Consider the following 72,089-nt stretch of genomic DNA (forward strand, 5'->3'; position numbering starts at 1 on the left):
AAGAAGAAGAAGAAGAAGAAGAAGTAGAAGAAGAAGAAGAAGAAGAAGAAGAAGAAGAAGTAGAAGAAGAAGAAGAAGAAGAAGAAGAAGAAGAAGAAGAAGAAGAAGAAGAAGGAATATGATTCTGATGACAAGAAGAAGAAGAAATCCTCAAAGTCTTCTTCCAAGTCTTCGTCCAAGTCTTCATCACATAAGAAGAGCTCATCTGGCAAGGCTCGTGCTTTTGTTGGCAAGGAGATGGATTTAGAGGAGGAGTCTGCTTCTGAGGAGGAGTCCGACTCTGGCGTTGCAAGTCTGGCTCTAGCCACAGCCTATGTAGCCAAGTCCATCTTCAACACTGAAGACAATGGCTCCGTCACCAACGCTGATGCTAATGACAAGGACGACTCTACCCCCACCTACTGCTTCATGGCACGTGGTGCCAAGGTAAACTCACGCGATGCTTACTTTCAAACATCAAGTGAAGATGACTCTGATTGTGAATCCAAACCAAGCTACAAAACACTTGCTAAAATTGCAACTGAACAACAGAAAGCTATGGAACATATTCAGAAACTGTTAGACAAAAGCGATGACCTGTTGGACGCGGAAATGACCCGATCTCAGTCCTTAATTGAAGACATAAAAAATCTTCATGTTAAGTACGAGGAACTTGAAATTCGTCATGAAACGCTCTCAACATCTCATGAAAAGCTTTCCTATAATTATCTTCAAAGGAAGCTAGAACTTCAGAAATTGAGAGCGGTTCATGAAGATCTTGAAAAAGAAAATGAGTCACTTCACGCTCAACAGATCAGTCCCGCTCAGGAAGGATTTGAACCACCATGTCTAAAATGCCTTGAGCGTGATAACGCTACTTCTGTTGCTGAATGTTCTACTACAACTACTGTCACAATATCTTCAACTGCTGATGTGGTATCTAACCCCTCTGCTGAGGATGCCACTACTATTGCTGATGAAAATGCTAGGTTGAAGACATTGCATGAGACTAGGATGTACAAAAGTCTCAAAGGGCATCAGACACTATGTGATGTCCTCAAAAAGCATATTCTGAACCGAAACCCTAGAAAAGAGGGTGTTGGGTTCGAGAGGAAAATGAATGTTGATGGTTCTTACTGGAAGCCTGAGCAGTACCCCAAAACCACATGGGTTGCTGCAAAGGGACCTTCAGTGGACCCATCCACCTTATCTGGCTTCACTTGTGCTAACCCGATTATCATTGATGAATCCTTTGATGCAAACTACAAACTATTTAAGAATCAGAATGGTGAAGTGTTTGCCAGGTATATTGGAACTAACTGCAGGAATGGGCCACCCTTGAAGAAGATCTGGGTGCCCAAAAAGTATATTGAGAATCTTCTTGTGAATGTCATCATGACACCACAAGGGAAGAAGACAAACCCCAGACCAAAGGCTTCATATGGTCCAAAGCCTTCATACAGACAGAGGACTCACAAGAGTCACCCTAACGCCAATGTTTTGCAAGGAAATCATACTCAGACTTATGAATATGAGCGTGTTTCTTCAAACCGTTATGTTCATAAGACTAAGAACTATTCTGCTTATTCATATGAGTATTATTCACCTCCTGCAAGGCTATTTGCTAGGGCTCCAAAGCCGAAGTTCTCAGATGCTGCACTTAGACTCATTGCTTCTAAGCCACCCCTGAAGATGTGGGTGGTTAAGAAAAATTAACTTTCTTTTGCAGGGAAAGGTCTCCAGCCGGAAATCAAAGGCGTCTGATGCTCATGCTGGGGACCTAAAACATCTTGTGGGGCGAAAGATAAAATGCCCAAATGGTCTTATTATGTATTTTGTTCCCGAATCGCTTGCCAATCATCCTATCAGTCCTAACCTTGATCTGAGCTTTGATAATCCTCTTGTCCGTCAAATGTTTATGCTTCACAATACTCTTGGTGAAGCCTATCCCCCTAACTGTACTGTAGGGTATGACACCAAATGCTTCAGAATGGATTATGGACAGTGGATGCACTAATCACATGACTGGTGATCGAAGTCTTCTCATGGACTCAACCTTACGTCCATCTGACAAGAGTCACATCACTTTTTCTGACACTGGTAAAAGCAAGGTATTGGGTCTAGGTAGAGTTGCAATCTCAAAGGATCAGCACATGGATAAAGTGATGCTTGTTGAATCCCTTGGTTTCAACTTAATGTCTGTCTCAATGCTTTGTGATTTGAACATGATTGTGATATTTGGAGAATATCGTTGCCTTGTTCTAATGGAATCTGACAAGTCTCTAGTCTTTGAAGGGTACCAGAAAGATGATCTATATATGGTAGATTTCTCAGCAGGACCACAGTTGGTCGTATGTCTTCTAGCAAAAGCTTCAGAGTGCTGGCTCTGGCATCGGAGGCTAGGGCATGCTGGCATGAGGAACCTGTACACTCTCGTGAAGAAGAAACACGTCATAGGCATCGAGGGCGTCAAGTTCAAGAAAGATCATCTGTGTAGTGCCTGCGAAGCTGGAAAGATGACTAGGGCCAAGCATCCCTCGAAGACAATCATGACAACATCTCAACCCTTCGAGCTGCTACACATGGACTTATTTGGCCCTACTCGCTACTCTACTCTTATTACCACTGCTTGCCTCTATGGCTTCGTCATTGTTGATGATTATTCAAGATATACATGGGTGCATATAATCCTCTACAAGAATGAAGTGCAGGATGTCTTCAGACGCTTCGCAAATCGTGCCATGACGAACTATGGCATCAAGATCAAGCACATCAGAAGTGACAACGACACAGAGTTCAAGAACACAGACCTTGGCACTTATCTTGATATGTTGGGTATCACTCATGAGTTCTCTGCTCCATACACACCTCAAAAGAATGTCATCGTGGAGCGCAAGAACAGGACACTCATTGAGATGGCTCGGACGATGCTTGATGAATACAAGACACCAAGGAAGTTTTGGCCCGAAGCCATTGATACTGCATGCCATGTCATCAACCGTGTTTATCTTCACAAGCTTCTAAAGAAGACATCCTATGAGCTCCTAACTGGTAAGAAGCCAAACGTCAGTTACTTCACAGTATTTGGTGCTAGGTGCTGGATCAAGGATCCACATCACACTTCAAAATTTGCACCGAAAGCACATGAAGGTTTTATGCTTGGTTACGAAAAGGATTCGCACTCCTACAGAGTCTTCAACCTCTTTCACTATAAAGTGGTTGAAACTGTAGATGTGCGGTTCGATGAGACTAACGGCTCGCAAAGAGAGCACCTGCCAAATGTGCCAGATGAAGTTCCACCTAGTGAATCCATCAAGCTTATGGGAACTGGAGAAATCATACCTTCTGAGGCACAGGCTGAAGAGGAACTTATCATTTCTGCACCTAATTAATCAACCTGAAGACAATGCTCAGTCTGAAGTCAATGCTCAAAATGAAGACAATGATCAGCAAGAGCAAAATCTTCGTCCAGCCCATCCTCGTGTTGCAAATGAAGTACAGATTGAGAAGATAATTGATAGCATCAATGCACCTGGTCCACTCACTCGTTCAAGAGCAACGCAATTGGCAAATTTCTGTGGGCACTTTGCATTTGTCTCTATATTTGAACCCAAGAAAGTTGCTGAAGCCTTCATGGAACCTGAATGGATTCAAGCTATGCAAGAAGAGCTTCAACAGTTCGAGCTGAACAATGTATGGGAATTGGTCAAGCGTCCTGATCCTCGTAAACACAACATCATAGTCACCAAATGGATATATCGCAACAAGCAAGATGAGCATGGTCAAGTTGTCAGAAACAAGGCTCGTCTTGTTGCTCAAGGATACACTCAAGTTGAAGGGATTGACTTTGATGTAACATTCGCTCCTGTAGCTAGGCTTGAAGCCATTCGCATACTGCTAGCCTATGCCAACCATCATAACATCCTTCTGTATCAGATGGATGTGAAGAGTGCCTTTCTCAATGGTAAGATTGAAGAAGAAGTGTATGTTGTACAACCACCTGGTTTTGAAGATCCAAAACATCCTGATATGGTATACAAGCTCAACAAGGCACTGTATGGCCTTCCTGAAAAGCAAAGGCTTCAAACCTGGTTCTCTAGATCCTATACTCTTCACGAAGACTTATGATGGAGAATTGTTTGTGTGCCAAATCTATGTGGATGACATTATCTTCGGCTGCACTAATCAGAAATACAGTGATGCGTTTGGGCACATGATGCAAGAGCAATATCAGATGTTCATGGTGGGTGAGCTGAAGTTCTTCCTAGGTCTTCAAATTCGTCAGCAACACAACGGTATCTTCACATCACAAGAGAAATACCTCAAAGACTGCCTGAAGAAGTTTGGAATGCAAGACTACAAAGGTTACACGACGCCAATGCCAACCAAAAGTCATCTGGGTCCTGACGCCAATGGTAAAGAGTTCGATCAAAAGGTATACCGCTCCATGATTGGTTCTTTACTTTATTTATGTGCATCTAGGCCAGATATCATGCTTAGTGTTTGCATGTGTGCCCGATTTCAAGCAGCACCAAAGGAATCGCATCACTTAGCTGTGAAGCGAATTCTTCGACATTTGGCTTACACCCCAACATTAGGATTATGGTATCCAAAGGGCTCAGAGTTTGATCTAGTTGGATTCTCGGATGCTGATTATGCTGGTGACAAGGTGGATCGCAAGTCTACATCAGGCACATGTCACTTTCTGGGACGATCACTTGTCTGTTGGTCTTCAAAGAAGCAGAACGGTGTGTCTCTCTCCACTGCTGAATCTGAATACATTGCTGCTGGATCTTGCTGCACTCAGCTTCTATGGATGAAGCAGACTCTCAAGGACTATGGCATCCATCTGAAGCAAGTACCACTCTACTGCGACAATGAAAGCGCCATCAAGATTGCCAACGACCCAGTTCAGCACTTGAAGGCAAAGCACATTGAAATTTGTCATCACTTTCTCAGAGATCATGTCATGAAGGAAGATATTGATATCATTCACGTCAACACTGAAGAGCAATTGGCAGATATCTTCACAAAGCCCTTGGATGAGAAAAGGTTTTGCAAGTTGCGGTGTGAGCTAAATATCTTAGAATCCTCAAATGTCCTGTAATTGGACACACATCCTAACACTTATGCATGTTGATGACTTAGATGTGCAACACACGAAGTAACGTATATCTTCAATCAATGAAGACATACACTCTAAGTGTGAATACATTAACGCGGAATTTGACTTCGGAGCGCCACGATAATTGTGCGCCGTGTCTGGGTCTAATACTTCCTATACGGTGGGTAACGCTACCACCAAATCTTTGTTTGAAGTGTTTCATTGGGCGTCGCATTTGCAAAGTCTTCGCATTTGGTTTGTCTTCAACATTGATTTAACTTCATGTTTATCTTCACAATGTTGATCTGGTCTTTTTCAGTTATATACATATATTTGTGTTCTGTCCTCTACAACATTTACTTATAGCTATGTCTTCATGCTTGAATCTTTTGATCTAAGTGAATGTGATCGGACCCTAACCTCTTCTATGCTTCTACCTCAAATTCTATCTATCCAAATCATATGCATTCTTTTGAAACTGTCAAATGTCTTCTCTGCGTCCTTGTCAGCAGAAGATACAGAGACAAAAGTTAAATCTGTTTTAAATGCTATATCCTTATTGCCTGAAACCCGGAGAAGCCGGAACGACCACCCGACAATCCAGGCGTGCGTAGGAACATGGAACAACTTCCAGTGTGTTGCATGTTTGCCACGTGTCCTTCAGATGTGAACCGCCAGGGGCACCTGCGTAATTGCGCTGCGCTGTCCCTTTCCTTATAAATACACATCACATCACGGTCAAAAATCCTTCTCCCACCTCTCCACCTCACACAAACCCTAGCGCCACCGCTAGCTCTCGACGACGCCGGTGACGAAGTGCTTAGCTGCCGCGACCTCACCGACGCCGTCCTCACGCTGGCTGCGGACCTCGTCTCCTTCGCTGCCACCGTAGGTGTCTTCCGTCGCTGATTTAGGGCACGAAAGATTGAACTGCTCGGCCTGCCACTCCACTCCGTCTAGCAGTTCTTCGAGTGAGTTCCTACAGCATCACATTCATTCACCATCAGCAAGTTCCTGTCTGACCAGCAAGCGTAGCCATTCACTGTACTGAAGCCATTCTGCTTGAATACAATGGCCACAGAAAAGTCAGCAAGAAAGGGCGGCAGGAAGCGCCGTGGGGATACATCAAAGGATTTGCCCGAAGATCTCTATGAGATGTACAAGTCTGATCCTGAAGAGTATTACAATCAGCGCAAAACACGAATCCAATGGATTCAAAGGTATTGGGCCGAGTAATGGTTCGAATACAGGTTCGTGACCAAGGAGTATGCTGAGAAGAATGCCATCAAGTGTCCTTAAGGTGATATTCTCTTTCGAAATCTTCAACCCAAGAACAGATCTGAAGCCATTGCTCAGGGTTTCTACCCCTGTATGGTCCGTGGACCACAGCCTGCCAATGCCGACCCATCATCATTGCTATGGTGTCATGACGATAATCTATTCAAGCGCAACTTTCAGACTGCAAAGGCATCTGCCAAAGAGAACAAGAAGTCGCTTGGATTAGACTTCGACCCCGGTCCATCTGCTCCCCGAGCTGATGGCACCCGTGATGTTGAACCCAATATTGTCGGGCCCTTCTACAACCTCGAAGGTCTCATCACACACATTGTTGTTCAGGGGGCAGCCGTGGAGCACTCTGCAGATGACGCTGATTCTGATGAAGCGCCTGCTCCACCTAAGCCAAATAAGCAGAAGAAACCAAAGGCTTCAAAGCCCACCACTGCACCTAAAGCTTCGCGTGCTAAGCCTTTGGCCATTGCACCTCCTAAAGCCAGTGTGCAGTCTGAAGATCTTTCTCGCATCTCCAAGACCGAGAAGAAGAAGAAGCCCATCTAGATTTCTGGTCAAGCACTGACCCCAGCTGCCGTTCTGAGGAACGAGAATGAAGCCATTGATCTATCAAGTGATGACGATCTTGGCGATGATGCTCTTGAGCTGTTGATAAAGAGCAAGCAAGAGGCAGAGATCTTCAACGATCCTGCCCCTCTTTGATGTGGACATCTTGAATAACTTCATTGATGAGTGGTTTGACAACCCAGACCTTAGTATTGATGATCTTCAGCTTCCAATTGGCATCAGTGTCTCTTTCCACAGTGCCATTGCAAGCTCTGGCTCAGAAGATTGTCGAACTGAAGCACAAGATTGATCACGAGAAAGCCCAATTCAAGAAGAACGTGGCCAATCTCAGTGTAGCTGATGTCCAACGCTTCAAGCAGATGCTGCATGAGCTCAAAGAGCAGTTTCAACAGAAACGTGAAGCAGCAAAAGGATCAAGAGAACGGATGAAGCTCTCCGCCAGCAAGTGTGTGCAAGTGCATAACAAAGTTGAAAAGCGCAAAGATCTTGGGCGTCCAGGCATCGATCCCAAGATGGCTGCCAAGAAGAAGAAGACTAATGTGGCCCAAGCTGAAGCATCAAGGCGGGAAGAACCTCGCATTGTCTTCCCCGCCAGCATGACATGCTTGAAGCCTAAGGTCCCCACAGTAGCTTCAGAACTCAAGAAAACAAGGGCAGCTGAGGCCAAAGTAAGAAAGCGCAAGCACAAGAATGCCACTGATGATGCTCCATCGACCAAGAAGCCGAAGACAAAGTCTTCGAGGAAAAATCGTGCTGCTGCCACAGATCCACTCGTTGTCAAGCCAATCTCAGTCGCTCGTCCTGCGTCCGAACTCCAAGAGCATCACTTAATAGTTCACGAGTCTGCTTTCACAGAGGCTCCTGAAGCTGAAGACATTCCAGTTGTTGACCCCACCGCAGCTGAAGACATTGGTTCCCAAGACAATGTAGATGATGATGAAGTCCTTCTTTAGATAGAGCACCAAATGGTATTATCGCCTGTTCGCACGAATAGCGAACTCATCAGCATTGGTCGTCCTCTGACTCCAATTGCTCAGGATGATTCATGGGCTGATCGCCCTCAAGACTCCCCCCGTCAAGAAGAATCACCAAGTACTCCCCCACCTCAAGTCACCACTCTGGTGCTTGACGATGACGACTATGTGGTCCAGCCAACTCCCTCTCCAAAAGCGTCGCCCGCATTCCGCAGGATTCGAAAAGGACCAAGGCCACAAGTCGCTTTGTCGAGCGTTCCAGAAGGAGAAGAGCACCACAAATCAGTGGCACGACAAGTGTTTCCTGACGCCACTCCAACTGTGAACGTCTCTGAGTCTGAAGCCAAAGCTGCTGAAGACATTCCGGCTGCATCAGCCGATGACCAACAAGAACCCCATCAAGAAGAAGAGTGTGTTTCCACACCCCCTACCATCCAAGAAGCTGTTCTCGAGGAGAACGTGTCTGTGTCTGACCTCCAGCTACTCAAGTGGAGGTTGACAATACTGAGGCGGCCACCAACAACACTACTGAAGCCAATGACGTTGTCATGGCTGAAGCTAATGTGGCGCCTGAAGCGAATACGGTGCCTGAGGCTACTGATGCACCTGAAGCCAATCTGCAGCCTGAAGCTAATGCCGATGCCACTGCTCCTGTACCGCTTCCAAGGCCACACACCATTGAGCAAGCATTTGATCATGGTCAGCTGGTTACTGTCAGATGGCCCATTCTGGTTCCTCCACCTGCTGCCAGACCACAATTTGACTATCATGTGGAGCATAGGCCTCAGGTCCAGAAGCCTAAACCAAGGTTGCCAAGGTTCCCAGGTACTTCTACTTCGCCAGGATCATTCAACGCAAATGGTTTCAAAGCACACATCACCTTCTTTGACAGTGCCAAGAATCTCATCTGATCGGTTCTGGAGTTATCAGCAGCGCGGTTACTATTCCTATATATTATACAATCAGGGGCGCATATTTCCCCACATGCGACTAGATTGCGAAGCCATTGCTGGCGTGCAATGCTTGGAAGAAGCCCTCGACTGCTTCAGAGATGCAGGCCTTCTACAGTTTGTGACCGACAAGGAAAATTGGAATGAAGAGCTTCCGCTGCAATTCTATGCAACTCTTCACATTCGCGGCTACAACAGGGATCCGAAGACTTGGGTCCTTGAGTGGATGATAGGCAATGTACACCACGAAGCCAAAGCTCTTGATATCATTGAGCTCACTGCCTTGCCCACTCCAGGTGAACTCTATGAACCTGGTTGTCAGCTTCACCACAATGCTTTGGAGAGCATATTCCAGAAGCCTAAGCCAAACATGAGCCAAATGTTGAGCATGATGAAGCCGCTGTCGCAAGATGCTGAATATCCGCAGGAATTCTTTGTTGAAGACCTAGAGTATCTGCCATGCACTATTTATCATATCATCAGGCAAACTCTATGGCCTGTCAAGGGACATTCTCCTGCAGCAAAGCTAGAAGGCGCAATGAAGACATTGGTTTTCTATATCTTCAATGGCATCAGTTTCAATCCTCAAGACTTCTTCATCAGGCAATTGGCTGCATCTGGATCTGATCTTTTTGGTCTGAAGTTTTATGCTCCATGGGTAATGCGCCTCATCAAGCTTCACTCTGCTATCAACTATCAGCCTTCTGCGTGCAATCATCTCATATTCTTGCCAGAGATTGATCTGTCTGTCGAAGCCATGTACCCATAGCCTACCAAGGAGCCAATTTATCTTCACAACGCCGATCACCAAAGCTTCACACAACCTATTGAAGGAGTTCTTGCTGCAACTCGTGTTTATCCTTTGGCTGGCAATACAGGTGCACCTCACCGTGCCCATACTGAAGCCACTGAAAGCACTATTGTGCAAAGGCCTCGGAAGCGATCTCGTGTTCTCAATGACCGAGAGCTTCTCGTCGCCCTGCATCAAAAACAGGATAAGCATCATGACTGGCTGAAACGTCAGATGCAAAGCCTCTTGGTGGATGTTAATCGCATTCACAATCTTGCCACCAAGAATGCTTTTGTCACTCATGAAACTTGTCAGCGGTTGAGGGAGTCCTGGACTAAGGGGTCCTCGGGCGTCCGGCCTGTTACTCATTGGGCCGGACTGATGGGCTATGAAGACACGAAGACCGAACACTATACCCGTGTCCGAATTGGACTCTACTTGGCGTGGAAGGCAAGCTAGGTGATTGATTATGAAGATTCCCTCTTATGTAACTGACCTCGAGTAACCCTAGATCTCTCCGGTGTCTATATAAACCAGAGGGCATAGTCTGGATAGGACAGATTCATTACCATATACTCATAGGCTAGACTTCTAGGGTTTAGCCATTACGATCTCGTGGTAGATCAACTCTTGTAACACTCATATTCATCAAGATCAATCAAGCAGGAAGTAGGGTATTACCTCCATAGAGAGGGCCCGAACCTGGGTAAACATCGTGTCCCCCGTCTCCTGTTACCATCGATTCTAGACGCATAGTTCGGGACCCCCTACCCGAGATCCGCCGGTTTTGACACCGACAGCGGTCATGGAAGAGTCTGACATTGCTGAGCTCTGAAGATGATCTTCAACAAGATGGCTTCACAAAGAGATTCAAGTTTGATTCCACTCCTCCCAGGAACGCTGTCTTGCGTCGGACTCCCTCAGTTGAAGACTCTGAGTACTCCTCCTCAGCGGCAACTGTCAATGCCAGAGTCATTGATGACGAAGACGATGCTACTTCTCCAACTACAAATTCACCTCGTATCGACACTGCGCCAAGTTCTTCTACACCACCGGACCTCAACGACGACCCTGCAGCTTCTCCTACTCCTCATGGGGACGAGTAGACACTCTATGTCTTCAAACCTTTTTGGTCCTTACTGACAAAAGGGGGAGAAGCATATGAGTTGATAGTCTTCAAGCGGGTCCACATGGGTGGTTGCTTTATATTTTGCCAAGTGCTTACAACTCTCATTTTGATACTTTTGGTTCTTTGAGTTGTAACACTTAAACTTGATGGTCGTCTGCTACCTTTTCTGTCAACTATGTGATGCGATGATAAATTCTGCATGTGCGACGATAAATTCCGCACGAAGTCATTTCGCAGACGGTCATTTTTCATTATGCATGTCATTTTATTAGTTATATCTTTTCATGCATGATGGTTTGTCTTCTTAAGTTGAAGAGGATCTCCACAAGTACAACCTACCATGTGCATTTGCATCCAAACGCAAAATACTTAAATGCACATCTTCAGGGGGAGCCTTTTTCTACTTATGAAGACAATACCTTAATCCTTACAATTTCACCTACTTTTATCCCCGTTGAAAACTTCAACCAGTTTGTCATCAATCACCAAAAAGGGGGAGATTGTAAGTGCATCTAGTGCCACCCCTAGTTGGTTTTGGAGTATTGACGACAAACCTGGTTGAGGGACTAATGGGTTTGTGAGAATTGCAGGATAACACAGGTAGTAGTCCCTCACTGATTTGGTTTACCTACCGGATATGACCCCTAAAAATGTGTGAAGACATTGAAGACAATGGTGGTATGTGAAGATAATCACAACGAAGATTATGACTCGAGAAGACATTCATGTGAAGACTATGGAGTGCGAAGACATAGCTGTTTCGTAGTCTCTTTTTCTTCCTTATTGAGTCATAGGAACCACTGTGCTGTTAAGTGGGGTCCAAGTGAACAAAGTCAGAGTGACTGAAGTGATGCTCAACCAAATCCTATGTCTTCGAGCGAAGACAATGAGAGCAAACCTTATCCAGAGCTGGATGAGTCAGCTTTACTTGTAGCCCAAGTCAAGCTGCCGCGTGTGTTTGAAATCTGACCGTTAGACACGTGTCAGTTCCTTAGTGACCCAGGGTCATTTCGGACAAATCAGGTCGGGTTGCCTAGTGGCTATAAATAGCCCACCCCCTACACCATAAATTGGTGGCTGCTCAGAGTTAGTGCACGGCTTTTGTCGTTTGAGAGCAAACCACCTCGAAGCTTTTGAGAGAGAAATCCTTGCGAGGACAAAGCCCAAAACACCCAGAGCCAAAGAGTGTTAGGCATCACTGAAGTCTTTCTGTCCGCGTGATCTGAAGACTTGTTACACTTGAGGACTGTGTATCCTCCAGCCGGTTAGGCGTCACGTTCTGAGCATCCAAGAGTCATTGTGGATTGCCGGTGAACGAAGTCTGTGAAGGTTTGGAAGTCTACCTTAAAGACTTACCAGAGTGATTGGGCGAGGACTAAGTGTCCTTAGCTCAAGGGGAATAAGGTGAAGACGCGGTCTTCTGAGTTGAATCTCAGCCTCCCTAACCAGACGTATAGTTGTCACAGCAACTGGAACTGGTCCAACAAATCCTTGTCCTCACCAAGCAACTGGTTCTATCTCTTCGCTCACTTATTTACAGTTTGTCTTCGTGAAGTCATTTGCATGCTTACCTCATCTGTTTGACTTCACTGTGTGACGTCTATTGTTGTTTGGCTTCATACTATTTTCCATCTTGATCCATACTACCTAGCTGCTATTAGTCTTCGTGCTTTCACTTCATTGTATACTTGACTATGGCTTGTCTAGTGTAGTCTACCTTCCGCTGCATGTCAATAGGTTCATTTCTAGTGTTTGTCTTTGAAACTCTCATGTTTTGAAGACTTCCATAAAAATTGCCTATTCACCCCCCCCCCCTCTAGTCGATAACTAGCACTTTCAATTGGTATCAGAGCTAGGTACTCCCTTGTTCTGTGTGATTCGGTTTAACCACCTGGAGTTTTAGCTATGTCGAGTGCAGGGATAATCAAAGTCTCCGCTGCGCGCCCTATCTTCGATCGCACTGATTACCCCTACTGGAAGAATAAGATGCGTATGCATCTTGAAGCCATTGATGTCGACATCTGGTATGTCATCAAGAACGGCATTCCCAAGGGCGGTGAAGGTGTAACCCCTACTGATGTCAAGAAGTTCATTCAACTGGATTCTACTGCCAAGAACATCATCTGTGGTCATCTGACCAAAGGACAATATGGCCGTGTGAGTGCTCTGGAAACTTCGAAGCTAGTCTGGGACTGGCTTTCCAAGGTCAACGAAGGCGTCTCAACCCAGAGAGACTCAAGGATCAATGTTCTTCGCAACCTCTTCAACCGCTTCAAGAGAGACGACAATGAGAATGTCCAGCTCACGTTTGATCGACTCACTGACATCACAAATGAGCTTCATGCTCTTGGCGCCACTGAGATCACCAAGCATGAAATCGTCAAGACACTCCTGGGATCACTTGACAGCTCATTTGACACCCTATCCTTAATGATCCAAGAACGCCCTGACTTCAAGACTCTCGATCCGTCTGACATACTTGAGAGGCTCAACACACATGAGTTCCAGTTATCTGAGAAAAGAGAGATCTATGGTTCTAGCTATGGACGCACTCGCGCTTTGAAGGCAAAAGCTGTTTCCTCATCTGAAGAAGAATCTGACTGCAGTTCTGGGGATCCTGAAGACATTGGAAAGGAGCTTGCTATGCTTGTGAAGAAGTTCCAGAAATTCACCAAGAAGAAAGGCTTCAGAAAGTCTTCAAGATCCAGCTCGAGAAATGATGAAGCTTCCACTCATGACCACAAGAAGAGAACATGTCACAAGTGCAAGAAACCTGGACACTACATCTCTGAGTGTCCTCAATGGGACAATGAAAACAAGAAGAAGAAGAAGAAGAAGAAGAAGAAGAAGAAGAAGAAGAAGAAGAAGAAGAAAAAGAAGAAGAAGAAGAAGAAGAAGTGATGCGTAGTTTCAAACATCAAGTGAAGATGACTCTGATTGTGAATCCAAACCCAGCTACAAAACACTTGCTAAAATTGCAACTGAACAACAGAAAGCTATGGAACATATTCAAAAACTGTTAGACAAAAGCGATGACCTGTTGGACGCAGAAATGACCCGATCTCAGTCCTTGATTTTTGAGTGACAGAAAGTTTGCGTTTGATACAGATTACTACAGACTGTTCTGTTTTTGACAGATTCTGTTTTTCTTGTGTTGTTTGCTTATTTTGATGAATCTATGGCTAGTATCGGAGGTTATGAACCATAGAGAAGTTGGAATACAGTAGGTTTAACACCAATATAAATAAAGAATGAGTTCATTACAGTACCTTTAAGTGGTGGTTTGTTTTATTTCGCTAACGGGGCTCATGAGATTTTCTGTTGAGTTTTGTGTTGTGAATTTTCAAGTTTTGGGTAAAGATTCGATGGACTATGGAATAATGAGTGGCAAGAGCCTAACCTTGGGGATGCCCAAGTCACCCCAAGGTAATATTCAAGGACAACCAAGAGTCTAAGCTTGGGGATGCCCCGGAAGGCATCCCCTCTTTCGTCTTCGTTCATCGGTAACTTTACTTGGAGCTATATTTTTATTCACCACATGATATGTGTTTTGCTTGGAGCGTCATTTTATTTTCTTTTGTTTTGCTTTCTGTTTGAATAAAATACCAAGATCCGAAATTCTTAAATGTTAGAGAGTCTTCACATAGTTACATAATTATTCAACTACTCATTGATCTTCACTTATATCTTTCGGAGTAGTTTGTCATTTGCTCTAGTGCTTCTCTTATATCCTTTTTAGAGCACGGCGGTGGTTTTATTTTGAAGAAATGGATGAACTCTCATGCTTCACTTATATTATTTTGAGAGTCCTAAACAGCATGGTAATTTCCTTTGGTTATGAATTTAGTCCTAATATGATGGGCATCCAAGAGGGATATAATAAAAACTATCATATAAATTGCATTGAATACTATGAGAAGTTTGATTCCTTATGATTGTTTTGAGATATGAAGATGGTGATATTAGAGTCATGCTAGTTGAGTAGTTGTGAATTTGAGAGATACTGTGACACCCAAAAATTTTAATTGGATTTTTCAAACTTTTATTTTTGTTTGAGGAGGGTATTTAAATTCTTCTTCTAAAGAACCCACCCTCTCAAAAACTTTCTTTTATGGCAAGTGTTTTATTTGGATTCACCCAAGACTTGATTTTGGTCTTGGAGGTTTTTCCTTTTTATTTGGACTCAAAACCAAATGCCTTTCACTTGGGAAAATTTCTTTTGAAAAATCTTTTAAATAGCCCTATGGCATTTTGAAGTGATCTTCTCCCCTTTTCAAAAATTCCTCTTGCCATGACCTAAGTGGAAATCCCCTCCCCTAAGCCTTTCCCCATCTTTGGATCATGATACACTTCAAATCCAGCAGTTTGAACCTCCCCAAAATTTCCTCTCCATTTATTTCTCATCAAAAACAATTTATGCCTTCTATCTTGATCCTTGGAGGTTTACAAAGGAGCTACCCTTTCTGCTTTGAGTTTTGCCTCAAAACCATTTTCCCTAGCTAGTCCTTTGAGCCCTCAACCAGGATCCATGAAGATCCACTGGTCTCCAGTTCAAATATTTCAAACTATACTTGCTGCAAGTTTGGACCAGATTTGCCAAATTTGATGAAATTCATTTGAATTCTTCCCCTAAAAATCTGAGAAAATTCAGGCAGCCCCTGGGTGCATTGAGAGGTCACCTCACCAAGTCCCAACTCCAGAAAAAAAAATTCTGCTTGCCAGATCATTTCATCGAACACCTGCTGGACACTGTTGCTATCATGTTCATTCAAGTTCAGTTAACAGTTTCAGGAACACTGTCGTTTTCTTCAGAAACTGTTCTCAATCTCGCCAGTACCCCGGTGTCACCGTGCTCCCCGTCCCCTCCTTCTTATCTCTGTGCCGCACGATCACCTGGAAGCTAGCGGGTGTCGGTGACAAGCAGGCGGAGGTGCGCCACCCCGTGAGCGACGGCAGCGGCGGTTTTGCGGCTGCCAGAGAGGGGCGCAGCGTAGACGGCACCGTCCAGCGCCGCCCAAGCCACCGGAGGCCGCCGCGTGGCCACCCACTCCCCCGTGCACGCTGCCACCCTCGTCGTGAACTGCTAGGCGCGGAGCGCGCTCCCTGCCGCCGCCGTGCCCGTACGGCCGCCCCGTCGAAGACCGGCGCTGTTACGCCAAGCCCGACCAAGTTTAGCAGTGGAACGGGACCAGTAACTCTCACTGATGGTGCCTAGCCTCCTAAACCCACTGCCCAACCACTGTCTCGCCGTAATCGCTCGCCGGAGATTTCCTGTTCACGGCCTATAAATAGAGGCCCCGAGCTCGAACTCGAACCCACACCACCTCTGCACTCCACCAATACCACGCCAAGCCACTGGAAGAGCCCCGAGGGAGCCTTCTTCCCCAACACCGGCCGCCGCGACCCGCCACGGGATCCAGCTCGATTTGCTCCCATGCGTGCACCTCTACCTCTCAGCTCTTGCCAGTAGCTTCCTTATGCATCCACTCTCCTGACCCGCGCTTCCATTCGGAGTTTGCAGCACCCACCGGAGTTCTCCACCATCGCCCGAGCCGCCGTCCGCCGGAGAAAGTGTCGCCGTCGACGTGCTGCTCTCCGACGGCCAAGTCCACCACCCACCGACGTGGAAGGACACGCTGAACCTCTTGGTACACTCCGATCTCCCTGCCTCGCCGTGGTTCAACGCCGGCGACCACCGCAGTCTTCGGGCGCCGGCGAGGTTTTCAAACCTGACATGTGGACCCCCCCCTGTCAGCCTCTATTCTTTTCCCCCTCGAACCGTTTTCTGTTGGCGCCTTCGGGCAAATACGTTTTCTCTTTGGGCTGACGTCTTTCCCTCCGAACCGTTTTCTGTTTTCTCAGTTAAGTCCTTGGATCTTTTCTGTTTCATCACAGATTAGTCCCTGGACTAAAACCCTTATAACTTTTTAATAAAAGATGATTTTTGAGTGATTCTTTTTCTGTCAGTCTTGTATTTTTGTCTAGTTTTTTTATAGTATTTATTTGGAAAAAATTTGGAGCAAATTTTGTGCACGCGTTGATTTTCACGTTAGTATACGTTTTCGCTATACCATAGGTTCCGGAAGAGGTGACGGAGCCGCGAACTTCGCCGAGCTAGACTCCGACTTCTCCGAACCAGGCAAGCATGTTTGAACCTTTGATATGACGGGTGTTTGCATGTTTGCTTGAATGGTTTGTGCATGGCATATGAGCATCGGTGAATATCTCGTTGCGTGTAAGGCAACTATCCGTGTGCTCCGAGTTACTGTGATCTCTGATGAGGGATGGCCTAGTCATGTGGTGACATGAAAGGCAGTAAGGTGGTATTGTTGTAGCATGCCAGCTTTACGACATCCGTTAAACTCCAACGTTAACGTGGACTGAGTCACGTTATCGTTCTTCCCCTTCCATGCCGCCACATGTTTTCTGCAAGGAATACGGTTTAGTAAGTTGGTAACCTCTTTCCGTGTACACACCAAATAGAGGGGCCGGGATGAGGGTTCCATGGCCCTGGATTAAAGCCAGTCATCCGGTCAGGGGGCATGGGTGTTTCCGGTTGGGACCGAGAGGGGGCACCCCTTAGAGCGCGCGTATATAAATTTGATCCCATGCTACGCGAGGTTGTAGCCTCCCCGTCTCAAGGTTTTTCTTGAACATTGCCGAGGGTGATCCTTGGCTTCGGAATGTTGAATGGGTGTGTACTGGTTAGATGTGTTTCTTCTAAAACACCGTAAACGGAACTAGTCCCCGTGACTACTGAAATCCGTTGGATGTGGTTAAAGTACAAACTCTGCAGAGTCAAATTCCTTCTGAGTCATCGTATCTATGGTCAAGGACCATGGCCAGTATATCCATATCTATGTCAATCCTCGTGGTAAATCCCCGGTGAACAAGCTTGAGTGGTAAACCCGGTGTAATTGTTATTCCTGAGGACGGACTACCCCTTTTACTTATCTCGTACTTGAAATGATTTATATTTTTGAGCTACTGAATTATTAAGTTATGATATAAGCCCTTTATGTGATGTCACTCAGACGTCCGACTGTGGCATGCTTGTCATTTACTTTCAATATAAGCCCTTTATGTGATGTCGCTCAGACGTCCGACTGTGGCACTCTTGTTATTTACCTTTGATATAAGCCCTTTATGTGATGTCGCTCAGACGTCCGACTGAGGCATGCTTGTCATTTACTTTCAATATAAGCCCTTTATGTGATGTCGCTCAGACGTCCGACTGTGGCACTCTTGTTATTTACCTTTGATATAAGCCCTTTATGTGATGTCGCTCAGACGTCCGACTGTGGCACTCTTGTTATTTACCTTTGATATAAGCCCTTTATGTGATGTCGCTCAGACGTCCGACTGTGGCACGCACTGTCATTTATATTTTATTATAAGCCCTTTATGTGGTGTCGCCTTGACGCCCGACTGCGGCATTGTTTTTTTTTCTTTCGTTTCCTCTCGAGGAGTCATTCAGACACTCGTTTGGCCCTCAGTATTATTTTGGGATTTCGGGAGGACTACCGCCCGACTTCTCTTTATTTTTCCCATGCATTATTATCTCGTTGTCTGAGTGCACTTGTTATTCTGTTCACATGCATCATGTTTACATTTGTTATATCTTATGTCCGAACTGTCTTGCGAGTACTTTCATAGTACTCACCTGGCTTGTTGATTTGGCCAGATGTTGACGAAGGCGATCTCCTGGATGAAGAGTTTGATAGTGAGTCCGACGCCTAGAGGAATCCCAGTCAGTCCCGTGCGATCCTGGATATTGGTCACTTGTATCATATACGCTTCCGCCACCCACAATAAGTCTCCTCGAGCCTCACTCCGACGCTCGAAGAGCTGTTAGTTTTCAGGAGTCATATCACCCACTTCGTTGTGATATATCCACCACCGCTTCTATCGTGAGTAGTAGTTATGCCACCCTATCCGCCGATATGTTTCATCGGCGCACTTGTAATAAATTGTTGAGCAGTCTCCGCTCAACCTTGTATTATATTCAGTACTCCTGGTATTTTTTCTTCTGTGATCAAGATTTTGTCTACCAGTAAGAAGGATTCTTCTCTACTGGTCCGTAAAAGGGATCGATTTCTCAATAAATATTTTTATTGGAAAACCGGTCGTGACAGATACTTGTGTTAAAGTTTGTGATTCCCGTAGCATGCACGTATGGTGAACCGTTATGTGATGAAGTCGGAGAATGATTTATTTATTGATTATCTTCCTTATGAGTGGCGGTCGGGGATGAGCGATGGTCTTTTCCTACCAATCTATCCCCCTAGGAGCATGCGCGTAGTACTTCATTTTGATAACTAATAGATTTTTGTAATAAGTATGTCAGTTCTTTATGACTAATGTTGAGTCCATGGATTATACGCACTCTCACCCTTCCACCATTGCTAGCCTCTCTAGTACCGCGCAACTTTTGCCGGTACCATAAACCCACCACATATCCTTCCTCAAAACAGCCACCATACCTACCTATTATGGCATTTCCATAGCCATTCCAAGATATATTGCCATGCAACTTTCCACCGTACCGTTTATTATGACACGCTTCATCATTGTCATATTGCTTTGCATGATCATGTAGTTGACATCGTATTTGTTGCAAAGCCACCTTTATAATTCTTTCATACATGTCACTCTTGATTCATTGCATATCCCGGTACACCGCCGGAGGCATTCACATAGAGTCATATTTTGTTTTAAGTATTGAGTTGTAATTCTTGAGTTGTAAGTAAATAAAAGTGTGATGATCATCATTATTATAGCATTGTGCCAAGTGAGGAAAGGATGATGGAGACTATGATTCCCCCACAAGTAGGGATGAGACTCCGGACGAAAAGAAAAAAAAGGGGGGAAGGGGGCCAAAAGAAAAAAAAAGAAAAGGCACAAATAAACAAATGAGGGAAAAAGAGAGAAGGGACAATGTTACTATCCTTTTACCACACTTGTGCTTCAAAGTAGCACCGTGTTCTTCATGATAGAGAGTCTCCTATGTTGTCACTTTAATTTACTAGTGGGAATTTTATATTATAGAACTTGGCTTGTATATTCCAATGATGGGCTTCCTCAAAATACCCTAGGTCTTCGTGAGCAAGCGAGTTGGATGCACACCCACTTAGTTTCTTTTGTTGAGCTTTCATACACTTATAGCTCTAGTGCATCCGTTGCATGGCAATCCCTACTCACTCACATTGATATCTATTGATGGGCATCTCCATAGCCCGTTGATATGCCTAGTTGATGTGAGACCATCTTCTCCTTTTTGCCTTCTCCACAACCACCATTCTATTCCACCTATAGTGCTATGTCCATGGCTCACGCTCATGTATTGCGTGAAGATTGAAAAAGTTTGAGAACATCAAAAGTATGAAACAATTGCTTGGCTTGTCATCGGGGTTGTGCATGATTCAAATATTTTGTGTGATGAAGATAGAGCATAGCCAGACTATATGATTTTGTTAGGATAGCTTGCTTTGGCCATGTTATTTTGAGAAGACATGATTGCTTTGTTAGTATGCTTGAAGTATTATTGTTTTCATGTCAATATTAAACTTTTGTTTTGAATCTTATGGATCTGAATATTCTTGCCACAATAAAGAAAACTACATTGATAATTATGCTAGGTAGCATTCCACATCAAAAATTATGTTTTTATCATTTACCTACTCGAGAACGAGCAGGAATTAAGCTTGGGGATGCTGATACGTCTCCAACGTATCTGTAATTTTTGATTGTTCCATGCTATTATATTATCCATCTAGGATGATTTATATGCATTTATATGCTATTTTATATGATTTTTGGGACTAACATGTTAACCTAGAGCCTAGTGCCAGTTTCTGTTTTTTCCTTGTTTTTGAGTTTTGCAGAAAAGGAAAACCAAACGGAGTCCAATTGAGCTGAAAATTTGACGGAGATCATTTTTGGACCAGAAGAAGCCCACGGAGTACCGGAAGTGGGGCAGAAGAGTCCCAAGGCCACCACGAGGGTGGGGGCGCGCCCTACCCCCTAGGCACGCCCCCTACCTCGTGGCCACCTCGGGGACCCCCGCTAACTTGTTCTCGACTCCAACACCACTTATATAACCCCAAACTTCCAGAAAGAAACCTAGATCGGGAGTTCCGCTGCCGCAAGCCTCTGTAGCCACCAAAAATCAATCTAGACCCGTTCCGGCACCCTGCCGGAGGGGGAATCCCTCACCGGTGGCCATCTTCATCATCCCGGTGCTCTCCATGACGAGGAGGGGGTAGTTCACCCTCGGGGCTGAGGGTATGTACCAGTAGCTATGTGTTTGATCTCTCTCTCTCTCGTGTTCTTGATTTGGCACGATCTTGATGTATCTCGAGCTTTGCTATTATAGTTGGATCTTATGATGTTTCTCCCCCTCTACTCTCTTGTAATGGATTGAGTTTTCCCTTTGAAGTTATCTTATCGGATTGAGTCTTTAAGGATTTGAGAACACTTGATGTATGTCTTGCATGTGCTTATCTGTGGTGACAATGGGATATTCACGTGATCCACTTGATGTATGTTTTAGTGATCAACTTGCGGGTTCCGTAACTTCGTGAACTTATGCATAGGGGTTGGCACACGTTTTCGTCTTGACTCTCCGATAGAAACTTTGGGGCACTCTTTGAAGTTCTTTGTGTTGGGTGAATAGATGAATCTGAGATTGTGTGATGCATATCGTATGATCATACCCACGGATACTTGAGGTGACATTGGAGTATCTAGGTGACATTAGGGTTTTGGTTGATATGTGACTTAAGGTGTTATTCTAGTACGAACTCTTGAATAGATCGATCCGAAAGAATAACTTTGAGGTGGTTTCGTACCCTACAATAATCTCTTCGTTTGTTCTTCGCTATTAGCGACTTTGGAGTGACTCTTTGTTGCATTTTGAGGGATAGTTATATGATTCCATTATGTTATTATTGTTGAGAGAACTTGCACTAGTGAAAGTATGAACCCTAGGCCTTGTTTCCTAGCATTGCAATACCATTTGTGCTCACTTTTATCATTAGTTACCTTGCTGTTTTTATATTTTCAGATTACAAAAACCTATATCTACCATCCATTTTGCACTTGTATTACCATCTCTTCGCTGAACTAGTGCACCTATACAATTTACCGTTGTATTGGGTGTGTTGGGGACACAAGAGACTCTTTGTTATTTGGTTGCAGGGTTGTTTGAGAGAGACCATCTTCATCCTACGCCTCCCACGGATTGATAAACCTTAGGTCATCCACTTGAGTGAAATTTGCTACTGTCCTACAAACCTCTGCACTTGGAGGCCCAACACGTCTACAAGAAGAAGGTTGCGTAGTAGACATCAACCTCTGACACCGGTGGCATGGAGCACAGGGGACGACCAGCTGTGGAGCCTGGCCACCCACGGCTCCTCCTACTTGCGCCTTGGCGGCCGCGTCCGCTTGGGCCTTGGTCGCCTCCTCCTCCTAGGCCTTGGTCGCCTCCTCATCCTGGGCCTTGGCCGCGGCATCGGCCTGGGCCTTGGCCGCCGCGTCCGCCTCCTCATGCGCCGCCTTGGCCGCGTCCGCCTTCGCCTGCTCCGCCCTCTCCTTCTCCTCACGCGCCTCCCGCGCGTTCCTCTCCGTCGCCTCCCGGAGATCGGCGAGCGGGTCTATGCGTAGGGTGTTGGCATAGCCCTCCACTCCCCCGATGATGGAGGCGGAGGTCGACCGCTCAAGAGAGAGCGGGGCTATGATTCAAGCAAGACAAAACAAACTCAGAAGGAGTTTGTAAAAAGAAGAAGGAAAACACAAGAAGAACAAGCACTTACGCGGACACCGTCGGTGACTGCTTCGGGGCCCTCTGGTACCGGGCTGCCTTCGCGGCGGCCTCCTCTCGCCTAGTCGCCGCGGCTGAGCCCTTAGGCTTCTTCGGTCAGCCGCCTTGCAGCTGTGTGCCGGCCCGGCGCTTCGGTGCGGGTGGCGCCCCTGAGGAGCTCACCCTCCCCCTGTTGGCAGCCGGCTGGCGGCGCGGCTCGGCCTCCTCCTCGTCGTCGTCTGGCCACGTCTCGACGCCGCCTCCTCCACCAGAGCCACCTACCCCATTGCCACCGCCGGTGGCGTCGTCTTCCAAGGCGGCCGCCCCCAAGTCGGGGTCGTCCGTATCACTGACCGATCGGTCCGGCGGGAACTCCTGGCCTTGCGCCGGGGCATCGGCTACCTGCTCGGTCGTGAGGAACTGCGACGCGTCCGACTGATCAGTCGGCAAAGCAGAACTCGGCAGAAGAAGAAAGACCAAGAAAGAAAGAAGAGTCGGGAACTTACGGCAGGAGGCGGATGTGCGCGGGAGTATGGCCGCTTGCCGAACCGCCAGTCCGACTCCGAGAGCTTGAGGTTCGCAATCTCGTTCACCATGCGGGCCACCTCCACGACCGGCATCTCATGGGTGGATAGCCAGCAAGGGTCCCGGTGCCCACTCATCTGGCTGATCATGTGAGGCCGGACCTGGAGAGGGAGAACCCGGCGCACCACGAAGGCCGTCAGCAAGTCGAACGCCTGGAGGCCCTCCAAGTCGGTCATCTCCTTGAGCCTGGCGACGGGGGCGGTGGAGGCGGGAGATAGGTGCTTCGGCTTGAAAGCCCAATTGGTGCGCGGTTCGGCTGGTGGGCCGGGTTCGTAGTCCGGCAGGTTGACGAAGTCCAGCGCTGGGTTGACGTTCTTCACGTAGAAGTACGACTTCTGCCACAGCTTGACGGACTGGGTCAACGTGATGGACGGGAAGCGGTTGCCTGCTCCTGGGCGCCGTACTGCAACGAAGGCACCGCACTGGGTCGTCTCCTCCTTGGCGGAGACGCCGAGCTTGGTGTAGAAGAACTCCCCCCACAGCTCGAGTGTGGGGAGGACGCCGAGGTAGCCTTTTCACAATGTGACGAAGGCCGACAGCAGCACCACCGTGTTTGGTGTGAGGTGGTGCGGCTGGAGATGGTAGAATTAAAGAAAGGAGCGGAGGAAGCCGCTCGCCGGCAGACCGAAGCCCAAGAGGAAGTGCGAGCGAAAGATGACACGCTTGCCTTCCTCCGACGCCGGCGAGATCTCCTTCTCCGGCGGGACGCGCGCCTTGATGTAGCCTTCGCCCGGCAGCCGCCGTGTGTTGCGGAGGTAGGTGATGTGGTCCTTGATGACGTTTGAGTCGTCCCAATCGCCGGCTCGCGCTCGCGCCATGGAAGCTCGAGGTTGACGGAGCAACGGGAGGGCTAGGCTCGACGACGACGGGCCGCAGCAGCACTTCGGCGAGATTGCGGGAGTGCGGCGGCGGCGGAAAGAAAGAAGAGGAAGGAGTAGAGCGAAGGGAGAGGAGGGCGCGCGAGCCAGAGCCGCCCCCCTCCTCCCCCTACTTATAGCCCTGGGCTGCGAAGCCAAGGGGACGGGGCGTGGGGGGTCATGGGATTAACTGTGCCCACGACCCCACGACTCCTCATTTACCGCGCAGTAATGGCGTGGAGTAATCACGCCACGGAACCCCAACCGCCCGCCTCGGCCGCAGCGGATCCGTGCGCGTGCCGAGACTCTGTAGTGCCGGGCCCCGGCCTGCAGCGATGTCCCATCGCGCGCGTGGGCTGGCAGGTGGCCTGGCCGGCTGGCGCCATGTGGCGCGCATATAGCTGGCGGCGAGCCTGGCGCCTGGCTGGTGCGCCACCTGGTTCCCGCCGCGACGTTTCAAAAACCACCAGGCGGCCCGCCTGATCATGTCCGGCTCCTGGCAGTCAGCACGCCGAAAGACGGACGGAGCAAGATCAAATGAAGCACTCAGAGTAGGAAGCTGTCGAGGCTCCTTCCTTGCACCAGCAGCGAAGCCTCATCAGCTTCGGGGACTACTGTCGGAGTAATTGGCCATGGGTAGCCTCATCGGCCCCCCATGGCATTTCAAGACAACGGGACCAGCTGCACCCCTCAAAAAACCGAAGACCAAAGCATCGCCTTCTCACAGCTGACTGGTCCAAGCGGCCGGCTGCCAGAAGACGGCAAGGCTCAGCAGGCGGCCACGAGGTGGGCCGGCTCCTAGCAGTTGGCGTCCAGAGAGGCTGGCTCCTAGCAGGCGGCCCCAAGCGTCCTCAGAGTCTGCGCCCACATAGATACGATGAGATAGGGCGTGGCTACAGCACGACCTGCCACCCCCAAATCCAGGGCCAAGCATGGCCACAGTGCCCCGTACCGGACGAAGATCTCCCGTCCGACGCGGCACTGTTGCCACTCCCCCGACAACGTCACCTATGGCAGAGAAGGCCATGCCTCCAGTACGGGCTGTTGGTACGGCCCACAGGCGGTGGGCCTTACCAGTCAGTGAGAAGCCAGAAGGCGGCGAGCACGGACCAGTCGGCATGAGGGGAGGCCGACTCCCATCAGGCGCCCCCCCCCCCTCCCTCAAAGTCCGTGCACCATTAATCGGAAGAGATGGGGGATGGCTACAGTGATCGCCCGCCAGGCGGCGGTACTGTAGCCACACCTCCCCCGACAAAGCATGCATCATTAACCACATAGCTACAGTGCTGAGCAGCCGGCAAGACCCGCAAGCGGCGGGCACGGCCTGTCGGCCAAGTAAGAGACAGTCGGTGGGACCCACCAGGCGGCGGGCCCCATCAGCCAGCGGAGAAGCCAGCAACCAGAGACACTGACATCCGGGTCCTACACCCGGACAGATTACCTTTGTACCCCTGGGGGGTAGGTCTATATAAACCCCCAGGGCACCCATGCCAAGGGTTCAGACTCTAGTTTATCCACACACCCATATAGAGAGAGGAAGCTAGGGCTAGACTTGTTCTTCCTCCCCCTCTAGAGAAACAGCTCAACGAGCAAGCTTGTAGCCACCATTGTTGCTTGAGTGATCATGCGGAGACCCCGCAGAGCAGGACTAGGGGTGTTATCTCCTAGGAGAGCCCCGAACCTGGGTAAGAATCGCCGGCATGCATGTCTTCGCCTCATCCTGTTTCCTGGCATCGGTGACGTCTTATTAGCCCCCTCCATGATAAGCCATCCTTTGGCATATGTCGCTCGACACCCCCGACACCTAGCGTATCTTTCTGTTGGAGTCCAGGATCGGTATAGGTTGGTAGGTTGGTAGTAGTATTTTTTCTTTATCTCTATCTCCTTGTAACCAACTCTATTTCTTGTTCTTCAAGTCTCAATCTCCTGTAATCTCTCCAACAACTTATGTATGCGATGTATCAGGGAGGTGCGCCCCTGCTATATAACACGAACCCGTCGCCTCTAACAAGGTAAGATGTTTCCGCCATCGCACATGGTAATTAGAACTTTCCTTTTCCAATCTAGCTTCCCCGATTGCATCTAGTGCATAGCCATGTCTTCATCCTCCGGCGTCTCCCAACCTAGCCTCAATGGCCAGGTCACCGAGAGCTCAACCGCACGAACTACGTGCTATGGTGCACGCAGGTCACAACCCACCTACGGGGCGCCGGTGTTTTCGGCTACGTCGACGGCACTGCGCCGGAGCCGGCCAGACTCCGCGTCACCAAAGACAAGGACGGCAAGGAGACTTCTGCGCCCAATCCTCTCCACTCACTTTGGGTCAGGAAGGACCAACAAGTGCTCGGCTACTTGCTGAGTACTCTCTCCAAGGACGTGCTGGTCATGGTCACCGCGATCACCATGGCGCTCGAGCTATGGGTGGCACTGGCGGGCATGTTCTCGTCGCAATCACTCAGCCACGTCAACAACATCCGAAATGCGCTCATCAACGTGTAGAAGGGCAACCAGTCGGTTCGCCTCCCTGTGCGGCCTCGCTGATGAACTCGCTACCACCGGCAAGCCTATCCAGGATGACGAGTTGATCTCGTAGATCCTCCACGGGCTGGACGTCGACTACCAGCCGCTCGTCTCTACCCTCGACGCCCGCGTCACGCCTGTCACCCTCGACGAGCTCTATGCCATGTTGAGTAACTTAGATCAGTGCATGGCCCAATTCCATGGCTCCTCCGGCTGCTTCAAGTCCTCTGCCAACGCTGCCTCTCGCGGTCGCGGCGGCGGCCCTCGCTCGCATGGATCTCCCCGCAACAAGGGGCGGTCAGGAGGCAACAACAATGGTGTTGGCTCCTCCAACTCCTGCAACGGCCGCTCCATGAACTCCAAACCTCGCCGTGGCGGCGGCTCCAACAGGTCTCGCCCGGACGCGCCCTGCTATCAGATCTATGGCAAGCTCGGACACACGACAAAAGACTGCTGGTACCGCTATGAGGAAGATGATGACTCCTCCCAAGACGACGACAAAGTTGCTGCGGCTGCGGACGGCTCCTACGGTGTTGACACGAACTAGTATTTTGACAGTGGCACCACCAATCACATCACCAACGAGCTCGAGAAGGTCACTATGAAGGAAAAATACCGTGGCAAAGATCAAATCTACACTGCCAACGGTGAAGGTATGAGGATCAATCACGTTGGTCACTCGTTTTTTAGTACCCCTCGTCGTAAAATTCATCTAAAGAAAATTTTGCATGTCCCTAGTGCCGATGAGAATCTTCTTTCTGTTCATAGAGTTGCCATTGACAACCATGTCTTTCTTGAGTTTCATCCTTATTTTTTCTTGATCAAGGATCAGGCAACAAAGAAAATCCTCTATCGAGGTAGATGCGTTCGAGGGCTCTACCCGTTGCTTCCGGAGCGTAGAAGATTTAATAAACAAGCCTATGGTGTTGCCAAACTCTCGTCAACATGGTGGCACGATCGATTAGGACATGCTGCTTTCTCTTTAGTTGAAAAATTACTTAGGAAAAATAAGCTCCCGTATGTTGGTGAGTGTGATCTTGAAACCATTTGTGATTCTTGTCAACGAGCTAAAAGCCATCAATTGCCGTATCCAATATCTACTAGTGTTTCTACAAAACCTTTGCAATTAATCTTCTCCGATGTTTGGGGTCCTGCCCCTAGTTCTGTTGGTAGACACACTTATTATGTGAGCTTCATAGATGACTAAAGTAAATTTTCTTGGATCTGTCTTCTTAAGAAAAGGTCTGATGTCTTTCAAGTTTTCCAAAACTTCCAAGCTCTAGTTGAACGAAAATTCGATAGAAAGATCATTGCAGTACAATCTGATTAGGGGGGAGTACGAAAAATTAAACTCCTTCTTTCAAACCCTTGGCATATCACACCATGTGTCATGCCCACATGCTCATCAACAAAATGGCTCTGCTGAACGCAAGCACAAACATATAGTTGAGGTTGGGTAAGCCCTCCTAGCTGGCGCATCCATGCCCCTCAAGTTTTGGGATGAGGCCTTTCTCACCGCCGTCCATATCATCAACATGCTTCGTAGACGTGTCATTAATAACGAAACTCCACTAGAACGACTCCTCCACACTAAACCCGACTACAAATCTCTTCGAGTCTTCGTGTGTGCATGTTGGCCCAATCTTCGCCCATACAACAAATGCAAGCTTATGTTTCATTCAAAACAGTGTGTTTTTCTAGGATATAGCGCCCAACACAAAGGTGTCAAATGCCTCGATGTCTCCACTGGTTGCGTCTATATCTCCAGGGATGTCGTGTTTGATGAAACAAAGTTTCCCTTTGCTGATCTCCACCCAAATGTCGGCGCCCTTCTTCGTAAGGAAATTCTCCTCCTACCTTCTCATCTCTCCGGCCTTGATCAAGGGGGACTAAACAATGATGATCAACTGTTGACACATCCTCTTACTAATGGCACACTTGAGTTTTGTGATGAAACAGGAGAAAATGACGCAAGTGGTGAAGAAAACGGTGGAAAAAAACGCCTCATTAGGGCGACATTTTATGTGTCGCGAGACGGGAGGCAGATCATCCTCGGGATCCGTTCAGCAGCAGCATATCGGATCTCCCTCGGGATCCGCAGGCGCAGACGCGTCAGGCGCACCAAGACCCTGCTCCGCTCTGCTCACTCCAGGTGTGCCACACGGTCGCCTTCCATCGACCGAGGTGTGTCTCCACCTCCGCGCCAATCCCCGCCTGACATGCGGCCCCTCACGGCTGGCCCGGGCGGTGCACGGTTCGGCGTCCATCCACAGCACTACACGCGGCGTGTCCCGGTCTGCCCGACGGGAGTGGGGCCAAGAGCAGGAGCAGCGCCCAGCGCTGGCGCTGGACCCAGTCGCCCGACACGCGCGATCCGAGGGGGATACGCCATCATGACACGCATGATCCAAGGCTGATCATGGCAATGATGAGCTGCCCTCTCCGTTGGGATCTTCTGCGGATGCTACTGCAGATCCATCGACACCACCTGCCACAGAAGATCCAAACCTTGCAGGTTCGACTGAAGCGGCCAGCGAATCCCTCTCGGGATCGGCAACGGCGACTCCTGTTCAGCCTGCAGGATCCTCTGTGACTACACCGCAAATCACCTCATCACCACGTCGTATAAGACTTCAAAAAGGGGTAATACAACCTGTCAATTACAAGCATATAACCAAATACGGTATGATTTGTTCTACAGGTGAACTTGGTAAACCAAACACACTTGAAGAAGCTCTTGGTGATGAACGGTGGCAGAAAGCAATGAATGAAGAATTTATGGCACTAAAGAAAAATAAGACATGGCATTTAGTTCCTCCACAGCAAGGTAAAAACTTGATTGATTGCAAGTGGGTATTTCGGATTAAATGAAAGTCTTATGGAACTATTGATCGATACAAGGCTAGACTCATTGCAAAAGGTTTCAAACAACGATATGGTATAGACTATGAGGACACATTTAGTCCTGTTGTAAAAGCTGCAACTATTCGCCTTGTCTTGTCTATTGCTATTTCCAGGGGCTGGAGTCTCAGACAGCTAGACGTACAGAATGTGTTCCTTCATGGTGTTCTGGAAGAGAAAGTGTACATGAAACAACCTCCTGGGTTTGAAAGTAAAAGTGCTCCCTCTTACGTGTGCAAACTTGATAAGGCACTATATGGTCTAAAGCAAGCTCCAAGGGCTTGGTATTCTCGTCTCTGTCATAAAATGCAAACACTTGGCTTTATTCCTTCCAAGTCTGACACCTCATTGTTTATTTACAACAAGTCCAACACATGCATATTTGTCCTCATATATGTTGATGATATTATTGTGACAAGTTCATTTGATGAAGCAATCACAGGACTGTTGAAAGACTTGGGGTAGATTTTGCTCTAAAGGACCTTGGAGACTTGCATTATTTTCTTGGAATTGAGGTAAAGAAGCACAAGGATGGACTTCATCCCTCTCAAGAAAAATATGCTACTGACCTAGTCAATAAGGCTGGCCTGCAAGGTTGTAAACCCACACCCACTCCATTCTCCAGCTCCGAAAAGTTATCTCTTACAGAAGGTACACCTCTGAGTCAAGAAGACAACACAAAATACAGAAGTTTGGTAGGAGCACTTCAATACCTTACTCTCACCAGACCTGATATTTCTTTTGCTGTCAACAAAGTATGTCGGTTCCTTCATGCACCCGCTACTGTTCATTTGACTGTTGCAAAACGTATAGTAAGATATGTCAAAAATACTTTGAGTATTGGGCTCAACTTCAGCAGATCATCTTCTACCCTTGCCAGTGCTTTTTCTGACTCTGACTGGGCAGGATGCCTGGATGACAGGCATTCAACTGGTGGCTTTGCAATATTTTTTGGGCCTAACTTGATCTCCTGGTGTGCTATAAAGCAAGCTACAGTCTCCAGGTCAAGTACAGAAGTAGAATATAAAGCACTAGCAAATGCCACAACTGAAATCATATGGGTGCAGTCCATGCTCAAGAAACTTGGCGTGAAAAGTAAGCAAGCTCCATGCCTATGGTGTGACAACCTTGGTGCCACTTATCTGTCTACAAATCCTGTATTTCATGCAAGAACAAAACTATTGAAATAGATTTTCACTTTGTCCGAGAAAGGTTGCTCAAAGACAACTTGACATTCGGTTTGTGCATTCTAGAGATCAAATTGCAGATGGATTCACTAAACCATTGACAACAAGGGGTTTTGGAGATTTTAAGCATAATCTCAACTTGATGAAGTTGTGATTAAGGGAGGGTGTCAAACATGTCATACATGTGTAGCGCACGCACCACCTAGCGTATCTTTCTGTTGGAGTCCAGGATCGGTATAGGTTGGTAGGTTGATAGTAGTATTTTCTCTTTATCTCTATCTCCTTGTAACCAACTCTATCTCTTGTTCTTCAAGTCTCAATCTCCTGTAATCTCTCCAACAACTTATGTATGCGCTGTATCAGGGAGGTGTGCCCCTGCTATATAACACGAACCCGTCGCCTCTAACGAGGTAAGACGTTTCCGCCATCGCACAGTAATCAACACAAAGGATTATTCTGACTAAATTGTACTTTCTTTTAGAGGTCAATGAGCCTAGCCTTCAGTTTGGGTTCTGTTTTCAGAGCTTCAGTTGTATCATGTATCCTGTTTGTTAGGGCTATCTTTATTTTATTGGCCTCACTCAGCACGGTACACATCTTCAATAGCACTGCAAGTACTTATTTGGTTTACTTGGTCGGTGTTTGATGATCCATTTACGAAAAAGGGTTTCCCCTCGCTTTATATTATAAAGCACAACCGCAATACATCCGAGAGACGATACAAACTCACGCCACCAACACACACAACACACACCCAAGGCAAGATACAAAGGTGCCGGGCACCGAAACACCACTCCACCGACCGCCAAACTAACTACGAATATGAAAAGGAGACCGCTTGGAGCCAACAGAGACCTCCATCATGACAAACCACCATGGAGAGGTGAAACGGACAACGACAAAGCCAGGACTCCAGAGTGGTGCCTCCCAGAAGGTAACGACCATAGAGCCGCCACCGCCCGATCCAGAGATCAGGTTTTCACCTGGAGGGAGCCGGAGGGAGAGGGAACGCCGCGACGAAGCCTTCAGGAAGGGAACGACGTCACTGACGCCGCCACCGTCGGCCAGGACATGGCCGGACAGGTGATATACCTCGGCGCTCACCTCCCTCTAACGCACCCTAGCTTTGCCAACCACCCACAACCAAGCCACCCGCGTGGCCATGGCTGCTTGCCCGCACCTGAGACGCATGCTCCACCCAAGAACGCCGCGCCGCCCGCCACCCGACATACGGACCTCCCCAAGAGCAACCAAAGTGACCAGCTTTGGTCCGAGGGGACACCCAAAACCGACGCAACCGCAGCCCCCGTCCCGCCTTGAACTTCCCGGAGCTACCGCCGCACACAAACGGATGGGGAATGGGGAGGAGGGGAGCGGACGGATCCACGACCGGCACACCTCGTGCCGGTGACAGGCAGCCTGAGCGACGACGTCGCCCATCCCTCCCGCCAACCTCCCCACTGACACCCACTGTGCCGCCCCACCGCGGCGGTCGAAGCAGATCCACACAAGGCCACCAACGAAGGTTCGTCCACCGGCAAGGGGACCCCGCAGACCACCACCTACTACCAAGACTGCTCACCGGGAAGTCCAACCACACCGCTCACCGATGTCCAACCACCAGAGCAAGCTGGAATCCGGCCAACACGTCCGCCAAGGCCGTCGCAGCTGCACCACCACCCTACCAGCCACAGGCCGAGGCAAGGGCGGCGCCCGCAGCCCAGGTCATCCTGGACCCGCGGCGCTAGCCAGGTCGGACCTGGAGCAGCCGCCGCTGCCCGGAGCAGCCACCACCGCCGGCCCACCAGCGCGCACCACCAGCCATCCGCGCCCATAGCCACCCGACGAGATCCAGGTCGGGTAGCGACCTAGACCACCGCCGCCAGCGCTGCAGGGACGCCCGCCACCTCCCAGCCGCCCAGCCGCCAGATCTGTCCATCACCGCGACCGGGAACCCGCCGGACCCCGCGCCCCCACGAGCAGCGTCGCCTGCGCCACCGGAATCCCGAACAGGGGAGGGAGGGAGATGCCCCGCCACCGCCCGCGGCGCGCTCCAACGGCGGCGAGGGGGAGGAGGAGCCGAGAGGGGGAGGAGGAGCCGAGAGGGGGAGCTTGGGCTGGCGGCGGATCTAGGGCTCCCGGACGTGCGCGCGGGGCGCGTCGCGGGTGCGGGGGGGGGGGTCCAAGACGCAAGATGGCAAACATGGTTTGATGATCCATTTGGTAGCAACATGTATGGAAATAATCATGGATTGGACAAAAAGGCTGCATTCATTTTCTCCTTCAATAAGATTGAAGTTGTGTTTCAGTGTTGTGTTCTTTTATTTACCTTGAGAAGCATAAGTATGACCCCTGATTTCAACAGGATTCTAAGAACAAATTATGTGGGTTGAAGAAAGATAAGGAGCATGGTTGAGTCTCAGTTGTGTGCATATAAGAGGTTCTTTCTTCTCTTCCTTTTTTTTGCGGGAATATGAAGCCGGCAGGTCATTGCTCAGTAAAAGAATGAACCTCAAGAGTGGAAGTGATGAGGCAGCTAAATGTAAACAAGGCGAAATTGAACACATAGGTAATTTTGGTGTTCCCGTTGCGTTTTCCACTATGTTGGGTTCAATATATAAAAAATCCAAGAAAGTAGCTCATGAATGAAAAATGTTCAGAGTAACTATTGAGAGCTTTTCAAGTGCAGAATTATCTAGAAAAACTACATAGATTGATCATAAGAAATAATTTGATTCTAGGAGTAAAAGGTGTGTATACACAGTATGATATATCTCAACAATTTGTTAATCTTTTTTTTCTATTAAAAGGATTACAACCTTACCTGAACTACAGTGCAGTAGTCTGAGTTAAGCAGTACCTAAATCGATCACATAATGTAACATCACGGTCAATTTAGGAGTTGCTGGCCTCACTATCCATTGAAGATAACTGCGATTAAGCGATGGCTTGCATAGGGAAGAAAAATAATGAAGAAGAGTGGTCTAAATGAGTTTGTCCGGCTATCACTACGATGTTAAATTTTTGTTATTAAGCTGAACTGTATGCTTCAGTAGCTTGACTGTAACAGATCCTAGGGGAAATTTAACATACTAATCACTATTTAGGGAAATATTATGCTTTTTTCTGACACTTCAGCACCATTGATCAAGGTTTTAGTGCAATATTTAGAAACATTGAAAACATTGCTCCTGTTTACCTTCTATTATTAATCGCACAAACAAATTCTAATGTCAATTTACTGGATTACATATCAGGATGTATTTGCTAATGATATGTTGGAGTTTATTAGCAGCATGCCAATATATCCTTTCTCACTCCCTGACTGTCTTGTCCTGTGTGTGTCACAGAATTTTGTTTTAAGGACAACCTTTTGAGGTGTAATACGGATGCGCTGTTTGGTTGGTACATGCCCTACATTAGGTGTTATTTTTTTCCATGGTATTCATTCACTTTAGAAATTATCTGCACCCTATTTGGACAGTGCAGCAACTGCTTTGTCTGCTTTGTTCTGTAGCAGGTAACAGTGCAGAGTCACTTAGTTGCTTATATGAAATGAAACCACCATCAGAATTAGTTCTCATGTTCATTTGAAGATCATGGCTACCGGATTTTATCCATTAGAATTAGCTCTCATATTCATTTTCAAGACCATGGTTACGGATTTTAGCTTTTCTATAGGCGCCTACTGGAATAATGTATTTACCAGGCATTTTTAACTTCTATGTTACTAGGCATGTGAAATATGTTTAAAAATTATTATTTTACCTTGGAAATCGTCAACAGAGCAACCAACTCATGTAGCACTAGAAACTTCGCTATGTTCTACTACATTTTTTGTGGAATAATGTACACTCCGTTAATGGCATGTTTAACTTCTGGGTTACTAGGCATGTGAAATCTGTTTGAAATAATATTTTTTGAAAATATTTTTATCTTGGAAATCTTCAGTGAAGCAAGCAACTTATGTATAGCACTAAAAACTTCGCTTTGTTCTCGTAACACCGTTTGATGCAGGACTTTATTTAGGGGATGGAAGACTTATTTCCTTTGTTGATTGTTGCAGGACTCTGTAAGGTATTCACAATGGCGGAGGTCTTCAGGTGAGCAACCATGATGACGGTTGAAGAAGCCGCCGGTGCTACCAGATTTCAGGTTTCTGCGTGATTTTTGGACTATTTACAAATCTTGAAGCAGATGTTCCACCTCCTGGTTCAGAATTTAACGTTCCTTGTGTTATTCTACCCTGAAACTCAGATTGCGAAGAGTGTGCCTGATGTTCTTTAGTTAAGCTTTTAGTTATGTTAATTATATATAAGTTCATTGGTGATATTTTCATTACAATGCATGGAACTTTTTTGTGTCAGCAATTGTTATGCAGATTTAAACCAGTGAACTAATACGTCATGCTTTGACATTTGCTATGTGGACTTGGGACTTGCACCATTGTGCAGAAATGTCGTGTTCTATGGGTGCTGGAAGGAAGCTGTCGAGATGTATAGTTTGCATTGTGCCAACTCCAATAATGCACACAAATTCTCATCTTCCTCTCAAAGATTTGCAAGTAATATGTCAATTGAACATTGAGTTCGTTATCTAATGCAAAATTAGATACGTGCAAACTTCATAAGAAGTAAAATTAGATACATGCAAACTTTATAAGTGACATATGCTATGTGCACTTCACATCTTGTGAACTTCACAAAAATGCGGGGACGTGTACTTCCTTTTTCAGAAAAAAAATCATAGTTACAGATTTTCATGAGGTTAAAAAAGCTCAAGCAATCAATTGACAATGTTGATATTGGTTATCCAAAATTCACAATCATCCATTTTGCAGTAAGATGTTTCAGTTGTCGATCTTTGTACAATTGACTTCTGTTTTGCCAACTTGACCATCGCAGATCTCAAGCAAGTGAATCAAAGTTACGAAACTGCATATGTGGCTGTTGTATAGTTGAGGCTGTTAAGCAAATCAGCTAGATATACCACATACAATAGAATCATGGGTAATAATCGACCTCCCACACCAGCCAGGTGACTACATTCACTGGTACACCAGTTGCAACGGTTGATCTAGCGAGAGAAAATGCTACCCATGTTGCTTTGGACTACATCCGTACTCTATAACATCATGGACGACCATAATTATCATGCTTTTTAAATCTCTTATAATTATCATGCTTTTTAAGTCACCAAGAGAAATCTACTTTCGGCGCAGAAGTGAGCCCGCACCAAACAATGGCATGCCAGCAGCTAAATGCGAAAATGAATTCATACGGTAGACTAAGATTCTGGCAAACATATGTGACAATATTTTAGACATCATACAGTTGCATGTATCCTCAGTGTCCATAAACTGAAGATCCAATAATCACATGCTGTAAGTCGCATGCAAGAACCGCTTCATCATGGGCTAATGCCACAGGAGGCTACACCAGATGATCTAAGCTAGCAGTGAACTCTAATTAATTATAGGATAAATGAAGTTTACAACAGACAGCCCACAGCCCACACACTTCAGTTCATTCAAAATAATAAAGCAGTCAACCGACACACTTTAGTTGTCTGGACCAAAATAAAGCACAGCTTCCTTTCCTCTAATAATAAATACTCCCTCTGTAAACTAATATAAGAGCATTTAGATCACTATTTTAGTGAGCTAAACGCTCTTACATTAGTTTACAGAGGGAGTATTTGCTTGCTGCACCGATAGAATAAACGCCTCTGACCAAACGCCCACTCTAGGAGGAAGCTGAGACAAGGCATCAACTAGTGCTGTCATGATCCTTTCGTCCCTTGCTGTCACGGTCCTTCTCTCCCTGTCCGTAAAAGTAAAAAAGAAAAATCAATCAGTCAATGAGTATAATCAATGAGTATTGCCAACAAAAGAAACAAGGCATATGTTACCTTCTCTTTCTCTCCTGTTCACTGAATTCAAGTAGAGCCATTCCTACCTTGAATCCAGACTTTGCATCACTTATTCCCCTTATTATGCCATGGTAGGCCTTACATATTGCCTCTCTAACCTTGTTACTATGATCCTCATGAGGATCCTGATCGAGTTGAACAGCCTTTTCCATAACTAAAAGCTTTTCCATAACTGGAGGCAGGTACTTCTCAAACTTTTCACCAAGAGAAAGAGCAATCTGTCCAATGCTTGATAGAATTAGAGGTTGAAGTGTCAATTCTACCATACCTTGATACAGAACTTCCATAATATGATCAAAGCACGGCACAACTTCTTCCTCTTTTCCCTCTTTTCCCAAGACATGGCATATATCACATATAACTTCTAAATAAAGTGGAGAGAGTCGCTTCACACTGAAATATTGTAGCACCATAGGCATGTGTTGTCCAAAATCAGCACCAATGGCATGAGCAAGAGCACCAATGGCAAGGGCTGCTCCATTACGTGCACATGTACTCTCACGGGTTAAGAGAGGGCACAATAACAGCAACAAACATTTAGCAGACCCCTCAAGTGTATCTCCAAGCTTGTGGATTAAGACTTCAACTAGACCACACAGCAAGACCTCAAGTTGGTTCTTCCTCTGAAGAGATGAAATTGCACCATGACCATGAAGCACAGTGTTGAATCTCCTCATGATACGAGACATCAAGCCCATAAGAGCCTCCCAAACTTGTAAGTCCCGGGTGTCACTAACTTTCACAATCTCACCCAATGCTTTATAAGGAGATGCTAGGAAACTAAAAGGGGTCTCCCTAGCCAGATCGGAAGCACGCATGAGAGCATCAATAAGAGGCTTAACAAAAGGTGAAAGCTCACATTAATTTGACTTTGACCTTGACTTTGCATCTTCTCCATAACCTCGTGCAAGAAAATATAGAGCTCCATGCACTTCAATGGACACTTGAGGGACATCACAGCTCCTCTCTATCAAGAGCTCCATGATCCTATCCAGGGACACCACCTCATTTCTCATGATTCTATGTGCACCCACAAGCTCAAACAGCCGCCCAAGAGTCCATGCAGCCCTGCCTCTTACACCTTCCGCCTGATATTCCATCAAGGCAAGCAATAAATCAACTAGAGGAGCAAGCTGCTTGACTGAGGGACCTTCGAGGATAAAACCTAATGGAGACAATGCAGCTATCTTATGTGGCCCATTCATGTTCTCCTCAACAAAATGCATCACAGTGGGGACAACTCCACCCTTCAGAATTCTAGCTGCAAGGCCTAGGCATGTCATGGAAATGACTTGTAAAGTCTCATCTTCCTCTTGTTCCCAATTGTCTTCAAGGTTTACTCCCTTTTGTTCCACATTTTCATCTCCCTCTTCTTCTTGTTCCCCGGTCAGAGAAATGTTTCCATCTCCCTCATCTTCATCTCCCTGTTTCCAAATGTCCATTTGTTCTAAATCCCTCTCTTCTTCATTTAAGTAAGTTTGTAGGAGAAGTGGGACCAATGAATAGAGAGGACCAGTAAAGTAAGATTCATCTTTATCTTCTTTTTCTTCTTCTTCTTCTTCTTCTTCTTCTAGCCAATCAATCTCTTTTTCGCAAATAGTGATCCACAACTTGATACATTGGACTTTAAGTGATTCCACATCTCCATTCAAAGCTTGCGTTGTAATACACATCAGCACTTCTATGTCGGGTTCGAATTTGGTATGACAAGTGGATGCAATTGCAACGAGGTACTCAAATGCTGCCTCTGGGATCTCTGTTCCAGATGTTCTATAAGCCACAGCAAAAACTGCCTCTATAGCACCTCTCCAATCATGGTCTTCAAACTTAGTAAACTCAAAAATGTTGTGTAAAGCTTTAAGGGCTGCCAGAAGGACTTGAGAACCTAGCACCTCGTCGTTCAGTGCACTGATGACACTAGCAATAACATCATCCACTTGATCCCGCTTGACAACGTTAGGGATCTTTGCCTTGAAGATATACTGGAGCACCTCTAGAGTTGCTTGCTTTAGGGAAGAAGATAAACTTGCCATGTTGTCCATTAATTTACCAACAAGGTCCAGCCACTGATTCCGGGGTATCTCCATGCATGCAACCCTCGCAATAACTTCTGCAATAACTTTTGACGAGGGGTGCCTTGAATGAGATGGCCTTGAATCAATTTCTAGTGTCATGAGCAAGTTATTCTTAATCTCTAATCGGATAGATTTATCCACGCTGAGCCATTTTAGACAAAGTAGATCCTTGTGTGCATCCTTGAGTGCAGGATCCTTCGAGTCCAAGGAGTTCTTAAGGGTGATGGCAGCAAGTACCCTAGACTCTTCTGGAATCCCCTCCCTCACGAGCTCAGATGATAAATATAGCAGAAAGTTGGGAAGATCACGATTTTGAAGCCGCTTTAGCATGTCTTCTCCTATTGACCTTATGTTGTTATCTGGGTTGGAAGCATGTGTGAGAGCATCATTCACATCAATTGATTCATCCATATCACCTTTCTTGGGCAAGTCCCCCTAGCAAACATCCAAGATAGAAAAAAAAAACAAATTAACCCCCCAAAGTAAGGTATGTAAGAACCAAATAAATGGATGGAGAACTAATTGCTATGTTACTTGGAACATATAACCATAGTTGGAAGAAGAAATAAAAACTTCATTAGCAGGTGCCTTGAAGTCACAACTAAAATACTACGAGTAAAATAACTAAAATACTAGGACTAAATAACTAAAATAGGAGGGACTAAAATAACTTAAAATACTAGGACTTAAATATTAGTAGGAGAAAATTACAAGAAAACTAGTAATCATAGTCAAACGGAAGAAACTTGAAGAACAAAATTTAGAAGAAAAAAGTCATAGTTAAGTCATATACATCCCAAGACATGAAACAAAGAAAGCACTGAACAAGATAATTCTTAATAGTATAAACTAGAAAAAATAACTAAAAGCATCATTCTTGATAGCTTAAAGATAGATAGTATCCCTTGCTAATAATCATAGTCTACAACAAAAACAAAAAACTAGGAGCAAATTTACAGCAAAGCTTCCAGCACAAAGGGCTATAATACTACCATGAAGTATAGTGTAAATACAAAATGAATCAAGTCATAATTAGTACTACAACACAAAGACAGAGAGAGGACCATCATGCCTTATAGCAAAAATTGATGGATAAATGCCTATATCTATGAAACTTAATACAAAACATATCTTAAAGCAAAAATATATACAAAGTACCAAATGGACTGGGCTAGTTTTAGTTCCAAAGGGTAGTGCATGAACATCCTTTAACTAAGATTAAAAAACTAATAATTCAAACGGGAGCAATATAAGCTAAACCAAAAAATCCTCTAACCACGATTAATCAAGAACTTATAATCGGGGCATATAAGCTACACAGAACTACGAATGAGGGACCTTAAGAGGAACATCAACGCGAGGAGAGAAAAAATAGGTTAACTATACCTAACTATCCCCAGAACCAAAAGAGCACAACCACCTCCCCAAAGCAACAACAAATCAACCTTCCCCAGATTGTTGTCCCTGGTCACTTAGTGTAATATGGGATCATCACTGTCAAAACTTAAGCTTCTTAGAAGACCTGGCCTTGCAATTAGAGATGAGAGTGGTGAGGAGCTAGCCAGGCGGCGATTAGAGTTAAGGATCCAATAGATCTTACCAGCAAAAGGAGGACGCCGGCCGTTTCCAGTCGTGCGCCTCCGCTAGCTCGGGAGTTCGATTGCGGTGTGTCAGTAGCTCAAGAACTGGCGGTGGCGAGCGGATGTCCAAGGGAAGCCCTAAAGAGTTCGAGGCGGCGAGCGGATGTCCAAGGGAAACCTTATAAGTAAATTCTACCGTGTCTCAGTCACGTTCCAAGCCGTTGGATGGATGTTGCTTTAAGATTCGCGAAGCGCTGCCGACTTTCGCTTTCGGCCTGTTTAGGGATGCGCGATGGGCTGGATGCGAGGGAGGGGGTGTACTTTTCTTTTGTCGGCTGGGCTTTTCCGACCGGGCAATCTGTGGGACAGGCTATTGTCATGGATCCCCTAATAAGAGCTCCTACTCCGCGCCTTCAGCGCCAACTAACCAACTGGCTCTTCCCAAAAAAGAAAAGAAAAAAACTAACCAACTGACTCTCGCAGCAGCGCCTTGCTGGGCTGGCCCACGAACGGGTAACACGAGTGGACAAAAAAATCCTAAAAAGGTGGCAACACCGGGATTCGAACTCACGCCTTTGCTTTCTAAACCCGCTTAGCTAGTAGAACCACCTACCACTTTTGGTCGGTAGTGCCTCGACAGTATAATTAAGGACGATATGGGCTGCGTGGTTCCAAAAAAGTGAAAGTTCACAGATTAATAAAAAGTTTGCAATTTTTTTCAAAATAGAAAAGGCTCACGTATTCAAAAAAGTTGACAAATAATGAAAATTGTTCACGAAATTTCAAAAAGATCACTAATTTTAGAAAATTTTGTTAGTTTGAAAACAGTTCACAGATTTGAAAAAGTTCACGCGAAACAAAAAAAGTTCAAGAAAATTGAATAAAGTTCCCTGATTTGAGAAAAAAATTCATGAGTTTGAAAACAATTTCATCAATGTTTTTAAAAAGTTCATCACATTGAAAGAAAGTTCATCATTTTTTTAAAAAGTTCATCAAATATGAAAAAAGTTCATCGAATTTGGAAAAAGTTCATCGATTTTGAAAAAAGTTCATGAATTTTGGAAAAGTTCACCAATTTGGTAAAAACGTACATCGAATTTCAAAAAAAGTTCATCCAATTTAAAAGAAGTTCATCGAATTTAAAAATAAGTTCATCGAATTTATAAAAAAAACCCGCACTAAAGAAAACAAAGAAAGATGAGAAAAAAAGGAAAAAGAAAAGGAATAAAAAAACCCGAACTGTAGAACAAAGTAAGAAGGAGAGAAACGAGCCAAATATTGATTCACGGGCGGGTGCCCCTGGTGGCTATAGACGTGCGCTTGCAACAAGTGGGGCGCGTGTTCGAATCCCCGTTGGCTCACACTTTTTGCGTTTTAAAAGAACAGGAAAAAGCAACGGAACGGGCCAGCCCAATAAGAAACGCCTGCAGGCGCCCGTTGGTGAATCAATAATCTATATCTTGTCAATCTCTCCCTAATCTTTCCTCTTTCCCTATTTTTTTCTTTCCCTAATTAATTATATTATAATTATAATTATAATTATAATATATATATATTATAATAATAAAGCACGGATTGACTTTGTCGGGTTCACTGTCACAATACGCTTTCTTTTCATGTCATAATACGCTTTTACGATTTGTATAGACAAAATCGTAATTCGTAATATAAACGAAGTGGTACTATTCTAACTTGCCCGTAAATTCGTCCGTAACAGTTTTCGTTTGTCCTTCGAATTGTAAAAAGAAATAAACCAGCACGGGCTCTCCTCCTCGATGCCTACAGGCACGGCGCCGCCGCCGCCGCCCCCACGCGCGACCGCACGGCCGATCTTCTTCCCCGACCCCGACCCTTTGCAATTCTGTCTCCTTCCCCTCTCCATCTGCCCAAATCTTCTCCTGCGCCACCCTGAGCCTTCTCGATCTCCAACCTCCTGCAATCTTCAAGCCCGCCGGCACCCAATCCGCCTACAATCTTCAAGCCCGCCAGCACCAAAAGCAACCAGCGGTCGATTTGAGTGACCCCCGCTAGGAATCCATGGGATTTGAGGTGGATTTCCTAGGAGAGCGAGTAGGAAGGGTGATGGTGGGGTTCATGGGGAAGATGAAGAAGCAGAAGGTGATCCACGGCCCGCACGCGACGCCGAGCCACCACGGGCCTCCTCCCCTGCCGCTCGCCGCCATGCCGGGACGGCGTACTGGGCCTTGCCGGAAGCCGAGGACAAGCGAGACAATGGCCATCCACCCTGGGCCAAGGTGTGTGTCTCGCTATACAATTTCCCCGTCTCGATTCTTCCATACGGTGTGGGCTGCCTCGGCGTAGACGGTGACTGGCTCGAGTGCGCAGGACAAGCACAGAGCGACCAGCGGCGATAACTATGCTCGGACAGATGGATCCCGCCGCGGCGGAGTTCGAGGTATGTAATATATCCTTGCTTGATTCATCTTCATGATGCATGCATGCCGTGACATGCATATTGATTATGGGTCGATCTGACTCTTTGTGCCATGCTAATTAAATCATTGATTGTTACATTGTTCTGATATGATTTGCATGGCTGCGTGCAGGAGAACAGTAGCTGTGATGACTCAACAAGATGGAAGTGCGGGACAAGGGATGAGTGCAATCGGCTCAGGTAAACTCCTCCTGTACACCGTCTGGCATCAGTTCCAGTTGCGCCCGAAGCTTTCAATCTCGCTGCTCCACTTAGTTTGCCGAAACACTGTCGACATGTGCTCCATCCAAGGTACGCCATCGTCCAATTCTGTCATCAGTTTTGAACTTTAAACTAATGACTAATGGGTCGGAGTGGCCAGGCCTGAAAGTTCAAGGAAGATTCAGCTTACATCTGAATTCCTTTGTATTGCCTACAATGTTATAGCTTAAATTCTGCTAATAAATTTCTATCAATGATGTTCCAAACAATTTCTTAGAGATGGGTTGTGCACAAGGATGCACATTGTAGATCTGTTAACTTAAGTTTTGAATAATGAGATATGTTCATATGCTTTGCTCACTATTATTCCTAATTTTCTCTGGACATAAAGACTGAAGTTTATTGCTTTTGTTCAGCCGAGTGCTACTTGATCAGTACTTAACCAAGATTGGCAGCCATTATAGCTGGTGTAGAACTCAGATATACACACTGAAATGTTCCGATATGCCAAAATAAACACATTAGAATCTTTTTAATTATATTCCTACTATTTTTTCGAGATTGCTCTGCGGTAGCTAATTTTGATGTTCTGCTATACTACTATTGCATATAGAGAGAGATCAGAGAGGAGAGCAGCAGCCCGCTGCTGCAATTTTGTTCATGCTGCTGCTTGGTTACTACACATCTATACAGAGAACACCGAGAAGGCTGCTGCTTGCTGATTACAATTGCTTCATGATATGTACATATCCTTATGTATGCTGCTGCTATGTACCCTTGATCATGGTGACAAGGAATTGATGCTGCAGCGGTAGGGATCTGGTGGCCATGGAGTGGCAGCCGCTACGTACATACATAACTCCAGCGAGTCATGGTGAGGAGATTTTGATCTTTATATGTTAGATTCAGAGTGGATATACGTTACTACATGTAGGCCCCATACGCCATACGAGTTCCTCCATTTTTTTATGTTAGCTGATGAGCTTTCTTCTCCACTCCACACAGATTGGTCCTGCATGATGCATCCATGGCTTAGGATAAGAAATGACTGTTTCCATCTAACTGTTATTTTTTTTCTAAATCAATTGAGGAGAACATATAACGAAAAAACAAGTTACTCATCCGATTCATTTGCGAAATTCAGTACTTTCTTATACTGCTCTGTTTTAGGAGACGAAATAAAGCGAAAAAGAAATTTCTATGAAGGATCTCTAGGGAGATTTGGCACATGAAGTTAAGGTTTGGTACATTCGATCTCCAAAAGATATGGTGAGACATCTGAATTATGTTTCGTCTTCACAGACTAATTTGACATTTTACCTGGCTATTTTCCCCATTTGTTGCTGTAGCTAATAGTGTTGATATATATCCCATTGTAGTGCATTCATTTGTAAATAAGGATTTTATGACCTTTGTTTGTGTTCCTGTCGTTATCATTAAGTTTGCTTCATGTAATTGTTAGCACTGCAATCAGATATAATATTAAATATTTGTTGCAATCAGATAGTATATTATCCTTCGAGTGATCATAGATGTTCAAAATGATGTTTGTTACCACCATGAGCTGTACTTTGCAATGTAAGGATATATGACATCTGTTTACTGTAGTATATTGCTACCAAAGCCCCTATCTATATCACATTTAAAAAGTATTCTCTCGTGGCTTTGTAAGATTTTCCTTTATGCAAATTAGATTGCTTATTAATAGCATTCATATTTCAAATATTCATTGATATGAATAACCATGTATAGACCACGAAATGTAGTTGATACACACGAGCCATACAACGTTAGATATGATTCTTACCTAAATCCAGGGAATGGCTGTATTAAGTTATTCATGATCCGAAATGTTATCCATGTGAATGTTTATTTTGCAATCTGTTGTAAAGCTAGGAAATTTGTTGGCAATAGTTTTTGTGTCGAGGTTCTTCTGTTTAGATTCTAACTGATATGTAAGGGCATACCGATGAATCAAATATTTAGATGTTTTTTTCTTTTTGAGATTTTGAACTTCAGGGGTGGGGGTGTCTTCAGTCATGCTTATTGGATTAGGATCTAGGACCGTGAGCTATTTTCTAAAAGTCCTGTTGCAACGCACGGGCATGTTTGCTAATTTTTAGAAAAATGCATCGGGTAAATTCATAATTAAAAATTAAGAGCCTTTCGTTGAGTGTCATCAAAGATGCCTTGAACGTCTTTTCCAATCTGAAGCGGGATCCCAAACCTGGGAATAGCACAATTGGCATCGGGCAAATTCAGCGCGTACTCTAGAAACGAGATGACTCTGATGCAGTCTGAATGTTGTCCCCATACTCAAGTATTTTCAGCGCTATACCTCGCAAGTCTATCTTTTGGATACGAAGCTTTGATAAATTGGTTTAAATTATACTTTGCAACTTACATATTTCTCTAACTAAAGGTCTGCATTTTCCCGATGTACCGTACTATACATATCTAAGGTACAAAATGAACTCTTTATAGGTCTCTGTTCTGCCATATGCTCATTTCAAATTTTATGCTAGGTCCACTAATTTTAGCTCAAGGGTGATATGAGCGGTAAGAAACACTTGCAGATGTATGTCTTGTGTATATATATGTGTGTGTGCTCTCGAAGATGAATGCGGTCACAATAATTTAATTTGTTGTTTAGTGCTACAATATCTAAACTCAAGAAAATAGGTAATTATAAGATTTTGTGTATTTTTATTATCTGAGTTAAGTAATAAATATTAACCTTCCTCTAAAGAAGCATGTTGGCTTGCTTTCATAATTAAATGGATTAACTAAATCAGTAATGATGGATTGGACCAATTGTGGGCGATGAATGGATCTATGTATGAAGTTGTGCTGGCTATGCATATGATTCGTATTTGTTAACATTGACACAATTAGTTTGTCCAAAAGAACTATTGTAATTGTACAAAAGTGCCGACTAAGTTTTCTTTAAAAAAATGTCGATCATCACCTTTCGCCTGTAACATGGGCTATTGTGCTAGGTACTTTGAACTGGCTGCCCATTTTTAATGAGTTTAGCTACTAATTTTAAATAGATTCGCTAAATTTCAGTTGATTGAGATTTAGCGTAGTCTCCGTCGCCTTTCCAAGCCATTGGATGCAGGCACACTAAGATCTTCTGATAGGAAACTTTTTCTTCTTTTTATTGTGATATCGAACAGAAAGAGATGTGTGGGTGCAGTTTTGCTCTCTCCAAAGCATGCACGTTTTTGTAGAGAGAGAGCCTGCAATCTACGTGAGAAACTTGTGTCTGGCCAAGTCCAAAAAGTGCAAAAAGAAAAGGAACATAATATAATTTTGCAAACCAGATAGCCAACATTTTCTAAAAAGAAAAACAGCATAGAAAAACCCTTTTCGCTTATGAATATTAACACATAACTGTGTATATAAACAATCACACTTCAATACACCACTACTCTCCCATCCGGTGATAGTGTGATGCTGATTGAGGCAACGGCGAGGGACATGAATGTGGATTCATCAACTTTTTTCAGCCGCGGACACCAAAAATTGTATCATCTTTGACGACGGTGGCGAACATGGAAAGTGGCAACATGAATGAATCACTAAACAACATGTGGTGATTTTTTTCCCTTCTGGTGCAACACACGACATATTAAAATTGTGGCATACAAAGGTTAAAGGAGACCTTCTTTTGAAAACCACAGTACAAACGTAGACTCACAAATATAAAAATTTGACATAGTATAAGTCTGTTAGCATTCAAATGTTTTGAAATTTCCAAAAAGAAATAGATTAGTTATTAAACTCTCGAATAGTATAGAACATGCCAACATCTGTATGTCCCATTAAAAATAAATACACCACTCATCTTCACCCGGTAGAATATCTTAACTCTATTCTCCATGGTCCGGACACCAACACTCATTTTTTAGTTACTGCCACTGAGTGTGAGTTTTTTTTAAAGATAATGAGTGTTCATAATTGTTCTTGGTTTCAATTTTTTTATATTTTAATTTGTTCACAAAATCATTAAATAAACAAAAAATGTATGTGTTCATAAAATGTTCGGTTCAAAACATGTTCCAATTCTAATTAAAAAGTTAAAAAATGTTCAGTTTCTTAAAAAGTAAAGAAATATCCGTGTTTTCTAGAAAAGCAAAAGATAAAACCAATTGACAGTTTATTGGAATTGGATATAAGAAATGAACACTGGTACAATTTTTTTGCCCGGTGCAACGCACGGGCATTTGTACTAGTTTAATAATAAAGTACGGATTGACTTTGTCGGGTTCACCGTCACAATACGCTTTTCTTTTCGTGAATTTACGCTTTCAGTTTGAATTCAAAATATATACGCGAGGTGATACTAAAGCGTTGATTCATCGTTGTTCTCTTTTTTTTAATGGGCGCTTCTTTCAAAAACGGCCACACAGCAAAAGTTGATATTTTGAGGATTCGAACGCAGCTTGCCAGAAAAGTGCATAGAGCAACCGACCAACTATGCTACCCCATCGTATATCAACTAACAACAAGGATTACCTTCTTAGTCTATCATGCCAGGAGGATTTTCGGGCCGCCACATTATTCCGGCCCACCCTGCCGAAGGAAGGCCACACAACCGAACGGGGCTAAGCTGGCCCACAGCCTGTTGCAAAAAAGTATTCGATGGTGGGCTGAATCGAATTCTGAACCACGGTGTGTTATATTTAGACAGTTGATCCACCTTTTAAATAGTCTCATACCGTTCCCTTAAACTCAATCTTTGTAATTTATATACATCTAAGAGTTTTCTCGGTACCAAGGAGCTATCTCAGGAACCATTAAAGAAGAAAATAAGTCCTTCCATAATAAGGAAGGAAAGAGAGAAAAATAAAGAAGGAAAGATGAGGGACTTCATGTCTCTTGACAGAATAATAAGGAATAATAAGGAAAGATGGCGGGGGATTTCATGTGGAAAGAGGAGGGAGATTTCATGTCGTATGGCAGAATTAAGGAAAGAAAGAGGGCGGGGATTTCATCTCTAGACAGAGAAAAAAATGGAAAGTGGAAGCTGTCCCCCATAATAAGGTAAGGAAGGAAAATACAGAAAACTAAAAAAGGAAAGAGAGGGTCTCCAAATGGGATATAATGGCACTAACGTCTCCGTGCATTGGAATACCAATAGTAGCAACAGGATCAGGCAAGTTGAACTACTTTTTATATCTAAATTGTTGACGTCAAATTATACTCAAAAGCAAATTATGTTGGAATTGTCTAACATGCACAAAAAAATACTATGTCTAAATTACAATAAACAGGACTCATTCATGTACAATATTTTTCTGAGAACAAAACAAATCTTTGCTCTTATTTTTCTGCTCGACACGCTAGCCCCCGTCACAAACTATTCCAATGCTCCTAATAAAAATAATTCTGGTCACCAAAGCACAAGCAGTCGGACTCCCTGTTGTGTGTGACACAAACTCCGCACTTTACTTTGTTATATACATTAGCCACTGATGGAGGATCTTTGTACAATGCTTCTAATATCATTGCCCCGCAAAAAATGCTTCTAATATCATTGCCCCGCAAAAAATGCTTCTAATATCATTGCCCCGCAAAAAATGCTTCCAGTATCATTGGACACAAATAGTGCTATGCTACCCAGTCCTAAACCTAGCCAACACTGGTTCATGGAAATCTTTGTTGCCTCCGTAGTGAAGCTAGAATGTTGTACTAAGACTTTACTATTTTTATTATAGTGCGATATTTTGGGGGGGATCACTAAGCAACGTCAACAAATACGTGAAGAGATACTCGCGACCATGTAGATATTTCTGTGATTTAAATTGCACACACCTATAGTACACTTGCGAATTCCTTTCACGGTTATGTTTTTGCACAACACATTTTTTCAGTCGTGGGAGGAGGAGGAGAGGAGGAGGAAGAGTCTTGAGCTATTGGGTTCAGGAAGTATGTTTCTTCTTCTTCCGTTGCAACGCACGGGCATTTATGCTAGTCTATCCCTAATAATAAAGCACGGATTGACTTCGTGGGTTCACCGTCACAATACGCTTTCTTCATATGAATTTACGTTTTCAGTTTGAATTTAGGGGGGCGATAGGCGCCGGTGCACCGGCCCAAACTTTGGGCCGGTCGGCCCCCAGCCGCATGATGCGTGTGTTCTAGACCACATGATTTCACCCCCTCTCCTCCCGCACACCTGTCTCCTTCCTTTCGACAGTTTTCCCCAGCCCTCCTGCTTACTCGTCGCCCTTCCATGGCCTCCCGCTTCAAGCTCTGTGGCCGCCGCTCACCGGCTCGCCGTCGCTGCTCATCGATTGGATGGTTGCAACAAAAATCAGTTGCTAACAAATCTGGTCCCCGCTCCACTTTAGGCAGTTCCAGCAAAAATCAAAGCTCGTTGTAGCAAAATCGGTTGATGGTTCCAGCAAAAAAACACAAATGCAGCAAAAATAAAAAAAGTGGCTCGCCGCCGCACCTCATGAAGAAAAATGGTTCCAGCAAAAACATCAATGAGTTCCAGCAAATTAAATCACCGGTTGAAGCTTTTTTCCTACGATGAAAGCTTTTTCCTCATGGCACTTGAAGCTTTTCTTCCAGCCGGTTCAAGCTTTTTCTCCCTAGGGTGGAAGCTTTTTCCCCATGCCGGCTTGAAGTTGGTTCCAGCAAAAAGCAAAACACATGGTAGCAAAAAAAAAAAGACTGTTCCAGCAAAAAACGAAGGTGTTAGCAGCAAAAATTGGGCCTGCTTCCAAAAACAAAAGGCCGGATCTCCATCACTTGTCGCCGTGGTTGCAACGCCCCAACGCTGGCCGCCGCGCGTCTCCATCACTTGCTGCCGCCATCGACAGCACCGGTGGGTGTTGGTTTGCAGCACTTGTCGTTGGTGAGATGTGAGAGGGCGGGGGTGGGGGCAGCACTTGTCGCTGGTGGGGTGTGAGGGGGGGCGGGGGTGGGGGCAGCCATGGCCGGCCGGCACAACCAGTCACTAGCGGGGGAGGCGTGAGCATCTACTCAAGAGGAAGAAGAGAAGAGCAGAGCTTGCGGTGTAGAGGAGAATGAGCGGATGGCGCCGTCCGTGAAGAGATAAGGTAATATGCGGTGGATGTTTGATTGGGGCCTACGTGCAGACGCGGAGCGAGCGGTGCGACTGGCCGAAAACTCAGCCGGTGCACCGCACGTAAACGTTTCCCTAATGTAAAGCATAAAATTCCTTGAAAAATATTTAATGTTGGAGCGTAAAATTCCTGGACCCTCTTTCCTGCAATGTAAAGTTCCTCTAATAGTGGAAGCCTAAAATTCAAAAGTGCAATCTATATCTATACCTAATAATAATATAATTAATAATATTAAAACGAGGAAGCTTTCTTTTTTTTTTTGACACCAAATAGACTTTATTCATCAGATAATTGCCAAGTCGTTTACAAGAGCTGATGAGATAAAGCCCGGTATAGAACCATCCCAAAAAGCAGGGGATTTAGAATTAAAACCAAATTCAGCTAAACTATCAGCCACCACATTGGCCTCTCTAAAACAGTGCACAAAATCAACTTGGTCACAATCAGATGCTAATTGCTTGCATTCCATAACCACGGCAGCATCAGCACTGGCATATCCATCATCCCCTTTCAAAGCTTCAACCGCAAAAGAGCAATCAGACTCAATGACAAGCTTATTGCATCCGATGGTCGCCGCTAGGTACAGGCCATTTCTGATGGCAATAATTTCAGCCGAGTCAACACAAGAAATATGAGGAACAAACCAAGAAGCAGCAGCAACAAAGCTTCCACCATCGTCGCGAGCTACAGCTCCCGTAGCTCCAGCCAAAGTTTCAGCCTTTTACATATGCTGATCTTAACGGTTGTATGTATATTGGTGAAGAATTTGAACAATGACGGAGCACTCTCAAATCATGTCAATCCAACGACCTAGATTGCTTCAATATCGAGCGCTCAACACATTTAGCGTGCAGTTAATTTCATGTCAAATATAATGCTAATCATATAATAACACGCACATAATATCCTACTAAATATCCGCTTGCACTTAATATACTTTCAAATTAACGTGCATTGCACGTGCATATTAACTAGTGTAGTTGTCTTTAAGCAGCATGGACATCCAGCGCACATCGTCGCCACCGACGTAGCGAAAAAAAGACCCCGACCACCGCATGGCCTGCTATTCCTCCACACCCACGAACGTTACAGACACACCTAAAAGAAAAAAAAAACGCTACAGCCGCTCAAAAAAAAAAACAAGGGGGCTACATTGGAAGAAAAATAGCCGGGGCTGAGCAAAACTCCGATCCGATTCTTGCGTCGTGTTCTTCCACCTCCCTCGATAATAAGGGGTTGCCAAGGTGCTCCTCGCCTCCTTCCCATGACTCGCCGCCCCCGCATCCGTCCCTGCTTCATGTCGCTGACTACGCTGCCCTTGCTCGTCGATAGATGGCATGATCTCCTGCAATGGTTTGTGCAGAAACCATGGAGAAGAGGAGCAGCTCGTCATGGAGGAGGCAACGGCCGGGAGGGAGGTGGGAGGTGAGACCGATGCGGTCCAGCGAGGCGTGCATGACAGCATGAGGTTTAAGGCTTTGCTCAGGTGGCAGGGGGCAACATCGCCTGCTTGTAGATGCGTGGGGAAGGGGATGGGTAGAGGAGCAGGCGCTGCATCTTGCAGTCCTGGCCATGGCTAGGTGAGGAAGGAGAACACGTAAATTCAGGATTTTTCAGAGAGATTAGGGCTCCTTGATTTATCAGAGAGAAACTGGATCAGTGGACTGGTCTGCTACGGTTGATTAGGATTTTTGAGAGATCAGGGCTTCTTGATTAATCAAAGAGAAACTGGATCAGTACTTGGGAGTTGGGACTGGTGTGCTACGCTTGATTTGGGGATGTGTACTAGCAGGTTTCCGGCAACGATTTCATACTCTCCGGTTGTTCTTAGCTTTTGCTGTTACTTGTGAGAATCAGTACAACTATGATGCAGTGCTTTCAAAGAGCTAGAGCACTAGGGAAGTATAGATGGTTCGGTTTTACTCCCTCCGTCCCAAAATACTTGTCGGAGCAATGGATAAAAATGAATGTATGTAGAACTAAAATACGTCTAGATACATCCATTTTTTTGACAAGTATTTTTGGATGGAGGGAGTACTAAAACTCAGCTAGGTGAGATTTAAATTGGTCTCATTGACGTGCTGGATCGTTGGATGTTTTTTTTGAGACAAACCGCAAAGCTTTATTACTCCGTCACAATGTTTACAGGGACGAAATCAAGTTCATTGGGTTGGTCTAACCAAGCATGGCGGCCAAACCCAGAGATAAAGCGTGCTTTGCTAGTTTGTGAGCCTCGATATTCGAGCTCCTAAATTCGTGAATAATATTACAAGTTTCAAACGATAATCTATATTGCATGATCTCATGCACAATTGCACCGTAGCTCCCTTTGTATAAATGGTGAATATCATTCACTGCCACCTTGCAATCCGATGCAACATGAATCCTTCTAGCGTAAAGATCCTCCGCAAGCGCCAGCGCCTTCCTGATTGCGAGTGTCTCTAGGATACCGGGGTCTGACAGGTTAGGAAATACTACTGCCGATGCTCCCATGAAAACACCATCTCGGTCTCTACAGACTGCCGCCAGTGCTCCATTTACTCTTCCCACTGCTGCATCAACATTGACTTTGGATAATCCCTCCGGAGGTGCAAGCCAATGATTTGGCCTGCGTTGGGCCGCCCCTCTGCCGACCCCTCCTGGCTGCTGTAGTGCCCTTAGCTCAGCTATATAAGATGTTACAATATTGTGAATAACGAAAGGGGTTTGGAAGATATCTTCGTACATAGCCTTTCTTCTTGAATTCCACAGCGCCCAGAGGGTAACCACAAACGCAAGAAAGTCATCCTGGTTGAGAGCTTCGTGCATGATAAACAGCCACTTCTTTGGATTTTCTTCTGTACATGTGCTCAGCCTATCCAAAACAGCATCCGATGACAGTGCCCAAGTGCTTCGAGATACCGAGCAATCCACAAAAGCGTGACGCCACGTATCCACAGACCCGCATAAACAACACGCCCTGGAGGTTGACATGTTCCTGTGGTGGAGAAGTGCAGCTGTAGGGATCGAGTTTCTAGCTAGCCTCCACAAGAAAAACTTCAGCTTGGATGGGACCCTGATACGCCATAAATCAGTCCAGCCTTGCTCGGCAACCTGGGAGTCGGAGGAGCCGCCCTGCTCGTACAGCCATGCTTCCCGACTTAACTTCGTCCTTTGAATCATCCGGTATGCCGAAACGGACAGAAAAGAAACCCTTTCGCTCCTCGGCCCAAGCCCAAAAGTCATCAACTTGTCTTGTGCATAGTGGAATTTGTAGGATGGCCTCTGCATCTAACGGTATGAACACCGAGCGCACCAAGTTTTCGTTCCAGGTAGACGATGTGTGGTCAATCAGTTCAGCCACCAGCCTCGGTGGGTCATCAACTAAGCAAGCCATTGGCCTCCTTGCATGTGATCTCGGCAACCAGTTGTCCTCCCAAATGGTTGATGCTCCATCTCCAATTCTACGAACCAAGCCTTGCACCATTATGTCCCGGCCATCGAGGACAGCTCGCCAAATCAGCGAGGGGTGTGATCCCAGGGATGCCCCAAAAATGTCTGTATTAGGATAGTAGACTGCTTTGAGGATCCTCGCGCTTAAAGACAGTGGGTTTTGCAACATACGCCATGACTGCCGAGCTAAAAGCGCCAAGTTAAACATCTCCATGTCTCGAAAACCCAGACCTCCTAGGTTCTTCGGTAAAGTCATCACGTCCCAAGCCACCCAGCTAGGCTTCCGTTTTCCTTGTTTGCTCCCCCACCAGAACTGTCTGATCAGCGAAGTAACACTTTCACATAGGCCCCGAGGAAGACGGAAACATGCCATGGAGTAAACTGGGATTGCCTGAGCAACCGCCTTGATCAGAACTTCTTTCCCTGCGGAGGATAAGAGTTTTTCCATCCACCCTCTCACCTTTTCCCATACACGATCCCGCAAGTACTTGAAGGTCCAATTCTTGGAGTGACCGACCTTCGTTGGCATGCCTAGGTACCTGTCACTGAGTGACTCATTTTGCACATTCAGGATATTTTTCATATCATCTCTAACCTGTTGTGGGCATCCTCTGCTGAAAAAGATTGATGACTTATCATGATTTATCCTCTGACCTGATGCCAAACAGTATGTATCCAGTAGGTTTGATACCGCTACTGCCCCCTCACTCCCTGACTTAAAAAGCAGCAGGCTGTCATCTGCGAAAAGAAGGTGGTTTACGGCTAGGGCCGTTGGTGCCACCTTTAATCCTACAATGTTTGATGACGAAGAACTGGTTTTCAGGAGGCACGAAAGGCCCTCCGCGGCAATTAAGAAAAGGTAAGGGGATATCGGATCTCCCTGCCTTATACCTCTGCTTGGTACAAATTGATCTAGCTTTTCTCCATTAAACAGAACTGAAAAGGAAACAGACCGTACCATGGCCATGACAGTTTTTATCCAGGGCACTGCAAAGCCCAGCTTTCCCATGATTGCCTCCAAATAGTCCCACTCCAACCTGTCATATGCCTTCATCATGTCCAGCTTAAGAGCACAATAACTGTTAGACTTCGCTTTGCCGCGCTTCATGAAATGAAGACACTCATAAGCACTGATGATATTATCTGTTATAAGCCTGCCTAGGACGAAAGTTGATTGTTCCTCAGATATGATCTCCGGCAGAATTTGCTTCAGTCTGTTTGCAATGACCTTGGATGCAATTTTGTATAGGACATTGCAAAGGCTAATAGGCCTAAATTGTGACAAGATGGAAGGATTTGTTACCTTAGGGATCAAAACGGGGATGGTGTCATTTATACTCTCTGGTGTTTCTTCCCCTTTCACAATCCTCAAAACAGCAGCTGTCACCTCTGCCCCACATAACTCCCAGTGTCTCTGATAGAAGTGTGCCGGAAAGCCGTCAGGACCGGGCGCCTTTGTTGGGAACATCTGAAATAAGGCCGCCTTAACCTCCTCATTTGAGTAGGGGGCACACAGCATGTCGTTCATCTCCGCCGAGACTTTGGTTGGGACACAGTTTAATACTCTCTCCATGTCGCTAACCCCCTCCGAAGTGTACAGAGTCTTATAGAAATCATTTACCATAGCCTTTAACTCCTCCGGATCATCCGTGATAACCCCTAGAGAGTTTTGCAACGCCTTGATCATGTTCTTCTTACGCCGGATACTTGCACGTAAGTGAAAAAACTTGGTGTTCCTATCACCAGATGTAAGCCACTGCACCCGTGATCTCTGTCTCCACATTATTTCCTCCCTGTGATACAGCTCCACAAGCTTCTCATTGATTTTCAATTCAACATGCGTTGGCGCGGTACGGCTAGCATCTGCCCTAAGCTTTCCAAGTTCATCCTTGAGCTGTTTTATCTCTTTGCGGACGCTCCCAAACGTGTCTCTGTTCCATCGGCCCAAATCACGTGAAACCGCAGCTAGCTTTGCTTTGAGTTCGTCCACCCTTCCGGCAGCGCCATGCACATCCCACGTTTCAGCTATCATGTTGTTCCACGCTTCATGGCCCTGCCCCATGGTCATCATTCCATTAGCTGTTTGACTGGAGCACATTCTCTCTCGAGAGGAGGCGATGAATCTAACTGAACCTTCTTAGCTTAGAAACAAAAGTCGTCCTCTCGATGAACCGAGAATTATTGCGGTTAATTTGTCAACCATTGTGTTCCTTCTGCACTTCAATTCTTAGTTTGTGTTGAGTTGGGGGCTTTTTACAGTTTGACAACATGAATCTCAGACAGTCTGAAATTAGTTGTTTTTTGGATTATCAAGTGAGAGAAAGATGGCCCTTAAGTTGCTTTAGCAATATATGTTTAGGGTTTAGTGAGATTTTCTTCCTGTAAGGCGCGGTTCTCCGGGATAGATTAAATACCAGTCACATTCAATATGTTGTGAAGTCTCCCATTTTAGTTCAAATGCTACCTTACCAAAAATAGAGAACACCTTTTCACTTAGAGTAAGATAACAAACATGAAACCAATTAATCAGTGTATCATAGATGATTGCTTATTTCTGAAGCACCAGAGCGCTCTCCCTCTAGCGGAACTACTTGGGCGTCTCAGACGGCATCATGCTTGATACTGAAGTTGAAGAGTGTAGCACAGTTGATGAGCTGAAGCGGCGGTGGAGCTGGACTGCAATCTATTGAGCTCATGTGGAGGGATCTGGAGGAGGAGCGGAGCGTGTCGGCGGTGGTGGCCAGCCAAGCCATGCCCATGATCCGCAGGCAGCAGGGGAGAAGGCGGCGATGCGGACGCAGATGGCACAGTATCAGAGGGTCGTGGAGGAGCATAGCGCGTATGATCGTGATGAGGCCGAGTGTCTGGACCATGAAGTGCTTTGTTTAGGGCAAGCTGAAATAGTTAAAAAAAAGAGAAAAAAAAACTCTTCCCAACCAACCAACCAACTAGCCGTAAAAGTTGCCTAAAAAATGCCCTAAAAAAGCTATCTGTAGAAAATCTTAACAGAGTAAATATAGTTCAAAATGTTCACAGCTTTACATATGTTCGCACATTTTTGTTTCAAAAAAATATGTTTGCACCTTTTAAAAAAGCTTAAAAATTCAGAAAAAATGTTCCACTTTCACTAAAAAATATTTTGATTTACAAATGTACGACACAAACAAAATCTGTTTAGAAAATATTCTTTGTAGAGAAATGTTCCAATTTCATAAAAACGTAACTATTCTTTAAAAAGTGTTCCAATTTTAATGAAAACTTTAAATTTTATTAAAAATAAGAAAATTTGCATGTTTAACCTTATCATCGATGTTTTGTAAAGTTGGATATAAAAATGGTGCACGATGGCACAAGAAGCAGGTTGTGCTATTTTTTCGCCCGGTGCAACCCACGGGCATTTGTACTAGTTGAAAACAAAATATACTGGCGGCTATTTCTCCTCGTTTAATATTTATAATATTTAAATGTAATACAATAAATTTGCAAAAGGGTAGATAATCGCACAGGCCCAGACAATGTGGCCCATGCAAACAAGTGAGCCCACCCCAAATTTGTTTAGGTTATGGTGGTCGCGCCCTCGGCCATATAAAGGCACCCCGTCCCGACTCCCACCACCTAAACCCTACCCAAGATCCCGCCGCCGCCCTCCCTGTTCGTTGGCTTGGGTTGCTCCGCTGCTGCTCCGAGCCGAGGTATGTATCTCCCCCATCCCCTGTTCTTTGTTTTGCTTGTTTGCCGTTTCTCATGTGTATATCTTCTTTTTGTTTGTTTTTCAGCATGGACGAAATGGAAGTGGATCAGCAACAGCCACCACATGTAAGTATAAGCAGATCATACATTCCTTTGCATCTAGTTCTTTCCTTTTCCTTTATTTTCTCAACCTCATAAGCTTATCCCCACCGGTTGCATGTATTCATAGGAAAATGAGAAGAGAATATTTGAGAGACTCATGAAAACCACAGATTTTGGTGGTCATAGCTGTGGTATTCTGATCCAGCCCTATGAGTTTAGTTGTTCTCAAAATGGAGAACTTGGAGAAAAAGATGGTTTCATTCATTATTCAAATAAAACAATAACTTTTGCTGGGAATAAAGATGAAGGATTTGATTCAACAGCAGTGAAGAAACGACCGGCTACTTTCTTAGTTGAGAATGAAGTTCCTTTTGGTCAGCTAAACGTAATAGGGCTAAACCCACACTTTGATATAGGGATTGTTAAGACCCACGGTGTTGCCTATAATACGCAGATTGGAAGAACAGTGACAGCTTTTGCTCACTCTAGCCAAAGTGTGCACTCCTGGTTACAATCCTTAAACAATCAAGGTTTCATTCCACCAGTGCTAAGAGATTGTATTAGGTATGGACACCCTCTTTATCCTCTCCCAATTTATATTTGCTCATTAACTTGTATTTGCTCCATACATTATTTAGTCTTTTATAGATTGTGCAAGTTGCTATGTCTCCTAAGTTTCTCTCATTAGAATGTGCTTTGCCTTGTACTATGCTAAGGTTGTCACATTAAATTGTGCTATTTTATTAGTGATGAAAAATTTCTGTTAGGAATTTGTATGTGGCACTTTAGTGATGAAAATTTATCCTCTTTAATCATGGTAGGAATTTGTATGAGAAGCTTGAGAGGTTGTGGGACAAAAACCAGACAGTAGTTGATGTGGACCTTATTGGTACTTATGCTCTCAATGACCACATCATGCAAATTAAGCAAAGCCAGATTCGTATTAGGAATCTTGGTGATCGTACGCCTATTCAAGGTTTGGCAGACATGATACAAAACAATATTTTGAATCTATGGGCACAAGATATTGAACTACGTCACTTCCATGCCTTCCTCCTTAAGCCAAATATAAGGTATGCACTAGCCATGTAATTATTCTAGCATTAACAACCATCTTTAACTATAACTCTAATAATTGTGATTAACTCTAATCATTGTTGGCAGTAAACAAGATGTCCTCGATCATCCATTCCTAGGAGACTCCCCTGCTAGGGAGCGGAGGTACAAGAAAATCTTTAGAGAATTGTTTACCGATAAACAAAAAGATTGGATGGACAACAACCTTAACACAAGAGGGTGGCAACACAGACTTTGTCACCTTAAAACAAATGCAAGTGAAAGGCAAATCGGGATCTTATGCACTTTCAAACTAGGACTGCCAATGGGTTTGCACCAAGTTCATGGGGAGCACTGCACTTTGCAAAAGTTGCCATATCCCATTATCATCAGTATGATCCTAAAGGGGTAAGCTGCACTTCCCAAAAGTTGCCATATCCCATTATCATCAGTATGACTCATAAAGTATTCTATTTGTTGAGCGTACGTTGTACACTGCATATGTATAGGACTAGGGTCTGTATTTATATCGTTGTATATCTCTCTCTCCCCCCGTATATTTGTATATCTTGGGAGACAAGTAGAGGCCGGTCCACCCTGTACCTATATATGTGCACCATGCACACGATCAATGATTATCGATTCGTGCAATCTCATTCTTCCTAACTAACATGGTATCAGTTTAGCACGCCGATCCCTTTCCCACCTTCCGCACTAGCCGCCGCCGCGCCCTACAGCAGCCGCCGCCGCCTCCCTTGCGCCGCCGCCGCCGCCGTCCACCGCCGCTGCCGCGCCCTCCCTTTCCCTCGCAGCCGCCGCTTTCCCCTCTGCCGCCGCTGCCCTCCTCCCCAAGCTGCCGCCGCGCCCCCCCAACCCTAACCCTACCCCGCGCCGCCGCCACTCTCCCCCTCCCACCCGAGCCGCCGCACCCCTCCCCTTGCCGCCGCTCCCATGGCGTCCCCTCAATCCAGCAACTCCAATCCGTTCGCCGGACTCGTACCCGACGCCACCGCCGTCCGTGATCTCGACATCCACACCCGTGTTCCCATCAAGCTTGATCAGTCCACCTCCTCGTACTATGCATGGAAGACCTACTTCAACCTCGTCTTCCGCGAGTACCACCTCCTCGAGCACGTCGACGGGACCGTGGATGGCGATCTCATGGTGGATGATCCGGACTGGGCGGCCATTGAGGCCTCTCTCATACGGTGGTTCTACCTCACCGTCTCCCCGGACATCTTCCACACGGTCATCTCGGAGGATGACGACGCGTGTGCCGTATGGACCAAGATCAACAACCTCTTCACCGATAACAAGCTTCAACGTCTTGTGTTTTTGCAGCAGGAATTTTTTGGGTGCCACCAAGATGATTCCTCCATCGATGACTACTGCATGCGTCTCAAGCGCCTCGCCGATGAGCTCCGTGATATCGGCGCCAAGGTGTCGGACGCGCTCATGCTTAGCACCCTCACCGCCGGCCTCAATGAGGACTTCGGCAACGTGGCTTCGAACCTCTCCCTGCTGCCGAACCCGACTTTCCAGTCCGTCACCGCGTACTTACGCTTGGAGGAACAGCGGATGAAGAAGGTCAAGGCCCGCGTCCACCACACCGCCCTCGCCGCCGGGACATCTCGCGGGCAGCCGCAGCCCGCCCTGCCCCAACCGCGTCCGCCGGCGCCACCGGGGTACTACCCCCTCCCGCCCACTCCGCCCGCACCTCCCGCTCCTCCGCAGCAGCAATAGGGCGGGGGCGGCGGCCGCCGCAACAGGCGTCGTGGGGGAGGGGGCGGCGGTCGTTCCCAGCAGCAGCAGCACCAGCCGCCAGGGTACGGGGGGGGGGGGGGGGGCAGCGCCAACATCAGCCCTCCCCGCCCTAGGCCGTCGGCCCTAACCCGTGGACCGGCGTGGTCCACGCTTACCACATGCCGGTCCCACGGGCCCCGGGCATCCTTGGGCCGCACCTGGCCGGGCCGCAGGCACACCTCGCCGCTGCACCCTACCAGGCGGGTGGGGGCGGCCACGCCCCTGGTGGCTACGCGCCGGGCTTCGCGCCGAGCGGCTACGCGCCTCCGCCGGCGTTCTTCGGCTATGCGCCGCCGCCTGCACCAGCTCCGCCCGGTAGCTACTCGGTCCCTCCGGCTCCATGGGATCCCGCTCTGCTCGCTGCACTTCACTCGGCGCCGTCTCCCTCCAATTACGGAGGTGGCGGTGATTGGTACATGGACACGGGGGCTACCGCCCACATGACGTCGCACCCCGGTAACCTTGCATCTTCCTTCCCGGTCACCACTTTGAACCGCATCACCTTTGGTGATGGTTCCTCCGTACCCATTACTCATGTCGGTCATAGTTTCTTTCCATCTAATTCTATGCCTATTAACATGACTAATGTTCTTGTCTCACCTAACCTAGTTAAAAATCTCGTCTCCGTTCGTCGTCTTGCACGTGACAATCCTCTCACCGTTGAATTTGATGGCCTTGGTTTCTCTGTGAAGGACGCCCGTACGCGGATGGTGCTCCACCGATGTGACAGCCCCGACGACTTATACCCGGTGCACTCCGCCTCCACCGCCACCGCCTCACCAGTCGCCCTCGCCGCCGGTGTCGACCTCTGGCACGCACGCTTGGGTCACCCCAACTCCACCGTCATTCGCCAGATTCTCAAGAGTTTTTCATTTTCATGTAATAAATTCGACGAGCACACTTGTCATGCTTGCCGTCTCTGTTGGAAATATGCCCTAGAGGCAATAATAAATGGTTATTATTATATTTCTTTGTTCATGATAATTGTCTATTGTTCATGCTATAATTGTGTTATCCGGAAATCGTAATACATGTGTGAATACATAGACCACAACGTGTCCCTAGTAAGCCTCTAGTTGACTAGCTCGTTGATCAACAAATAGTCATGGTTTCCTGACTATGGACATTGGATGTCATTGATAACGGGATCACATCATTAGGAGAATGATGTGATGGACAAGACCCAATCCTAAGCATAGCATAAAAGATCGTGTAGTTCGTTTGCTAGAGCTTTTCCAATGTCAAGTATCTTTTCCTTAGACCATGAGATCGTGTGACTCCCGGATGCCGTAGGAGTGCTTTGGGTGTACCCAACGTCACAACGTAACTGGGTGACTATAAAGATACACTACGGGTATCTCTGAAAGTGTCTGTTGGGTTGACACGGATCGAGACTGGGATTTGTCACTCCGTATGACGGAGAGGTATCTCTGGGCCCACTCGGTAATGCATCATCATAATGAGCTCAATGTGACTAAGGAGTTAGCCACGGGATCATGCATTACGGTACGAGTAAAGTGACTTGCCGGTAACGAGATTGAACAAGGTATTGGGATACCGACGATCGAATCTCGGGCAAGTAACGTACCGATTGACAAAGGGAATTGTATACGGGATTGATTGAATCCTCGACATCGTGGTTCATCCGATGAGATCATCGTGGAACATGTGGGAGCCAACATGGGTATCCAGATCCCGCTGTTGGTTATTGACCGGAGAGGCGTCTCGGTCATGTCTGCATGTCTCCCGAACCCGTAGGGTCTACACACTTAAGGTTCGGTGACGCTAGGGTTGTAGAGATATTAGTATGTGGAAACCCAAAAGTTGTTCGGAGTCCCGGATGAGATCCCGGACGTCACGAGGAGTTCCGGAATGGTCCGGAGGTGAAGAATTATATATAGGAAGTCCAGTTTCGGCCACCGGGAAAGTTTCGGGGGTTATCGGTATTGTACCGGGACCACCGGAAGGGTCCCGGGGGTCCACCGGGTGGGGCCACCTATCCCGGAGGGCCCCATGGGCTGAAGTGGGAAGGGAACCAGCCCTTAGTGGGCTGGGGCGCCCCCCCTTGGGCCTCGCCCTGCGCCTAGGGTTGGAAACCCTAGGGGTGGGGGCGCCCCACTTGGCTTGGGGGGGGGAAGCCACCCCCCCTTCCCCCTTGGCCGCCGCCCCCCCTTGGAGATCTGATCTCCCAGGGCCGGCGCCCCCCCAGGGGTCCCTATATATAGTGGGGGGAGGGAGGGCAGCAGCACCACAGCCCCTGGCGCCTCCCTCTCCCCCTGCAACACCTCTCCCTCCCGCTTGTGCTTGGCGAAGCCCTGCCGGGATCCCGCTACTTCCACCACCACGCCGTCGTGCTGCTGGATCTCCATCAACCTCTCCTTCCCCCTTGCTGGATCAAGAAGGAGGAGACGTCGCTGCTCCGTACGTGTGTTGAACGCGGAGGTGCCGTCCGTTCGGCACTCGGTCATCGGTGATTTGGATCACGGCGAGTACGACTCCATCAACCCCGTTCATTGGAACGCTTCCGCTCGCGATCTACAAGGGTATGTAGATGCACTCCTTTCCCCTCGTTGCTAGTATACTCCATAGATGGATCTTGGTGATGCGTAGGAAATTTTAAAATTCTGCTACGATCCCCAACAGTGGCATCATGAGCCAGGCCTATGCGTAGTTACTATGCACGAGTAGAACACAAAGCAGTTGTGGGCGTAGATGTTGCCAATTCTTCTTGCCGCTACTAGTCTTATCTTGTTTCGGCGGTATTGTGGGATGAAGCGGCCCGGACCGACCTTACACGTACGCTTACGTGAGACAGGTTCCACCGACTGACATGCACTAGTTGCATAAGGTGGCTAGCGGGTGTCTGTCTCTCCCACTTTAGTCGGAACGGATTCGATGAAAAGGGTCCTTATGAAGGGTAAATAGAAATTGGCATATCACGTTGTGGTTTTACGTAGGTAAGAAACGTTCTTGCTAGAAACCTATACAAGCCACGTAAAAACTTGCAACAACAATTAGAGGACGTCTAACTTGTTTTTGCAGCATGTGCTATGTGATGTGATATGGCCAGAAGATGTGATGAATGATATATGTGATGTATGAGATTGATCATATTCTTGTAATAGGAATCACGACTTGCATGTCGATGAGTATGACAACCGGCAGGAGCCATAGGAGTTGTCTTTATTTTTTGTATGACCTGCGTGTCATTGAATAACGCCATGTAAATTACTTTACTTTATTGCTAAACGCGTTAGCCATAGAAGTAGAAGTAATCGTTGGCGTGACAACTTCATGAAGACACAATGATGGAGATCATGATGATGGAGATCATGGTGTCATGCCGGTGACGAAGATGATCATGGTGCCCCGAAGATGGAGATCAAAGGAGCAAAATGATATTGGCCATATCATGTCACTATTTGATTGCATGTGATGTTTATCATGTTTTGCATCTTATTTGCTTAGAACGACGGTAGTAAGTAAGATGATCCCTTATAATAATTTCAAGAAAGTGTTCCCCCTAACTGTGCACCGTTGCGAAGGTTCGTTGTTTCGAAGCACCACGTGATGATCGGGTGTGATAGATTCTAACGTTCGCATACAACGGGTGTTGACGAGCCTAGCATGTACAGACATGGCCTCGGAACACACGCAATACACTTAGGTTGACTTGACGAGCCTAGCATGTACAGACATGGCCTCGGAACACGGAGGACCGAAAGGTCGAGCATGAGTCGTATAGAAGATACGATCAACATGGAGATGTTCACCGATCTTGACTAGTCCGTCTCACGTGATGATCGGACACGGCCTAGTTAACTCGGATCATGTTTCACTTAGATGACTAGAGGGATGTCTATCTGAGTGGGAGTTCATTGAATAATTTGATTATATGAACTTAATTATCATGAACTTAGTCTAAAATCTTTACAATATGTCTTGTAGATCAAATGGCCCACGTTGTCCTCAACTTCAACGCGTTCCTAGAGAAAACCAAGCTGAAAGATGATGGCAGCAACTATACGGACTGGGTCCGGAACCTGAGGATCATCCTCATAGCTGCCAAGAAAGATTATGTCCTAGAAGCACCGCTAGGTGAAGCACCAATCCCAGAGAACCAAGACGTTATGAACGCTTGGCAATCACGTGCTGATGATTACTCCCTCGTTCAGTGCGGCATGCTTTACAGCTTAGAACCGGGTCTCCAAAAGCGTTTTGAGAAACATGGAGCATATGAGATGTTCGAAGAGCTGAAAATGGTTTTCCAAGCTCATGCCCGGGTCGAGAGATATGAAGTCTCCGACAAGTTCTTCAGCTGTAAAATGGAGGAAAATAGTTCTGTTAGTGAGCACATACTCAGAATGTCTGGGTTACACAACCGCTTGTCTCAGCTGGGAGTTAATCTCCCGGATGACGCGGTCATTGACAGAATCCTTCAGTCGCTTCCACCAAGCTACAAGAGCTTTGTGATGAACTTCAATATGCAGGGGATGGAAAAGACCATTCCTGAGGTATATTCAATGCTGAAATCAGCGGAGGTGGAGATCAGAAAGGAACATCAAGTGTTGATGGTGAATAAAACCACTAAGTTCAAGAAAGGCAAGGGTAAGAAGAACTTCAAGAAGGACGGCAAGGGAGTTGCCGCGCCCGGTAAGCCAGTTGCCGGGAAGAAGTCGAAGAATGGACCCAAGCCTGAGACTGAGTGCTTTTATTGCAAGGGAAGTGGTCACTGGAAGCGGAACTGCCCCAAATACTTAGCGGACAAGAAGGCCGGCAACACCAAAGGTATATGTGATATACATGTAATTGATGTGTACCTTACCAGTACTCGTAGTAGCTCCTGGGTATTTGATACCGGTGCGGTTGCTCATATTTGTAACTCAAAACAGGAACTGCGGAATAAGCGGAGACTGGCAAAGGACGAGGTGACGATGCGCGTCGGGAATGGTTCCAAGGTCGATGTGATCGCCGTCGGCACGCTACCTCTGCATTTACCTACGGGATTAGTTTTAAACCTCAATAATTGTTATTTAGTGCCAGCTTTGAGCATGAACATTGTATCTGGATCTCGTTTAATTCGAGATGGCTACTCATTTAAATCCGAGAATAATGGTTGTTCTATTTATATGAGAGATATGTTTTATGGTCATGCCCCGCTGGTCAATGGTTTATTCTTGATGAATCTCGAACGTGATGTTACACATATTCATAGTGTGAATACCAAAAGATGTAAAGTTGATAACGATAGTCCCACATACTTGTGGCACTGCCGCCTTGGTCACATTGGTGTCAAGCGCATGAAGAAGCTCCATGCAGATGGACTTTTGGAGTCTCTTGATTACGAATCATTTGACACGTGCGAACCATGCCTCATGGGTAAGATGACCAAGACTCCGTTCTCCGGAACAATGGAGCGAGCAACCAACTTATTGGAAATCATACATACCGATGTGTGCGGTCCAATGAGTGTTGAGGCTCGCGGAGGATATCGTTATGTTCTCACTCTCACTGATGACTTAAGTAGATATGGGTATGTCTACCTAATGAAACACAAGTCTGAAACCTTTGAAAAGTTCAAGGAATTTCAGAGTGAGGTTGAGAATCAACGTGACAGGAAAATAAAGTTCTTACGATCAGATCGTGGTGGAGAATATTTAAGTCACGAATTTGGTACGCACTTAAGGAAATGTGGAATCGTTTCACAACTCACGCCGCCTGGAACACCTCAGCGAAATGGTGTGTCCGAACGTCGTAATCGCACTCTATTGGATATGGTGCGATCTATGATGTCTCTTACCGATCTACCGCTCTCATTTTGGGGCTATGCTTTAGAGACTGCCGCATTCACTTTAAATAGGGCTCCGTCGAAATCCGTTGAGACGACACCGTATGAATTATGGTTTGGGAAGAAACCTAAGCTGTCGTTTCTAAAAGTTTGGGGATGCGATGCTTATGTCAAGAAACTTCAACCTGAAAAGCTCGAACCCAAGTCGGAAAAATGCGTCTTCATAGGATACCCTAAGGAAACTATTGGGTATACCTTCTACCTCAGATCCGAAGGCAAGATCTTTGTTGCCAAGAACGGGTCCTTTCTGGAGAAAGAGTTTCTCTCGAAAGAATTGAGTGGGAGGAAAGTGGAACTTGATGAGGTGATAGTCACCCCTTCCGAACCGGAAAGTAGCGCAGCGCGGGAAGATGTTCCTGTGGTGCCTACACCGACTGGGGAGGAAGTTAATGATGATGATCATGAAGCTTCGGATCAAGTTACTGCTGAACTTCGTAGGTCCACAAGGACACGTTCCGCACCAGAGTGGTACGGCAACCCTGTCCTGGAAATCATGTTGTTAGACAACGGTGAACCTTCGAACTATGAAGAAGCGATGGCGGGCCCGGATTCCGACAAATGGCTAGAAGCCATGAAATCCGAGATAGGATCCATGTATGAAAACGAAGTATGGACTTTGACTGACTTGCCCGATGATCGGCGAGCCATAGAAAATAAATGGATCTTTAAGAAGAAGACAGACGCGGATGGTAATGTGACCATCTATAAGGCTCGACTTGTCGCTAAGGGTTATCGACAAGTTCAAGGGGTTGACTACGATGAGACTTTCTCACCCGTAGCGAAGCTGAAGTCCGTCCGAATCATGTTAGCAATTGCCGCATTCTATGATTATGAGATATGGCAAATGGACGTCAAAACGGCATTCCTTAACGGCTTTCTTAAGGAAGAATTGTATATGATGCAGCCGGAAGGTTTTGTCGATCCTAAGAATGCTAACAAGGTATGCAAGCTCCAGCGCTCCATCTATGGACTGGTGCAAGCATCTCGGAGTTGGAACATTCGTTTTGATGAGATGATCAAAGCGTTTGGGTTTACACAGACTTATGGAGAAGCCTGTGTTTACAAGAAAGTGAGTGGGAGCTCTGTAGCATTTCTCTTATTATATGTGGATGACATACTATTGATGGGAAATGATATAGAATTCTTGGAAAGTATAAAGGCCTATTTGAATAAGTGTTTTTCAATGAAGGACCTTGGAGAAGCTGCTTATATATTAGGCATCAAGATCTATAGAGATAGATCAAGACGCCTCATTGGTCTTTCACAGAGTACGTACCTTGACAAGATATTGAAGAAGTTCAATATGGATCAGTCCAAGAAGGGGTTCTTGCCTGTATTGCAAGGTGTGCAATTGAGCACGGCTCAATGCCCGACCACGGCAGAAGATAGAGAAAAGATGAGTGTCATCCCCTATGCCTCGGCCATAGGGTCTATTATGTATGCCATGCTGTGTACCAGACCTGATGTAAACCTTGCCGTAAGTTTGGTAGGAAGGTACCAAAGTAATCCCGGCATGGAACACTGGACAGCGGTCAAGAATATCCTGAAGTACCTGAAGAGGACTAAGGATATGTTTCTCGTTTATGGAGGTGACGAAGAGCTCGTCGTAAAGGGTTACGTCGACGCTAGCTTCGACACAGATCTGGATGACTCGAAGTCACAAACCGGATACGTGTATATTTTGAATGGAGGAGCAGTAAGCTGGTGCAGTTGCAAGCAAAGCGTCGTGGCGGGATCTACATGTGAAGCGGAGTACATGGCAGCCTCAGAGGCAGCGCAAGAAGCAATCTGGATGAAGGAGTTCATTACCGACCTAGGGGTGATTCCCAATGCGTCGGGCCCGATGACTCTCTTCTGTGACAACACTGGAGCTATTGCCCTTGCCAAGGAGCCCAGGTTTCACAGGAAGACCAGGCATATCAAGCGTCGCTTCAACTCCATTCGTGAAAGTGTTCAAAATGGAGACATAGATATTTGTAAAGTACATACGGACCTGAATGTAGCAGATCCGTTGACTAAACCTCTCCCTAGAGCAAAACATGATCAACACCAGAACGCTATGGGTGTTCGATTCATCACAATGTAACTAGATTATTGACTCTAGTGCAAGTGGGAGACTGTTGGAAATATGCCCTAGAGGCAATAATAAATGGTTATTATTATATTTCTTTGTTCATGATAATTGTCTATTGTTCATGCTATAATTGTGTTATCCGGAAATCGTAATACATGTGTGAATACATAGACCACAACGTGTCCCTAGTAAGCCTCTAGTTGACTAGCTCGTTGATCAACAGATAGTCATGGTTTCCTGACTATGGACATTGGATGTCATTGATAACGGGATCACATCATTAGGAGAATGATGTGATGGACAAGACCCAATCCTAAGCATAGCATAAAAGATCGTGTAGTTCGTTTGCTAGAGCTTTTCCAATGTCAAGTATCTTTTCCTTAGACCATGAGATCGTGTAACTCCCGGATGCCGTAGGAGTGCTTTGGGTGTACCAAACGTCACAACGTAACTGGGTGACTATAAAGGTACACTACGGGTATCTCTGAAAGTGTCTGTTGGGTTGACACGGATCGAGACTGGGATTTGTCACTCCGTATGACGGAGAGGTATCTCTGGGCCCACTCGGTAATGCATCATCATAATGAGCTCAATGTGACTAAGGAGTTAGCCACGGGATCATGCATTACGGTACGAGTAAAGTGACTTGCCGGTAACGAGATTGAACAAGGTATTGGGATACCGACGATCGAATCTCGGGCAAGTAACGTACCGATTGACAAAGGGAATTGTATACGGGATTGATTGAATCCTCGACATCGTGGTTCATCCGATGAGATCATCGTGGAACATGTGGGAGCCAACATGGGTATCCAGATCCCGCTGTTGGTTATTGACCGGAGAGGCGTCTCGGTCATGTCTGCATGTCTCCCGAACCCGTAGGGTCTACACACTTAAGGTTCGGTGACGCTAGGGTTGTAGAGATATTAGTATGCGGAAACCCGAAAGTTGTTCGGAGTCCCGGATGAGATCCCGGACGTCACGAGGAGTTCCGGAATGGTCCGGAGGTGAAGAATTATATATAGGAAGTCCAGTTTCGGCCACCGGGAAAGTTTCGGGGGTTATCGGTATTGTACCGGGACCACCGGAAGGGTCCCGGGGGTCCACCGGGTGGGGCCACCTATCCCGGAGGGCCCCATGGGCTGAAGTGGGAAGGGAACCAGCCCTTAGTGGGCTGGGGCGCCCCCCCTTGGGCCTCCCCCTGCGCCTAGGGTTGGAAACCCTGGGGGTGGGGGCTGCCCACTTGGCTTGGGGGGGAAGCCACCCCCCTTCCCCCTTGGCCGCCGCCCCCCCTTGGAGATCTGATCTCCCAGGGCCGGCGCCCCCCCAGGGGTCCCTATATATAGTGGGGGGGAAGGGAGGGCAGCAGCACCACAGCCCCTGGCGCCTCCCTCTCCCCCTGCAACACCTCTCCCTCCCGCTTGCGCTTGGCGAAGCCCTGCCGGGATCCCGCTACTTCCACCACCACGCCGTCGTGCTGCTGGATCTCCATCAACCTCTCCTTCCCCCTTGCTGGATCAAGAAGGAGGAGACGTCGCTGCTCCGTACGTGTGTTGAACGCGGAGGTGCCGTCCGTTCGACACTCGGTCATCGGTGATTTGGATCACGGCGAGTACGACTCCATCAACCCCGTTCATTGGAACGCTTCCGCTCGCGATCTACAAGGGTATGTAGATGCACTCCTTTCCCCTCGTTGCTAGTATACTCCATAGATGGATCTTGGTGATGTGTAGGAAATTTTAAAATTCTGCTACGATCCCCAACAGTCTCGGCAAGCACGTTCGTCGACCGTTTAGCGAGTCAAACACTATTTCTTCTTTTCCGTTTCAGTTAATCCATAGTGATGTTTGGACATCTCCCGTTGCGAGCAACACCGGTTTCATATATTATCTTGTTTTACTTGATGATTTCTCTCACTTTGCGTGGACGTTTCCGCTCCGTCGCAAATCCGATGTTCTCGCCACTCTCACGGCCTTTTACTCCTACGTCACTACCCAGTTCGGGCGCCCTATCCTCGCCCTTCAGACTGACAACGGCAAAGAGTTTGACAATGCTGCCACTCGCTATCTTCTCACCTCTCACGGTACCACTTTTCGTCTCACATGCCCCTACACATCTCAGCAGAACGGCCGTGCCGAGCGGATCCTCCGCACTCTTAACGACTGCGTCCGCACGTTGTTGTTTCACTCCAACGTGCCCCCTCGGTTCTGGCCTGACGCTCTCGCCACCGCCACTCTCCTAGTTAACATTAGGCCTTGTCGTCCACGCTGGAACTACACACCCCATCACCTTCTTTTTGGTTCCCCTCCCTCCTACGATGGTCTCCGCATCTTCGGATGTTTGTGTTATCCCAGCACCGCCTCCACCTCACCACACAAACTCGCTCCTCGCTCCGTAGCATGTATCTTCCTAGGCTACCCTCCTAACACCAAAGGTTACCGGTGCTACGACCCCGTCTCCCACCGTGTGTACACCTCTCGACACGTGTACTTTGACGAGCGGGTTTTTACTTTTCATCAGGTTCCACCCTCTGCAGCAGCCTCGGCGCCCCCCCCCCCCGCGGGCCCCTCTGCCGCGGCCCCGGCTGCACGCCCCCGGCGCGGCCCTACATGGCCCCGGGTGGCCCTTCGGCTTCCACCCCGCCGGGCGACGTACCTGGCCCCGCCCCGGCCGGCTCCACCTCGGCTGGCCCCGCCACTGCAGCCGGCTTCGGTCCCGCTGTGACACCGGGCGTGACGGACTCTTCATCACCCCCGTCCGTCACCCCCGCCGCAGCCGACCCGCCTTCCACCGGCATGGTGACACGGTCCCGCGCCGGCATCCACCGCCCCAGCACGCGCTATGCTGCTGACGAGTACGCGTGCGCGGTGTCGACATCATCCTCTCCACCGTCGCCCATACCCTCGTCCGCACGCGCCGCTCTCCGCGATCCACATTGGCTCGCCGCGATGCGCGAGGAGTTTGACGCGTTGCAGCGCAACCGCACATGGCATCTTGTGCCACGACCCCCTCACGCCAACGTCATCAGTGGCAAATGGGTGTTCCGCCACAAGACCAACCCCGACGGTTCTCTCGAGCGCTACAAGGCTCGTTGGGTGGTGCGCGGTTTCCGCCAGCGCGCCGGTGTGGACTTCACCGACACCTTCGCTCCGGTTGTTAAACCGGGCACGATCCGTATGGTGCTTCAGCTAGCGGTCTCCCGGGCCTGGCCAGTGCATCAGTTGGATGTTTCCAACGCGTTTCTGCACGGCCATCTCACGGAGCGGGTCTTCTGCGAGCAGCCGACTGGTTTTGTTGACGCCGAGCATCCCGACCATGTCTGCCTGCTCTGTCGGTCCCTCTATGGACTGAAGCAGGCCCCCAGGGCATGGTACTAGCGTATGGCCGGGTTCCTACAGCAGCTTGGGTTTCATACAACCCGCTCCGACGCGTCGTTGTTCGTCTATCATCAGGGCACTGCCACTGCCTATCTGCTGCTCTATGTGGACGACATTATCCTGACGGCATCCTCGCCTGGGCTTCTTCAGCAGCTCACGGCTCGTCTACGTGATGAGTTTGCCCTCAAGGATCTTGGAGCGCTGCACTACTTCCTTGGCATTGAGGTCGTTCGTCGTGCCGACGGGTTCTTTCTGCATCAGCAGAAGTACGCTCATGAGCTTCTTGAGTGCGCGGGCATGCTTAATTGCAAGACCGCGTCCACGCCTGTTGACACCAAGGCGAAGGTTTCTGCTTTGGAGGGTTCCCCTGCGCCAGATGCGGCGTTCTACCGCTCCATCGTTGGCGCACTGCAGTATCTCACCCTCACTCGGCCTGACCTGCAGTATGCAGTTCAGCAGGTGTGCCTCCATATGCACTCCCCGCGTGATTCCCATTGGACTCTGGTGAAGCGTATCCTTCGGTATATACGCGGCACTATGACCATGGGGCTCACCCTGACGGCTTCCTCCTCCATCGACATGGTCGCCTACTCCGATGCTGATTGGGCTGGCTGCCCAGACACGCGTCGTTCTACGTCAGGCTATTGTGTCTACCTCGGGCCTTCGCTGATATCGTGGTCGTCCAAGCGGCAGCCCACGGTCTCTCGCTCGAGCGCCGAGGCGGAG

General features: G+C 46.7%; 1 protein-coding gene and 2 pseudogenes across 3 annotated transcripts; 2 read left to right on the forward strand and 1 right to left on the reverse strand.

The window, feature by feature from the left end:
* The first annotated feature begins 26,591 nt into the window (after window positions 1-26,591).
* On the forward strand, window positions 26,592-26,730 carry LOC123056329 (uncharacterized; annotated as a pseudogene).
* Window positions 26,731-36,313: 9,583 nt separating this feature from the next.
* LOC123049906 (importin subunit beta-1-like) lies at window positions 36,314-39,053 on the reverse strand (annotated as a pseudogene).
* A 2,887-nt stretch (window positions 39,054-41,940) lies between these two features.
* On the forward strand, window positions 41,941-45,692 carry LOC123054407 (uncharacterized). Of its 3 annotated transcripts, none has more exons than XR_006426165.1 (4): window positions 41,941-42,477; window positions 42,569-42,638; window positions 42,790-43,752; window positions 43,884-45,692. XR_006426165.1 is itself a non-coding variant. In XM_044478177.1 (3 exons), exons 1-3 carry the CDS (start codon window positions 42,260-42,262, stop codon window positions 42,859-42,861), a joined length of 360 nt encoding a protein of 119 aa, XP_044334112.1. In that variant the 5' UTR covers window positions 41,941-42,259; the 3' UTR covers window positions 42,862-45,690. The 3 variants fall into 3 exon arrangements, 1 of the variants encoding a protein (XP_044334112.1); XR_006426166.1 differs by having other exon boundaries at window positions 42,790-42,968; window positions 43,492-45,692; XM_044478177.1 differs by having other exon boundaries at window positions 42,790-45,690.
* Window positions 45,693-72,089: the final 26,397 nt, after the last annotated feature.

Source organism: Triticum aestivum, chromosome 2D (assembly GCF_018294505.1).
Source record: "Triticum aestivum cultivar Chinese Spring chromosome 2D, IWGSC CS RefSeq v2.1, whole genome shotgun sequence".
In the NCBI taxonomy this organism is placed as follows: Eukaryota; Viridiplantae; Streptophyta; class Magnoliopsida; order Poales; family Poaceae; genus Triticum; species Triticum aestivum.

Excerpts from the sequence above, each read along its gene's own strand:
- LOC123054407 (XM_044478177.1), top strand. The coding sequence starts at position 42,260 with ATGGGATTTGAGGTGGATTTCCTAGGAGAGCGAGTAGGAAGGGTGATG. Across the intron at positions 42,478-42,568 it reads GCCATCCACCCTGGGCCAAG|GACAAGCACAGAGCGACCAG; the intron begins GTGTGTGTCTCG and ends TCGAGTGCGCAG. Across the intron at positions 42,639-42,789 it reads CCGCCGCGGCGGAGTTCGAG|GAGAACAGTAGCTGTGATGA; the intron begins GTATGTAATATA and ends GGCTGCGTGCAG.